The 72,089-nt window shown below is 38.0% G+C and overlaps 1 protein-coding gene, 2 long non-coding RNA genes and 2 other non-coding genes across 5 annotated transcripts; 3 read left to right on the top strand and 2 right to left on the bottom strand.

Annotated features, from left to right (window-relative positions):
- Positions 1-15,990: 15,990 nt before the first annotated feature.
- On the bottom strand, positions 15,991-16,098 carry LOC148547251 (small nucleolar RNA R71). The gene has a single exon (XR_015897605.1). It is a non-coding gene; the product is annotated as a small nucleolar RNA R71 (small nucleolar RNA).
- Positions 16,099-26,941: 10,843 nt separating this feature from the next.
- LOC107613635 (uncharacterized) lies at positions 26,942-29,789 on the top strand. Its single transcript, XR_001614101.3, has 3 exons — positions 26,942-27,234; positions 27,338-27,481; positions 29,417-29,789. It is a non-coding gene; the product is annotated as an uncharacterized LOC107613635 (long non-coding RNA).
- Positions 29,790-35,400: 5,611 nt separating this feature from the next.
- Positions 35,401-41,068, bottom strand: LOC107613634 (protein LATERAL BRANCHING OXIDOREDUCTASE 1). The gene is made up of 4 exons (XM_016315730.3): positions 40,838-41,068; positions 38,466-38,713; positions 37,703-38,030; positions 35,401-35,838 (listed from the first exon to the last, which is right to left on the bottom strand). Exons 1-4 carry the CDS (start codon positions 41,066-41,068, stop codon positions 35,584-35,586), a joined length of 1,062 nt encoding a protein of 353 aa, XP_016171216.1. The 3' UTR covers positions 35,401-35,583.
- On the top strand, positions 38,393-41,207 carry LOC148547250 (uncharacterized). Its single transcript, XR_015896205.1, has 2 exons — positions 38,393-38,530; positions 40,794-41,207. It is a non-coding gene; the product is annotated as an uncharacterized LOC148547250 (long non-coding RNA).
- Positions 41,208-57,665: 16,458 nt separating this feature from the next.
- LOC148547249 (small nucleolar RNA R71) lies at positions 57,666-57,773 on the top strand. Its single transcript, XR_015898186.1, has one exon. It is a non-coding gene; the product is annotated as a small nucleolar RNA R71 (small nucleolar RNA).
- The last annotated feature ends 14,316 nt before the right edge of the window (positions 57,774-72,089 follow it).

Genomic DNA, 72,089 nt, shown 5'->3' with positions numbered 1-72,089 from the left:
CTCGCTGGTCATCTCCTCAACTTCTTGTGTTCCTTCCATTTTTGCAAGCTTCCTCTCCATTCTCTAAGTCATTCCTGCCCTATGAAGCCTGAAACACTTAATATACAGATCACGACATCGAATGGTATAAAGGAGACTAAAAATATACAATTAAAAGATCTTTAGGAAGCAAGTTTTCAATCATATAACATTTTCAGGAAGGAATTGTAAATACATGCAAATTATATGAATAAGTGGGTGAAGACTTGATAAAACCACTCAATTAAACACAATTTAAATCATAAAATAATGGTTTATCAACCTCCCCACACTTAAACATTAGCATGTCCTTATGCTCAGTTGAAGGAGATAAATATGAATGGATAGGGACATGTAAGACTCATGCAATGCAATGCAACCTATATATATGAATGCAACTATATGGTTCTATCTATTCAATTAAAATCAAATAAGTTCTCTAAGACAAACATAGATCAAATCCCACTAATTCAAATCATGTAGTAAAAGCAAGTAAATTTATAAGAAGATAGCTCATGAAAGCAGAGAACATAGAATCAAGCATTGAACCCTCACTGATGGTGTGTGTGCACTCTAATCTCTCTAGTGTATAGGGTAATCACTCTATTCTTCTCTAATCATGCTTTCTAATTTTTGTTCTTCACCTAACCAATCAACAACATTTAATGTACCAATGCAAACATCATGAGGTCTTTTCAAGGTTGTAATGGGGCTAAGGTAAAGGTAAGGATACATGTATAGCCAAGTGAGCTAAAATATGAATCTTTGACTAACCTAAGCTCTTACCTAACATACACATACTCTATGTAATTCTAAAATCACGCCTAACTACCCATAATTCCTACTTTTGTATCACATACTCATGTACCAAAATTTTTTTTATATTTCTTTACTTTTATCACATGTGCATTGATTTTTCTATTAAAGCTTAACATTGGGGTATTTTTGTCCCCTTATTTATTTACTTATTTATTGAATATTTTTGGATTTTTTAATAGAAAAATAATCATAACTTATCAATGCACATGGATTTTCCATTATTTTTCTATTTTAGTTTTTCATGAGTAGGTACCCAAATTCTCAATATTTTATCAAAGTAAAAACATAACACATTCCCTTATTAACCTATGTTCCCACAGTTTTCCCACACTTAGTTGATGCACAATCTCTATCTTAAGCTAACCAAAGATTCAATTGGGATATTTAATTTGTTTTTTCGCTTAAGACTAGTGATGTGGTAAAATATAGAATAAATGGGATTAAAAGGCTCAAAGTGGCTAACAAGGGTGACATAAAAGGGTAGGCTTATTTGGGATAAGTGAGCTAAATAAATGATGGCCTCAATCATATGCAAGCATGTAAATACATTAAGCATTGGACATATAGGATGAAACAAAATAAAGATTACAATCATAGAGAAGTAAACACACAAGAATAAAATATTTATGGTTAAATAATGTAACCATATAAATAAGCTCAAAATCTCACAGGTTGTGTGTTCTTTGGCTCAAAAACCATGTTCCAAATACAACTTCAAACAAATTTAACACAAAAATTTTGATTTTAAATTAGTGAAATTTTTTCAAAAATAGGGTCTTAAAAGAAACTTGTTATATTTCAACCAAATAGAACATGTATGTAACTAATCCTATTTCTAAATAATCTATACTATCCTAAAGAAAAGCTCATTAAATATCCTACTTTATTGATGTTAGGAAAGAGAACTTACCTCCGGAAGTCAGGTACTGACCGACCTCCCCACACTTAAGGCTTTACACCGTCCTCGGTGCCATCTGTCAAGAACAAGGGTGGGCTGGTGGCAGTATCTCTACAGTCGGGACCGTCATGGCTCCCTGTGCTGGTAAATGAAGTGGAGTCCGGGGTATCTGGGGTCCAGTCATGTCTGTGGTCTCCTTTGAGCAGCTCCTTGAGGTATGTGAAGCGGCGCTGGTTACGGTGCTCTCTTAGCTTTGCTTTCTATTCTTGTCGGTCTAATCTCTCAAGTATCTGATGGAGCAGCTGACTTGGTGAAGATGCTTGTGGTGTGGAAGGAGGAATATCTGCAGCTTGTTCTGCAGGCTGGCTGGTAGTGGCTGCTGGAGGTCTGAGATATTTCCCGTTAGGGACATACTGATCATCCCGTGGAAGTATGGCTTTGGTGTCCCCAGCTCTGTAGGAGACTCCGGCTGCTGAGACAAGATCAGAAACTAAGGTGGGAAAAGGTAGGTTGCCCACAATTTGTACATGTCCCATGGCATTCCGGATGTGTCTTGGTAAGTTTAAAGGCTGGTCTGTAAGGATGCACCATAGTAGAATGGCCATGTCTGCAGTGAAGGAGGACTCATGAATACTCGGAAAGACATAATTGGACATAATCTATGACCATACGCGAGCCTCCAAGGTAAGAGTGGAAGCCGATATTCCCTTAGGCCGGGAACGATGGTAACCAAAAATCCATCTGCTGCCAGGTTGTGCGATAACTCTGAGAATAGCGTCCCAGTCAAATTGGTACGTCTGGCGCTTAAGTGCGGCTTCTTGAAATGTGTTCAGTCCTTCTGGAGCAGGGGGGAGATCTAAGGCTCGTTGAATTACCTCCTCAGTGATGGGGACTTGCTTCTGACGGACATAGACAAACTGCAGGATTGGTAAGTGGAAATTGGAGTAGAACTCAACTACCCATGAAAGATTAACCTGCTGCAGCTGTCTCTGTAGGAATCCCCAGTGTCTTCGTGCAATGCGGGGCTCAACAAATTTAGCAATTTTGGTTGGGAGGATGAGAAGGTGTTTATTATTGTAATTTTGCTCCGCCAGGATGGGGAATATCTGCTCACAGTAGCGGTTGGGAAATCGCGCAGTGTCCTTTGCTGGGAAGGCTCTCTCTTTTTCATCGACCTTTATGATCCTCTTAATTCTTTTTGTTGAGGGCTTAACTGCAGTTGAAGATGGCTCTGCCACTAATGCTCTTTTTGTTCCTCTCCTTGCTGTTGATTTGGGGGTAGCTTTCTCCTTTCCTTTCTTGGTGGCCATCCTAAAAAGGGAAAGAGAAAGTAACTTATTAAATTTAAGGGTTAGAGCAAAAGAGACAAGAAAGGAGATAATTAATGCACGGTAAGGGAGGATGTTGTTAACACATGGTCTAGACTACATGTGAAAAGTCCATCAATAAAAATATAGCAAGTGCATGTGATGACAATTGAATGCAAGGCGTTTAGTGGCATGCCGACAAGGGCATGAGTAGCATAGGTCTAACAGTCAATGTCCAAGTTGAATTATCAATCCTTTCAAACTAACAATCTGTTTGTAATGACAATTATATTTAATCAATAAAATTCAAAAGGAGTTTTGTGAAAAACTGGCATTAGAAAAGTAGGAAAAAATATGATACAATGCACAATGCCATATGGGCTTTTTCACAAACACTTAGCTTGCATGGTAAATAAGTTGAGGAAAGTATGACTTTGATCATGCAAGCAACCCTTTTAAGAGGTAATATGAATTGTCAAACAGTTCCACAATAATTCACAAGCGAAAATTGTAGAGAATAATGACCCAAATAGATTTCCAACATTAATTAAAGAAAGTATGGATAAAGAAAATGAGATGAAGAGAAGAAAAGCATAAATAAAAATAAGAAAAGAGTGAAAAAAAGTGAAGAGGGAAGAAGAAAAAACCTTGGTGATTGTGGTGAAAAAGAAGGTGTAGAAAGTGAGAAGTGAGAAAGAAGAAAGAAGGAAGAAGAGGGGAGAAAGAAAGAAGAAGGGGAAGAAAAGATTAAGATTTGGGGAAGAAAAGATAAGATAATGTGGCTGAGTTGGATAAGTTGTGCGGCGCAGGCGACGCGAGCGCGTGGTGTGCGCGGTCGCGTGGATAGCGCTTCGATGAAGTGATGCGAACGCGCAGGTTACGCGTTCGCGTGAATGATTCGTGCCTTCAGCGCGAGTGCAGCCTCGAAGCCGCGCAACTCTCTGGTGAAAATCTCATATTGCCAAAATGTTGGGTCACGCGTTCGCGTGAAGGACGCGAACGCGTGGGTGGCTTTGTTGGGGAGAATGAAGCGGACGCGTAGGGCACGCGGTCGCGTGGTAGGGCTAGTGCTGCTAGCATGAGTCCAGCCCAATTCCCGCTCAACTATCGGCCATACACCCTTATTATGTCAATTTACAGAGCCGCGCGTTCGCGTGGTTGACTCGAACACGTGGGAGGCACTTTTTCCATCCGACGCGGATGCGTCAGTGACACAGTCGCGTGGGGTAATTTGTGCCAAAGGCATGCCTCCAGCCACACTCTTGCGTAACTCTCTGTATCTTTTCTTCAATATTGCGAAGGCACTATGACGCGAGTGCGTCAGCGACGCTGGCGCGTCTTATGCCTTAATCGCCCTTTTTTTTATATGCAATATGCAAATGAGATGCAAAGTATAGGTATTAGTACTGAGAAGAGTTATGGAAGAAGGAAGTTAAGGAGAGGGAAGGGAACGATTATACCATGGTAGGTTGTCTCCCACCCAGCACTTTGCTTTAACGTCCTTAAGTTGGACGCTCCACTAGCTCAGTCTTCTGATGTGGGTGGATCTTCCAAGAGGAAGATCTCTAGCTCCTGGTTTTTTGCCATCTTTTCGCCATGAAATAACTTCAAGCGATGTCCATTGACCTTTATAAGTTCAGAGCTTGAAGGATGGCTCAAGTGGAAGACTCCGTATGGCTCCGCCCTCTCTACTCGATAGGGACCGTCCCATCTGGACCTCAGCTTGCCTGGCATGAGCCGCATTCTGGAGTTGTAAAGGAGGACTAAGTCCCCAGGTTGGAACTCCCTTTTCTTGATGTTCTTATCATGCACAGCTTTCACCTTCTCTTTATACAGCCTGGAGTTTTCATAAGCTTCTAGGCGAAGGTTCTCTAATTCTTGCAGTTGCAACTTTTGTTCAGCTCCGGCTTTCTCATAGTCCATGTTGCATTCCTTTACCGCCTAGAAGGCTTTGTGTTCTAACTCAACTGGGAGATGACAGGCCTTTCCATAAACTAAGTGGAAAGGACTCATCCCGATTGGTGTCTTGTATGCTGTCCGATATGCCCAAAGCGCATCTTGGAGCCTGGTGCTCCAGTCCTTTCGATGAGGCTTGACTATCTTTTACAGTATGCGCTTTATCTCTCTGTTAGACACCTCTGCTTGCCCATTAGTCTGGGGGTGATAGGCTGTTGATACTTTATGAATTATCCCATGCCTCTTCAGTAGTCCTGTTAGTCTCCTGTTACAAAAGTGAGTGCCTTGATCGCTCACGATTGCTCGTGGTGATCCAAAGCGACAAATAATATGGTTTCTAACAAAAGAAACAACAGTGTTAGCATCATCAGTACGGGTAGGAATTGCTTTCACCCATTTAGAAACATAATCTACAGCTAACAGTATATAAAGGTGACCATTAGAATTTGGAAATGGACCCATGAAGTCAATGCCCCAAACATAAAAAATTTCACAGAAAAGCATAATTTGTTGAGGTGTTTCATCCCTCTGGGATATATTACCAAATCTTTGGCAGGGAGAACAAGATTTACAAAGGTCAGCAGCATCTTTAAAAAGAGTAGGCCACCAGAATCCACAGTCTAAAACTTTTCTAGCTGTTCGTTGAGGGCCAAAATGTCCTCCACTCTCAGATGAGTGGCAGGCCTCTAAAATGGACTGGAATTCTGATTGAGGTACACACCGTCTAATTACCTGGTCAGCACCACACCTCCATAGATATAGGTCATCCCATATATAGTATTTAGACTCGCTTTTCAGCTTGTCTCTCTGATGTTTAGTAAGATCTGGAGGAAAAGTGTGGCTAACTAGATAATTAGCTACCGGTGCATACCAAGGAACTACATCAGATACTGCCTGTAAGCTATCGAATGGGAAATTATCATTGATAGGAATGGAGTCATCTTTAATGTGCTCAAGGCAACTCAAGTGGTTTGCCACTAAATTTTGGTTACCATTCCTATCTTTAATTTCCAAATCAAATTCTTGCAGCAGTAGCATCCAACGTATTAGCCTTGGTTTAAACTCTTTTTTAGCTAATAAATATTTTAGAGCTGCATGGTCTGAGTACACTACTACCTTAGTACCAAGTAAATAGGCTCGGAATTTATCCAGAGCAAAAAAATAGCTAGAAGCTCTTTTTCAGTAGTAGTGTAATTAGATTGAGCAGCATCTAAAGTCTTAGATGCATAAGCAATTACAAAAGGGTCGTTACCTTTAAGCTGAGCTAGTGCTGCTCCTACTGCATGGTTGGAGGCATCACACATGATTTCAAATGGACTCCAGTCTGGTCCCCTCACAATCGGAGCTTGAGTCAGTGCGGTCTTCAGCTTATCAAACGCTTGTTTGCAATCCTCACTGAATTCGAACTCAATGTCTTTCTGCAGTAGTCTGGAAAAGGGTAGTGCTACCTTACTGAAGTCCTTAATGAATCTTCTGTAAAAACCTACATGGCCAAGGAACGAACGGACTTCCCTCACAGAGGAGGGGTAAGGTAAACTAGAAATAACATCCACCTTTGCTGGGTCTACAGAGATACCAGTATCAGAAACAACATGTCCTAGAACAATTCCTTGTTTCACCATAAAATGACACTTTTCAAAATTTAAAACAAGGTTCGAACTAACACACCTGTCCAATACTCTAGATAAACTATCCAAGCAAAGGCTAAATAAATCACCATATACGCTAAAGTCATCCATAAAAACTTCCATACAGGTCTCAATGAGATCAGAGAAAAGACTCATCATACACCTTTAGAAAGTAGCTGGTACATTGCATAAGCCAAAGGGCATTCTTTTATAAGCATTAGTCCCAAAAGGACATGTAAAAATAGTATTTTCCTGATCTTCAGGAGCTATATGGATTTGAAAGTAACCTGTATAACCATCTAGAAAGCAGTAGTGAGATTTACCTAACAAGCGATCAAGCATCTAATCAATGAATGGCAAGGGGTAATGATCATTGCGAGTGGCTTGGTTGAGACGCCTGTAGTCAATGCAAACTCTCCATGCGTTCTGCACTTTGGTTGTCAGAAGTTCTCCCTGCTCATTTCTTATTGTTGTGACTCCAGACTTCTTGGGCACCACTTGTACTGGACTTACCCATTCGCTATCTGAGATGGGATAAATGATATCTGCTTCAAGTAGTCTGGTCACTTCCTTCTTGACAACTTCTAAGATGGTTGGATTCAATCTTCTCTGAGGTTGATGGATAGGCTTTGTTCCTTCTTCTAAGAATATTCTGTGTTCACAAACTTGAGGGCTGATGCCTACTATATCTGCCAAGCTCCATCCAATTGCTTTCTTATGCGTCCTCAATACATTAAGCAGTTGTTCTTCTTGTTGGAAAGTGAGCTCCCTCGCAATGATAACTGGAAACTTCTGCTTGTCCTCAAGGTATGCATACTTGAGGTGTGGAGGAAGGGGATTTAATTCTATTTTCTGCTCATGGTTTGGCTCTGGATCATCTGGGGCTGGTGAAAATGGTAATGAATCTTCAGTATGTTCAGAGGGTGTCCCCACACTTGGATCTTGCTCCATGTGACTCTCTTCCATTTCTTCCTGGTGAGTTGCAGCTATAATTTCATCAATGATGTCACATTGGAATGAGTTAAACCTCAGAGTGGTCCCTGAACTTGCACTCGACACTCAAAGTGGTCCTTAACCTTGCACTGGCCTCAATATTATCCCCGAATTTAACACAAGTGTTTCACGGTCGTCCCTGAAACATTTTCTGGGGAATATTCCCTAACGGCGCGCTGACGTGTGTGGAGAGGCGCCACATGGATATCTGAGGTGGCTGTTATTATTTTTTAACTCAATTTAGTCCCTGAATTATTTTATAACCCTAATCCCCAATTTATTATCAGAAACCACTCTGTTTCTTCTTCTCTGCCATTATTGAGCTACCATTGTTGAACGTGATTTGAGTGGGTCATGATGGGTGGAGTAATAGTTGAAGTACCTGGTGGTGTGATAATTGGTTTGGCCCTTACTTTCTTGATTATGGAATTGAATACTTTGCAAGCATTGTTACATATGTTGTCACATTTTGGTTGGGAGGGGAAGAAGGTCCGACTCCATGCATCTCTTCGTCATTTGGAAAGGTACTCTCATGCTTCCTTTTTAGCTCTCTGGATTTTCATCATCCCCTCAATGAATCCCTCTTGAGCAGTAGATCTTACACACTCCCACAGTAATCCTCTAAGTTCATTGTCTTTCCACTGCTTATTGAAGTTTCTCCGCAAGTGCTATACACAAAATCTGTGGTGGACATCAGGGAAGACCTCCTGCACAGCTGTGATTAGCCCCTGCACAAAACCACTGAAATTAATAACTTACAATATCGGGACCCAAAATGGTCCCTCACCTTACATAAGTGACATCAAAATAGTCCCTACACATACATAAGTGACATCAAATTAATCCCTACACACGATTTATTAAGTTCTACTCCTACCCCATTCTATCAATACAGGCAATAACAATGTGTGAAACAAACCAGTAAATATAGAAACAGAATCATGAAAGCAAAACATGGCTACAAAAAATACATCAACCTAAGGAGTTCAACCCTTACTAAAATACAATAACCAGTAAATAGCAAAGACATCGTTACCTTTTACATGTCTAAAATGAAACACTACCCATTTTGGGTGTAGCTCCCTAGATCCTCTTGCAGCAGCTCAAGAAACTACCTCCAATTATTCGTGTTCTCCACTGGTACAATAGCATATGCAATGACGTAAATGGCTGCCAAGATTTGTCCACCAAATCTGGTTTTCTGGAATGCTCCATCAAGCCCTATTAGAGGTCTGCATCCCGCACTAAATCTATTCTTGCACCCATCCAGACAAATATACATCTTGTCAAAAGTAGGCTCTTCTGCGGGGTTTGAAGTATGTTAAAGCTTCAGAGTGCTTCAGATTTGGAAATTTCATAAGCTTCTTCACCAACTTGTTTGCTAACCACCCTCTGTTAGCTAATTTATTTTTTGTCTCCCTTGGGCAGGTATGATCATCATTGAAGGTTTTAACTTGCCAGCAAACAATCTCACTATCCTTAGAGATATAGATAACCCATGGACATTCCTCACCCCTACATAAAGCCCTGCATCGTACATTATCATTTTTCTTGAATCTAACTCTTCTACCTTCCTGGATGCAATACTCCCTCACAGCCTCCTTAAAATCCATCTTCGTGTTGAATTTCATCCCTACCTCTAATTGGAGTTTTCCAAACCTTGTTTCTTCTCTGAAAACAGGAAATGAGTCATCATCCTCTGAGTTAGGGGTGTCTTCATTTCTTCGGAATGCCAAGAATTTGTCCCATCTAACTCATCATGATATACATCATGAGCATCATAACCTCCAAAATTTGGGCCTTCATCATAACCTCAATTTGCTGCCTCCACCCATCATGACCCACTCAAATCACGTTCAACAATGGCAGAGAAGACGAAGGAGAGAAGAGAAGAAGAAACAGAGTGGTTTCTGATAATAAATTGGGGATTAGGATTATAAAATAATTCAGGGACTAAATTAAGTTAAAAAATGATAACAGCCACATCAGATATCCATGTGGCGCCTCTCCATACACGTCAGCGCGCCGTTAGGGAATATTCCCCGGAAAATGTTTCAGGGACGACCGTGAAACACTTGTGTTAAAATCGGGGATAATATTGAGGCCAGTGCAAGGTTAAGGACCACTTTGAGTGTCGAGTGCAAGTTCAGGGACCACTCTGAGGTTTAACTCCATTGGAATATGGAGTGATCTTCTGGGGGGTGCTTCATAGCTTCATCCAGATTAAAGCTCACTGTTCTGCCATCTACCTCAAAGGAATAGGTTCCCGAAAAGGCATCCAACTTGAATTTCAAAGTCTTCAAAATCGGTCTTCCAAGCAGGATTGACGAAGGCTTTCCTGAGTCATTTTGGGGCATCTCCAAGATATAGAAGTCAATAGGAAACGTGAGCCCCTTAATGCTCACTAACACATCTTCAGCAATCCCAACCACTGTAACAATGCTTTTATCTGCTAACACAAAATGAGTTGCCGACCTTTTTAAGGGAGGGAGCCTTAAAGCATTATATATAGACAAGGGCATAATACTTACGCACGCTCCTAAATCACACATACATTTAGAAAATATCACACCTCCAATGGTACAGTTAACCATACATGGGCCTGGATCACTACATTTTTCAGGTATATTTTCCATTAAAGCAGATATAGAAGTACCTAAAGGAATAGTTTCTAATTCATTAATTCTATCTTTATGTATACACAATTCTTTTAGAAACTTTGCGTATTTAGGTACTTGTTGAATAACATCAAAAAGGGGGACAGTTACCTCAACTTTTTTGAAGATTTCTACCATTTTGGGATCAAGTTCCATCTGCTTTCTGGATTTCTTAGCCAGGTGTGGAAATGGTATAGGAGTGGCGTCTTTTACAGCTTCAGCTTGTTGGGGTTCTGCATTCCTTGGTTGGGCTGCTCCTACTTCAGCCATGCCATGTGCTTTATCTTCTTCTTCAACATCCTCTACCTCAACCGTGTCCTCAGCTGGGGCGTGTTCTAACGGGCTTGGCTCCTCAGGATTCCTCTCTCGTAGTGTGGTGCCAGACCTCAAGGTAATGGCATTGATTCCATCCTTAGGGTTGGGTAATGGTTGACAGGGGATTCCACTGGAGCTCGAAGGCTGATTGTTGGAATTATTTAGTGATCCAATCTGTGAGGCAAGAGCTTGCAAGGTAGAGTTCAAACCATTTAGAGTAGAAGTAAGGTTATTTCCCATGGCCTGCTGTCTCTGATCAATAGATTGTAATAACTCATCATTAGAAGATGAAGAGGGATAAGTGATCTGAGGGGTCTGCTGAGATGCTTGAGGCTGCCTTAGATGAGGTGCTCTGTAGGCCTGATTCTGATTCTGCTGCCTGAAGTTGTTATTTTATTCCACCTCTGGTTTCCATTATTATCTCTGCCTCCTCTGTTATGATTGTCCCTCCAACCCTGGTTGGAATTATCTCTCCAGCCTTGGTTGGAATTACCCTGCCATCCATGGTTGTAGCTGCCGCCTTGATTGTATCCTTGATTGGGGCGGTCATAGAAGTTATGAGTGGCTGCCACAGTGTTGTCTTCCTGTTGGAGCTGCGGACATTCATCAGTATAATGACTATAATCAGCACAAATCCCGCATACTCTTTGTGGAACCAACTGTTGGCTTTGCTGTGGTGGAGAAGGCTGAGCTTGCTGAGCTTGCTGAGCTTGTTGTTGACTCAACTGCATCTGCTTAAGTAAGTTGGTCATTTCACATATACTCTGAGTTAGAGCAGTAGTCTCTTTTCTAGAGGATACCTTTGCAACAGCTTTTGAGTGGCCTTGCTTCTGCCTGTGATTCCTAGTGGATTCAACTAAGTTGCTGATCAATTGCTATGCTTCATCAGTAGTTTTGTACTTTTTTATAGACCCATTGCTAGCACCTTCCAATGTGGTCTTGTCTTGAGGCTTCATGCCGTGTGTGAAGTAACCGAGCAACACTATCCTGTCAATCATATGGTGGGGACATACTTCCAGAAGATTGTTGAAGTGCTCCCAGTATTCGTAGAGAGTCTCGGATTCGTCTTGAATAATCATGGAAATTTGTTTCCTCAGTCTATCAGTAACTTCAGCTGGAAAGAATTTTTCCAAAAATTCCCTTCTAAGCGTATCAGTACCACTCTCTTGCCTTTCCCTCAAGAGAGAACGGGAAGGCTTTTAACAGAATAGAAGTTTCATTTGCACCATCGCGCCTGACAGTAGAACAGGCTGCCTGGAAATCCCTAAGGTGCTTGATAGGCTCTTGAGCAGATAAGCCATGAAACTTGGGCATCAAGTTGAGTAGTGCAGTCTTTATTTCAAAATCTACAGCCACCGCTGGGTGATGCACCTGATACGGTTGCAGTGTAAAATCAGGAGCTCCAGCCTCCTGGATGGTGACTCTCCTAGGTGCTGCCATGTCACCTGCACCTAAATCAACCAAATCAGTAGAAAGAGAGCTTGTTTCTTCCTTAAGTGACGTTTTAGATTCGTCCTCGGAGAGGACTAACCGACGCCGAGCTTGCCTTATACATGAAATAGTTCTTTCAATCTCAGGATCAAATACTGGCAAGCTTAGATCAGGAAGTGAACGCGTCATTCAATGAAAGAAACATGCAGCTCATAGTAGCAAAATAAAAAGAAAAATGCAAATAAATAAATTCCAATCAATAATTTAGCACACTATTGCAACTCTCCGGCAACGGCGCCAAAAATTGATGTGGTGGAAATTGGCAGATTAAGAATTATTAAGAAAAATAGCGTTGCAAGTACAGCTCTTAACCAGCAAAAATCCACTTGTCAATTTAGAAAAGAGTTGTCACAGATTTTAGAAATAAAATACTGGGAGTATGAATCCCAGGTCGTCTCCCAACGAGTTGCAGAGAGATGTGCTATTTTATCAATCAGAGGTTTTCCAAAATGGTTTTGATGTTTGATAAACAGGAAATTAAATCAGAGAATTTATGTAATTTAAATAAAAATCTTGACCGAGAGAAGATTAATCGGAGGTTCTATCCTTGTTGGAATTTTCTCAAACTCAATTAATAATTGGTAGTTGTTTCTACTTAGTTAACCCTCAACGAATGAAGGAAAGTCAAGTTAAAAGTCAACTTCTATTCACAAGTCCTAATCCTCTCTCTTGGGAAGGATTAGAGTTAGTGACTAACAAGCCAACCAACAACGAACCAATCACAATTGAACTCTTGAGTATTCCAACTCAAGGTTCTCCTTTTAATCAACTCCCAATCAAGTTGGGAAACTACTCCATTATCATATGTGTAGACTTCACAAAATTAAGAGAGAAAATAGAAAGAGACATGATAAATAATAATCAAATAAATCAATTAAAATTAAAAATAGTCTTGTATTAATGAACTCTAAAAATAATCCAATGTCAACTCTGGACAAATTAAAAATATGGAAGAGTAAATGAAAAGTAGGTAAACAAACTAGAATGACCAATTCCCGAGGTAGGCTCTTCTCAATAACCAAAGCCAAAATCTTCAAATCCTAAATTATGAGTGTGAAAAGAAAAACCTAGAGGGAGAGTAGAATCAGATCTAAAAACTCAAAATTATGCGGAATGAATGTTCTCCTTTTTTGTCTCTGCATGTTCCCTGGCTCTAATCTGCGTTTCTGGGCCAAAAGCTGGGTAAAAATGCGGCCCAGAATTCACGCCAGCGACTTCTGTAAATTCTGCAGATCGCGCACGTCACACGACCGCGTCGTCCACGCATTCGCGTCATCTAGCATTTTTCCGTGCCGTGCGTGCGCATCGTCCACGCATTCGCATCACTTGTGTAGCTTCCAATCCACGCGGTCGCGTCAGGCACACGAGCACGTCACTGAGATTTCCTCCATTTCACGCGGTCGCGTGAACCATGCGCCCGTGTCACTTCTCGCTGGTCATCTCCTCAACTTCTTGTATTCCTTCTATTTTTGCAAGCTTCCTCTCCATTCTCTAATCCATTCCTACCCTATGAAGCCTGAAACACTTAATATACAGATCACGACATCGAATGGAATAAAGGAGACTAAAAATATACAATTAAAAGATCTTTAGGAAGCAAGTTTTCAATCATAGAACATTTTCACGAAGGAATTGTAAATACATGCAAATTATATGAATAAGTGGGTGAAGACTTGATAAAACCACTCAATTAAACACAATATAAATCATAAAATAATGGTTTATCAGAGCCTTTGAATCCTTATAATCCTATGCTAAAGCTTGGCTGGCTATTAAGCCATGTCTAATCTTTTGGACCGAAACTTTAGACTAACATTACAGGAACCTTGGAATTCTTATTAAAAACTTTTGAATTTCTTATTTATCTTCTTCCAAAATTAATTTTCAAAAAATATACAAAAAAAATTAATTAATAAAATCATAAAACCGTATTTCTTGTTTGAGTCTTGTGTCAAATTTTAAGTTTGGTGTCAATTGTATTTTTTTTATTTATTCATTTTCTTAAAATTTTTCGAAAATTCATGCATCATAGTCTTCATGATCTTCAAGTTGTTCTTGATGAATTTCTCTGTTTGATCTTTACATCTTCTTGTTTTATGTCTTTTCTTATTTTTCATATGCATTTTCAAATTGTTAGTGTCCCTAGTATAAAAATTTTTAAGTTTGGTGTCTTGTGTGTCTTTCTTTTCTTAAAAATTTTCAAAAATGTGTTATTGATGTTCATCTTGATCTTCAAAGTGTCTTGGTGTTCATCTTGACATTCAAAGTGCTCTTGCATGTTTTCTTTGTTTTGATCCAAAAATTTCTATGTCTTGAGTCACTTTATTGTTTTTCTCTCACCTCATTAAAATTCAAAAATAAAAAATATATATATTTAGAACATAAAGCAGAGGAATCACAGAGAAAAACAGCTCACTAGTGTCAAAACGCCAGTAAAGAGGCACTTTGGGCGTTAAACGCCAGAATGGGCAGCATTCTGGGCGTTTAACGCCAGAAATGGCAGCATTCTGGGCGTTCAGAAAAACGCCCATTAAAGAAGGATTCCTGGCGTTTAACGCCAGCCAGGGTATCTAGCTGGGCGTTAAATGCCCAAAGAGGCAGCCAAGTGGGCGTTAAACGCCAGAATGGATAGCATTCTGGCCATTTAATGCCAGGATGACACAAGGGAGGTAATTTTGTTTCCAATTCAATTTTTTTTCAAATTTTCATGTTTTAATTCATAATTTTTAAAATCTTATCTTTTTCATATCCTCTTTTATCAATCATATCTTTCAAATCAAATCTTTTTCATCTCACATTTTCGAAAATCCGTGCTAACAATTAATGTTTTGATTCAGAAAAAATTTCAAGTTTGTTACTTTCTTGTTAAGAAAGGTGCAATCTTTAAATTCTAGAATGATATCTTTTAGCTTCTTGTTAGTCAAGTCAATCAACTTTAATTTTAAAAAATCAAATCTTTTTAATTCCTCTTTCAAATCGTTTTCAAAATAAATTTCAATCATATCTTTTTAAAATTTTAATTTCAAAATCTTTTTCTAACTTCTTATCTTTTCAAAATCATTTTCAAATCTTTTTCAAAACCACCTAACTACTTTTTCACTCCTCATTTTCGAAAACAACTCACCACTTTTTTCAAAATTTCTTTTTCAAATTTTTGAATATTCTCTCTCTCTCATCTCTTTCTATTTATTTTATTTAATCACTAACACTTCTCTTCTACTAACAATTCGAACCCTTTCTCTTCTCTCTGTGTTCGAATTCTTCTTATTCCCTCTCTACCTCACTCTTCTACTCTACATTTCTTCTGACACCTTAAGGAATCTCTATACTGTGACATAGAGGATTTTACTACTCCCTTTTATTCTCTTCTTTTTCATATGAGCAGGAGTAAGGATAAGGATATTCTTGTTGAAGCTGATCCTGAACCTGAAAGGACTCTGAAGAAGAAGCTAAGAGAAGCTAAAGCACAACAATCTAGAGAAAACCTTACAGAAAATCTCGAAAAAGAAGCAGACATGGCCGAACCTAACAACAATGCTAGGAAGATGCTTGGTGATTATACTACACCAACTTCCAACTTCTATGGAAGAAGCATCTCAATTCCTGCCATTGGAGCAAACAACTTTGAGCTTAAGCCTCAATTAGTTTCTCTAATGCAGCAGAACTACAAGTTTCATGGACTTCTATCGGAAGATCCTTATGAGTTCTTAGCTGAATTCTTGCAGATCTGTGACACTGTTAAGACCAATGGGGTTGATCCCGAGTTCTACAGACTTATGGTTTTCCCTTTTGCTGTAAGAGACAGAGCTAGGACATGGTTGGACTCACAACCTAGAGAAAGTCTGAACTCTTGGGACAAGCTGGTCACATCTTTCTTAGCCAAATTCTTTCCACCTCAAAAGCTGAGCAAGCTTAGAGTGGATGTCCAAACTTTCAGACAGAAAGAAGGTGAATCCCTCTATGAAGCTTGGGAAAGATACAAGCAATTGACCAGAAAATATCCTTCTGACATGCTTTCAGAATGGAGCATCTTGGATAAATTCTATGATGGTCTGCAAAAGCTCAGGAACTCATTGAGGTGGTTGCAAATAACCAGTTCATGTACACTTCTGAAAGAAATCTTGTGAATAATGGGATGACTCAGAGGAAAGGAGTTCTTGAGATTGACACCCTGAATGCCATATTGGCGCAGAACAAATTATTGACACAGCAAGTCAATGTGATTTCTCAGAATCTGACTGGATTGCACGCTGCATCCGCCAGTACTAAAGAAGCTTCCTCTGAAGAAGAAGCTTATGACCCTGAGAATCCTACAATGGAAGAGGTGAACTACATAGGAGAAGCCTATGGAAACACCTATAATCCTTCATGGAGAAATCATCTAAATTTTTCATGGAAGGATCAACAGAAGCCTCAACAAGGCTTCAATAACAATAATGGTGGGAGAAATAGGTTTGGCAATAGCAAGCCTTTTCCATCATCTTCTCAGTAACAGACAGAGAATTCTGAGCAGAGCCTCTCTAGCTTAGCAATCATAGTCTCTGATCTAACTAAGACTACTCACAGTTTCATGAACGAAACAAAGTCCTCGATTAGAAATTTGGAGGCACAAGTGGATCAGCTGAGTAAAAGAGTTTCTGAAACTCCTCCTAGTGCTCTCCCAAGCAATACAGAAGAGAATCCAAAGAGAGAGTGCAAGGCCATAACTACATCCAAAGTGGCCGAACCTGGAGAGAGTGAAAAGGCAGTGATTTCCAGTGAGGAAGACCTCAATGGACGTTTACTGACCAATAAAGAGTTCCCTAATGAAGAACCAAACGAATCTGAGGCTCATACAGAGGCCATAGAGATTCCACTGAACTTACTGTTACCATTCATGAGCTCGGACGAGTATTCTTCCTCTGAAGAGAATGAAGATATTATTGAAGAGCAGGTTGCTAGGTATCTAGGAGCAATCATGAAGCTGAATGCTAAGTTATTTGGTAATGAGACTTGGGAGGATGAACCTCCATTGCTCATCAATGAACTGAATACCTTGGTTCAGCAGACATTGCCTAAGAAGAAACCAGATCTCGGAAGGTTCTTAATACCTTGCACCGTAGGCACCATAACCTTTGAGAAGGCTCTGTGTGACCTGGGGTCAGGTATAAACCTCATGCCACTCTCTGTAATAGAGAAACTAGGGATCTTTGAGGTACAAGCTGCAAGAATCTCACTAGAGATGGCAGACAAATCAATGAAACAGACTTATGAACTTGTAGAGGATGTCTTAGTGAAGGTTGAAGGCCTCTACATCCCTGCTGACTTCATAATCCTAGACACTGGGAAGGATGAGGATGAATCCATCATCCTTGGAAGACCCTTCCTAGCCACAGCAAAGGCTGTGATTGATGTGGACAGAGGAGAGTTAGTTCTTCAATTGAATGAGGACTACCTTGTATTTAAGGCTCAAGGATCTTCTTCTGTAACCATGGAAAGAAAGCGTGAAAAGCTTCTCTCAATACAGAGTCAAGCAGTGCCCCCACATTCAAACTATAAGTTTGGTGTTGGGAGGCCACCATTAAGCTCTGAGTCTCTGTGAAGCTCTGAAAGAGCTTACTGTCAAGCTATTGACATTAAAGAAGCACTTATTGGGAGGCAACCCAATTTTATTTATCTATGTTAGTTTATGTTTTTCATAGGTTGATGATCATGAGAAGTCACAAAAACAACTACAAAAATTAAAGCAGAATCAAAAATAGCATCAAAAATAGCACACCCTGGAGGACGAGCTTTCTGGCGTTTAAACACCAGTAAGGACAGCAAAATGGGCATTTAACGCCCAGCCTGGCAGCATTCTGGGCGTTAAATGCCAGAATTGGCAGGCAGACTAGCGTTTAATGCCAGGAAATGGTGTCTAGTGTTTGGCTGGCGTTAAATGCCAGCAAGGGTAGCAGAATGGGCGTTTAACGCCCAGTCTGGCAACATATTGGGCGTTAAACGCCAGAATTGGCAGCCAGACTGGCGTTCAACGCCAGAAATGGGTAGCAGCCTGGCGTTTAATGCCAGAAATGGCACACAGAGAGCGTTTAAACGCCAGAATGGTGCAGGGATGCAAAATCCTTGACACCTCAGGATCTGTGGACCCCACAGGATCCCCACCTACCTCAACTCACTCTCTCTCCTATTCACACCTTTCCATATCACTCTTCTCCAAACACCATTCACCTATCAAATCCTATCCTCTTCCCCATAATCTCTTCACCACTCACATCCATCCACTCTTCCCCCAAAAAAACCCACCCATTCTCACACGGATCCCCCATCTCTTCTACCCTATAAAAACCCCACCTTACACCTTCCATTTCACACATCACAAACACTTCTTCACCCCTTTGGCCGAACCATTCACACACCTAGATCTCCTCATTTTCTTCTTCTTCTCATCTTTTCTTTCTTCTTTTGCTCGAGGACGAGCAAACCTTTTAAGTTTGGTGTGGGAAAAAGCTTTGCTTTTTATTTTTCCATAACCATTAATGGAACCTAAGGCCGGAGAAACCTCTAGGAAGAGGAAAGGGAAGGCAGTTGCTTCCAAATCCGAGTCATGGGAGATGGAGAGATTCATCTCAAAATCCCATCACTAGAAAGAGGATGGAGCAAACAAGAGAGCTCACTCATGGACCTCAACAAGAGCACTCCATCATCCTCCATGAAATCAGAGAAGATAAAAAATCAGAGAGGATCAAAGAGCCATGAGGGAAGAACAACAAAGGCAAGAAAGAGACATAGAGGAGCTCAAGAACTCCATAGGATCTTCAAGAGGAAGAAGAAGCTGCCATCACTAAGGTGGACTCGTTCCTTAATTTCTTTGTTCTTATTTTTCTGTTTTCGATTTTTATGCTTTATGTTTTGACTATGTTTGTGTCTTCATTACATGATCATTAGTGTTTAGAGTCTATATCTTAAAGCTATGAATGTTCCATGAATCTTTCACCTTTCTTGAATGAAAAATGTTTCTATTTGCAAAAGAACAAGAAGTACATGAATTTTGAATTCTATCTTGAAAATAGTTTAATTATTTTTGATGTGGTGGCAATACTTTTTGTTTTCTAAATGAATGCTTGAACAGTGCATATTTTTTATAGTGAAGTTTATGAATGTTAAAATTGTTGGCTCTTGAAAGAATAATGAAAAAAGAGAAATATTATTGATAATCTGAAAAATTATAAAATTAATTCTTCAAGCAAGAAAAAGTAGTGAAAAACACAAAGCTTGCGAAAAAAAAGAAGGCGAAAAAGAAAGAAAAAGAAAAAGCAAGCAGAAAAAGCCAATAACCCTTTAAACTAAAAGGCAAGGGTAAAAAGGATCCAAGGCTTTGAGCATTAATGGATAGGAGGGCCCAAATGAATAAAATCTTGGCCTAAGCAGCAAAATCAAGCTGTCCCTAACCATGTGTTTGTGGCATGAAGGTCCAAGTGAAAATTTTGAGACTGAGTGGTTAAAATCGTGATCCAAAGCAAAAAGAGTGTGCTTAAGAACTCTGGGCACCTCTAACTGGGGACTCTAGCAAAGCTGAGTCACAATCTGGAAAGGTTCATCCAGTTATGTGTCTGTGGCATTTATGTATCTGGTGGTAATACTGGAAAACAAAATGCTTAGGGCCACGGCCAAGACTCATAAAGTAGTTGTGTTCAAGAATCAACATACTAAACTAGGAGAATCAATAACACTATCTGAATTCTGAGTTCCTATAGATGCCAATCATTCTGAACTTCAAAGGATAAAGTGAGATGCCAAAATTGTTCAGAAGCAAAAAGCTACTAGTCCCGCTCATCTAATTGAAACTAAGCTTCATTGATGTTTTGGAATTTATTGTATATTCTCTTATTTTTATCCTATTCTGTTTTTAGTTTCTTGGGAACAAGCAACAATTTAAGTTTGGTGTTATGATGAGCGGATAATTTATACGCTTATTGGCATTGTTTTCATATAGTTTTTAGCATGTTTTAATTACTTTTTAGTATATTTTTATTAGTTTTTATGTGAAAATCACATTTATAGACTTTACTATGATTTTGTATGTTTTTTTGTGATTTCAGGTATTTTTTGGCTGAAATTGAGGGACCTAAGCAAAAATCTGATTCAGAGGCTGAGAAATGACTGCAGATGCTGTTGGATTCTGACCTCCCTGCACTCGAAGTGGATTTTATGGAGTTACAGAAGCCCAATTGGCGCTCTCTCAATTGCGTTGCAAAGTAGACATCCTGGGCTTTCCAGAAATATATAATAGTCCATACTTTGCCTGAGCTTTGATGGCCCAAACTGGCGTTCAAACGCCCACCAGAGACCCTTTTCTGGCGTAAAACGCCAGAACTTGCACCAAAGCTGGAGTTAAACGGCCAAACTGGCACCCAAGCTGGCGTTTAACTCCAAGAATGGCCTATACGTGTGAAAGCTTCAAGGCTCAGCCCAAACACTCACCAAGTGGGCCCCGGAAGTGGATTTCTGCATTATCTGCACTTAGTTACTCAATTTCTGTAAACCTAGGTTACTAGTTTAGTATAAATAGCACTTTTTACTATTGTATAAGGAGCTTTTTTATCACTTTTCATCTTTTCATCTTTTGGATCAATTATGCCATTTGGGAGGCTGGCCATTCGGCCATGCCTAGACCCTTTTCTTATGTATCTTTCAACGGTGGAGTTTCTATACCTCATAGATTAAGGTGAGGAGCTCTGCTATTCCTCATGAATTAATGCAATTACTATTGTTTCTCTTTCAATTCACGCCTACTTCTTTTCCAAGATATACTCTCGTACTTAATTCAGTTAAGTCAGAATGAAGGGGTGACCCGTGACAATCACCCACTATCTTCGTTACTCGCTTAGCCAAGATCCGCGTGCCTAACAACCATAAGCGGTCTACATGATGTTCAACGTAGTCATTGGACGACAGTTGGAGTATAGTCTCTTTGGTCTCTGATCCACGGATCTGAGTTGTCTCTCCTGACAACAGAGCATTCGAATCCGTGCGATTAGAACCTTCGTAGTATAAACTAGAACCAATTGGCAGCATTCCTGAGATCCGGAAAGTTTAAACATTGTCTGTGGTATTCTGAGTAGGATCTGGGAAGGGATGACTGTGACGAGCTTCAAACTCACGAATGTTGGGCGCAGTGACAGTGTGCAAAATGATAAATGTATCTTATTCCGACACAAGTGAGAACCGACAGATGATTAGCCCTACGAAAACGTAGTTGGACCATTTTCACTGAGAGGACTGATGGTAGCCATTGACAACGGTGATCCACCAACATACAGCTTGCCATGAAAGGGAGTACGCATGATTGGATGAAGATAATAGGAAAGCAGAGGTTCAGAGGCAACAAAGCATCTCCAAACGCTTATCTGAAATCCCCACCAAGGAATTACATAAGTATCTTTATCTTAATTTATGTTTTATTTATCTTTTAATTATCAAAACCTCATAATCATTTGAATCCGCCTGACTAAGATTTACAAGATGACCATAGCTTGCTTTAATCCGACAATCCCCGTGGGATCGACCCTTATAGGGATGGCAATACCACCCGAACCCGCGGGTACCCACCCCGCCCCTACCCGCTCGGGGCGGGTAATTACCTGCCCCGCACCGGGGCAGGTTTTTAGCGGGGCGGGTTCTTGAGATGGGCGGGGTCGGGTTTAGGTAATACCCGCCCCTACCTGCCCCCGCTATATATATAATATATGTAAAATAATTAGTAAATGATTAATAATATTGTATCATATTTAAATTTTTACATTAATTTATGTTATGTATGTGATGATGGTTATATAAATTTTGAAATTTAAATTTATTTATTGGATTTTAATAATTATAGGGGCGGGGAGGGTACCCACAGGGGCGGGTTAGGGTTTAACGTTTTACTACCCGCGAGTAGAAGTGGGGCGGGTTCTATGCGGGTTGTTGTACGGCGGGGCGGGGTCGGGTAGAGCAAAAACCTGCCCCTACCCGCCCCGTTGCCACCCCTAGACCCTTACTCACGTAAGGTATTACTTGGACGACCCAGTGCACTTGCTGGTTAGTTGTATCGGAGTTGTGAAAAGTGTGAATCACAATTTCGTGCACCACCGACCTAGGTGGTCGGCAGGATAAAACGACGAGGTACAAGTCGATCTAAAGAGGTTACAAAAGATGATCATAATAACTCGGGAACAAGTGACTCACTAGTCGGAAAATCCGAGATGAACCGAAATGTATCACAAAAATAACCTAAGTTACGAAAACAATTAAATAAGAAAAAATTGAATATGTCAGGAATACAAAAGAGATAAGAAAACCCCCCAAAGGTAGAAGCGACGGCTGTCTCAAGTCTTTGGAAAAAGTTTTTATAGTAACTTAGACAAAACAGCCCACTCAACAAAAAGAATTTTTTTTTTTCATAAAGGGTTTTTCACAAAAACCTTATAAAGCACCAAAATGAATACAAGCATATACGAGCGAAATATTTTAAAAAGTCCTTATCCAAAAAAGGGCAACCAAACAAGCAACCTTTTTTGTTAATGACCGTAAAATAGGTCAAAGTGTCAAGAAACCACCACAACAACAAAGCAATAAAAAATGATAAATTTTTCAAAGAGGGCCCACAAGCTGGGCCCTAAATAGATTAAATTAATTGGAAGGAAGATTGGAATCATCAAGGGGAATGGAGCTCGGGTCTACCGCAGGAGTCGGAAGGGTTTCTTCAGCAACTGAAGTCGGAGCCTCTGAAGAACTCTGCAGGAATCCCTCCTGTTGCCCCTCGCGAGAAGGAGACTCAACAATCATTTGCCCACGAGTCTTCAGCTTGGAGTCCGTTTCAGGACGAGGAGGGGAGACAATATCTCCATCAACAACGATCTTGTCAAGATGGAAAAGGGAAAGGTCCACGTCAGAAGCGATAACTCCGACCTGTTCCTTAAACACCCTCTAAGCCTCCTCCGAGCTCTCTGCTATAGAATCCTCCAAGTCCTGATAGACCTCCCGATTCGACTCCAGCTGCTTCTGAAGATCAATATTTTTAGAAAAGACCCTGATATAATTTTTCTCCACCTTCTCCTTCAAGCCCTCCGCCATGGCACATTGACCCATTAGTTTCTTCTCCCTCTCCTGAAGCTGGGTCAACTCCTCCTTCAGCCAAGCATTCTCCCCCTGAAGCCTCTTTTCCTCTTCTTGATAAAGGACAATCCTCTCCTGAAACTCCTCCACGGTTTTTTGAGAAGATCCCAAAGAACTCAAGGGAGTTTTGTCCAAGATATCAAGAAGAGCAGTGCAGACCCCAGCAGTCCGAACCCCTCTCCGAACCAAAATTTGAAGATGATTTCGAAGGGAAGCATCATCCATAGCGATTTGGCTATGAGAAAAGATGTGCTTCCAAACGAACTTCGAACCATCAAAGCCAGACTCTCTAGCAATAGAGCCGGACTCTGAGGTCTTCGTTTCTTTTTCTCGGTTTCAAAAAAAGGTCAGACTGGGGAGATAGGAGGAGGAAGAGGAGAAGCAGAGGCAGAGGTTGCCAAAATGGGGCAAGAGGAGGTTCCCGAGTCATGAGGAGGAGGAGGAGGAACACCAGTAGCTCCGAATTTAGCTGCATCAGCCCGGGCACGAGCCTTCCTCTCGGCCTCCTGGACTTTCTGATAGGCAGCACTGGATCCACTCTTCAAAATTTCTGGAAGGGAGAAATAAAATCAGTTTACAAATTGAAAAACATCACAAGTTAGAAATCTTGAATAACAACTTCAAAAGAAATCAAAACTACCTAGCTCGGAATGAACGAAGCTTGGAGGACCGAGAAGAAATTTCTTAGTATCCAGATTGGGGGCTCTCCCCGAAGCCTCTCGAAAATACCCCACAATGGCCTCCTCAACCTCCCAAATCATCCAGGCCATACTTTTCAACAGGGGAGGCCTCCGACCAGTATAAAGGAAATCAAGGATAATTGTTCTCATCTAGGAAAAAGGGATGGTGGCCCTCTATAGCTTGGACTTTGAAGAAGAATTTTTTAAAATCGTGGAAGGATTCATCAAAGATTGAAAAAATCCTTCGTCCCTGAATAGCTCGGACGGACAACCACTGTTGCTTATTATTCAAAGCACTAAATGGCTTTGTCATGTGGAAAAGATAAAAAAAAAAAGATCTTTAAAAAAGTCGGGAAGTCCAACTCTTGGCTGACGAATTGGTAGATTTTCATGAAACCCCAAGAGTTGGGGTGGAGTTGGGTAGGAATAACTCGGCAGTGATATAATACCTCCATTTCAAAAACAAAGAAAGGGGAGGGAAAGTATTTGTAACATGTAAGGGGCACAATGGTAAAATGACGCGATCATTAAAGAAATGCGCCATTACCAATGTAACTGCTCCCACGTGTAAATACGAAATCCCAAACGGACGCGATGTTTGATTAGACACGACGGTTTCTAAAATCACGTCGGTTTCCGACTTGAACGAATCCCGATCCGATTAATACTCGAATCCAACTCATAGCAAAGGGATCGGACTCAAGTAGGGACACTGTTCATACCCTGGCCCAATACTATGGTCCAGGTCCAAGTAAAGAAAAAAGACCCAACCCAAAAGTTGACCTCACTACTCACCCGACCTCATCAAAAGAGGTCAGGCTCGACATAAGCCCCTTCCCAAGGAGGTCGGGTTGGACGTGAGCTGGCAGATAACACTTATTCAAATAAGTAACTGCTCCTAAAATCTCTCATCTGCTTCTAGAAGCAATGTCTCAACAACCCTAAGATAAAGGCACGGTTATCCACCTTCAGAAGTGGAACTACTCCAACGGTGGTTATTAGATCACCACTATAAATACACTGACACACTCAGGTAAAACTAAGTTCCAATACTCCAAACTTGCTTACCCTTTTGCTAACTTAAGCATTGGAGTGTCTTTGCAGGTACCACCCCCTATTCTCTCAAACGCTCAACTCGGACGGCGGCTCCCAGACATAGACCAAGTCGAAAACCTCCATCCATTAACGTTTGGGCCAACGCCTAAAACTCAATCCAACTATTTTAAGTTACCCACGTAACAAAATTAAATTCTATTATTAACATGTTAACTTAATAAAATTCTTTTCAGTTAAAATAACTATAACTTCATATATAACTAATCGTATTCTAATATTAATAATACTCTTCCAATAATTTGAACAATATCAACCATTTAAATTTAAAGTATCATTCCTAGTACATATTCTAATTATTAAATTAAAATATCCTAACATATATAAGAGTGAATACCCAATTCGATCTTTGACAATTATCTCCAAAGGACAATGAGGTCCTTGACAAAAAAAATACCCAACTCGACCCCTGATCTTTGTTTTTTGGGATTGATTAGTCTCTATGCCAAAAAAAAACATTGACTTTTTTTGACACAAGAGCTAATCAGTCCTATAAAAATAAAGCTCAGGAGCCGGTTGGATATTTTTTTTTTTTTATCAAAAATTTCGTTATCTTTTGAGGTAATTATCAAGAGCTGTTTAAAATTTTTTCTCTATATACAAACATAAAATTTTTAATTAATTAAATCAAAAAATAATAATAGCTCAACTTTAAAATTAAAATAAATCAAAATATCTTAACACTTCAATAAGTTAACTATTTAAAATAAAAGACAGACAAACTAACTGATCTTAAAATTTAGAACCCTCGCAACATGTTGTCACATTTAATTTGTTAATATTTTCGGAGCGCACGTATTCTCAATGTTGAGTCATATAGAACTTCAAAACTTTTCAAAACCTCAAAAAAAAAAAAAAACTCAAATGACACAACAGATCTCGAATGCTATTTTTTTTATAGGCAACGAAATATATCTCAGATACTAAGTACCTTAATTCTCTATGAACATATTTCGGTTACTAAGTATTTAGGATGCACATTTATATTATATCTCGAGTAACTTTAGTGTTATACATCTTGGTGACTCAATATCTAAAATACACTTTTAATGATTTTTTATATACAATATTCGAAATATGTCGCATTATTTATATTTTTGTAAATATTTTTTATTTTATATATTTTGATAAATAATAACTTTATTTAATTTCAATAAAAATGTCATGTTTTAAGTATGTGAGTATGTGATATTAAAGTGAGTGACAGATAAAAAAACATTTTTTAAAGAGTAAAATGATAAATAAATTTTGAAAATTTATATTTCAAATAAATTAATTTTTAAAAAGATATTAATAAAATTCTTTACGATAATAATGTGGACAAGTTAATTTAAAAATAAAATTTTTTATCTTAATTAAAAGGATTAATTTAGAGGTAATGTGTCTATATTTATTATCATTAAGAATTTTATTGATATTCTTTTTTCAAATCTTTAGAAACTTATTTATCATCTTACTTTTTTTTAAATAAAATAAGTTTAATTTGTTTGAGAAAATAATCAATTAATTTGTTTTATTTAAAAAATTTTGCACATTAGACCGGCATTTTAATTTTATTAAAGTCTAATAATATTTTTATTTTTTTTAACAAATACTTTGTGATCAAATATTTTTATTAGTCAAATCTAATTAAATTATGCATATATACTCTACTTCACTTATGGATGTCAACGGGACAGGGTGGGGGCGGGAATGCCTCCCTGTAACCACCCTATCCCATGAGGCCTATGATTTCTGATTCTTTACAGCGTTCGTTGGCGCGCATAGAATTAGATATATGAAAATATAAAGCATAGATAATGAATTAGTTGAGAAATTAGCCTAAAAGCGTTACCAACCATTAACTCGGTTTTTCCTTCTTCGATTTTCTTTTTCTTTTTTCGGTTCAACCGAACCAAACTTTCCCTACACACATCTAACCCTGATCACTTCTCCTTTCAGCGCCGTTTGAAACCATGGTCACACCTCTTCAAGCATGCATAGATGCGGTGTTGAGGTGAGGAGAAGCCACGAAGCCTTATGCACCGCCTCACCCATTTTCTTTTCTTCTATCTCTTGTTAATAGCACTTCTCATTTTCTTTGAACCAAAACACGCATAAACGAAGGAGAAGAACAGAGAAGGGGAGCAAAACGAAACTAAGGAGGAAGAAAGAAGCCATCCGCAGCAAGAAGGAAGGCACCCCACCTCTCATCACTCTGAATCTTCGAAGCTTCTTTGGTGGGTGAGAACCAGCAACTCTCCTTCTTCCTCTTCTTCAGATTCAAATTCTGTTCTTCCCTTTTATTCCACCTCTGCCATTCTAATTCCAATTCTTGCTAGAACAGTAGTGACCGTAGGCAAGAACTCTTCCCTTGCTTGAGGTGAGGTCGGCCATTCGTTCTTGAAAGAGAGGCTAAAGCTCCAATTCCATACGGTTAGGGTTCTGATTCCGGAAAGAAGTAAATATAGACTTTCCAACTTCAAAAGAGGTAAGGGTTAGGACAATTAGATTACTATTCTTGTGGCTGTACCTGTGATGAGAATAGATAAACTATTATATGCTTCATTGATGATAAATGAGGCTCTAGTATGTGTTTGAATGATGGTTAGGTTATATGAATTGTTATGTTTGATAAAAATGCAGAAAAATGAATTTGAGTTATGAATGTGTGTTTGTAAAAAGGGGTAAATTAATGAGTATAACCTCTTAGAGCTATGCTGACCATGCTAAAAATTTTAGTTAGTCAAGAGAAAGGTAAAACTATGATTTTAGATGATTTCTAGGCTTGAACATAAGATTTGGCATGTGAGGTTGTTGGAAGTGCATTATGCAGAATTTCTGCAATTTCTGCATAATTGGCAGCAGAATGAACGAATTTCTGGGAGCATTCCAGATCATAATTTTAGATGAAATTATTTTTCTATGAAACTTTCATGTGTTTTTAATATCTCATAAAAATTTCAGAATTAATTGATAAGTAGATTGGGAGAAATGAATTTTTGAAGATTGATGGTTTCAGCAGAAAATTCTGTTTCTTTACTGCAGAAGCACCAACTTCCAATTCACTTAATTTATAATTCTAATGAGTATTTGGGCTGAAACCAACGGCAGGCTCAAGCTTTATGTGTCTAAAATATTCAGTTAAAATTTCATGTCAAAACTCATTTTAACCAATTAGATATGTTGCAAAAAGTGTGAGTTGTTTGCTGGATTTTGAAAACAGATTTGTATAAGGCAGGGCTGTGTTCCTAACCTCATAACTTTTACATGTGACATGGTAATAGTCTGAAATTTAGTTTTCTGGAAAGCTGGAAGAGTCTTGTTTAATTACATGAATTTTAAAAGGCAATGGGTGAAAGTTGGATTTTTAGTGAATTTAACAAGTTTTCTGCTCGCTGCTGTTTTTTTTTTTCTGCAATGATAGCAGAATTTTTGAAAGATTTGTACAAGTTTCAATTATGGTAGGAATGCCCCAGAACCAAATTTTATTTTCTAAACCCGTGGTTTTATAATAACTAAGGAGACTAAAGAGAGTATAATGACCAGTTAAGAATGTCTACCTGGTAAATTGTTAAGGGAAGTTTGAACGATATTAAAACTGAGGGAACCGTAAGGGTGGTTTTAGTACTATTTTAGGGGAGGTTATGTCTGAATTTTCATAAAAGTTCAGGGACTTAGTTAAATAAAAATGCGTAAATTGTCCCCAAGAAGGTTTAAGGTTAATGGGTGATGCGGAGTTATGTATAGTTAGGCGGTGATACGGAGGTATGTATAGTTAGGCGGTGATGCGGATGTATGGTTTATAGTGTTGGTGATGTGGAGGCACGATAAAGAGAAAGGAAATGAGAAAACCATGCATGGGAGAGATAATTGAAACGAGTAATAAATTATGAAAAGTGTATGTTGAATGAGCCTTGTGCCAAACTGCTAATGCGAAATTGCCCGCCTAATGGATAGCTTGAGATTTGCTAATGCGGGAATGTTCGCCTAATTGATAGCGCTGTTCCTTACTGTGATACACATTGAAATGTTATTATAATGAGGCCTAATTGACACGGGTAACCGTGATGCCAAGGTATCTAATTGATACAGAAAAGGGACCATATTCGGGGTTCACTCCGAGTAATGTCGGGTTGCGGGTAGACAACCGACGCATGAGCTCATGGCCTGCGCTAGGAACAGGCATGCATCATCTTGTTTGCGCATATGAACTTCTTGTGAATTATTTACTACCTTTTCTTTCTTGTTCATGCTATTTACTTGTTATATATATGTTTGTGCCTTGAGTCTTTGTGTTTGTTCTTTTTCTGTTTTGCGACAACTTAGAGATAAAGATCCTAGGTTCCCCTTTTATCTTACTGAGAACTCTAGGTTCTCATCCTTCTTTTCTTTCTTTCTCCCCATCCCCAAACTGGTCCGGCAGAGGAGCTCTTTGAGTTTCGTTCTAACTTCTGAGCTATGAGGATCCAGTGCACGGCGGAGTCTTCATATGGAGCACGCTTTGGACCGCTTTCTAGAACCATGTTCGGAGATCACTCCAAAGTTAGTCGCAGTGAATCTTTCGCTCCTTTTTGATGATCTTAGTATTACTTTCCCCTCGCTTTTGTAGTACTTTTAGAGGGGTAGGATGTCTTAGTAGTTCGGTTCCAGTTTAGGAAACCCGTGTGAAGGTTGGGACTATTTTTCTTTACTTTTGACTCTGTAATATAACTTGGTGTAGTACTCGTTATTTTGATAATTGGCATGTATCCTCAAACTTATGTTTATATGATTAATATATGTCTTCTGAGTTTGATTATAAACGTTTATTGAGTTTGATTATAAATAGTTTATTCACGATTAAACCGATAAAGGCTTATAATAACATTTTCTTATGAAATCTGAGTCTAGAGCTAAGTAGGTCCTTACGACGAGTAGCACCTGAACATTTGGCATTAGTCATGACGTGTCAAAGGTTGGGGTGTTACACTCCCTGCTCCCATCCCCTCCTCATATTTGCTCTCTGTTCATGTCCTTATTCTCCGCCGTGGGGAATATTGCTCCCCATACCCATTTTCTATAGGGTCCTATTCCTCGCAGGGACCCCATTCCCCATTTATCTGATAGTTCTAACTAATTATTAATTTCTATATGAATAGAACTGCAAGTATCCATCCTATACAAAAATAGTAAAATTTTATACAAAAAATCTAAACGACAAGATGGTGACTTCTTTCAAAATGACGTAATGGGGGGACGCAACGACGAGCCAGAGAACAGAGCAATAGACGAGGTGGAAGACGCGACAACAGAGAGGAAAATGGACACAACGACATATTTACTGAAAGGGACGCCGCAAATAGAGAGCACGATGCAGTGAGGGTGATGGCACCGTTAGGTGTGACGATGCGGTAAGAAGGGAGAGTGGCGAGGGAGTGACTGCAGAGAGGTTGGATGGAATATGGACAGTGTTAGGGATCTCTAAATTGAAGAAGGATTATGCAAATGAGGATTAAGAGGTGTGTGTGTGAAATGACTAAAACACATATATGAAAAATAACCTATTAAGGACAATTCAGTAAATTTATGAATTTTAGGGATTAGCGGGGATGGGGTGGGGATCCTCGCTCAGGTCCCCGCGCTTGACTCGGGAAAATTTTGCCCCCTATCTCTATCCCCACGAAAAAAATTCCCACAGTCGGATCCCTATTCGAGGCAGTTCCCGCAGGGATCCCCCGTCTCAGGGAGTTTTGCCATCTCTAACTTCACTCATTTTTTTTTCATTCTTTACTTCTTATTCCTTCTTCTTAGGTTTCTTTTTTATTTATTTGTATGTTTATTTTTTAAAAAATTTTATGAAGAAGAAAAAGAATAAAAAAGAGAAATACATAAAAAAAACATAAATTCTATACACAAAATACAAAAATTTTAAAGACAACTTTGTTTAAGAAAAATTTTGGAAGTAAGTATATATTTTGTATTTAAATTATTTAAATATAATATTACAAAAATATGAAATCTATAGAGTATTTATGCATTTATATAAACCTTACTCATTTTGGGTACAGAATAATCAAAATCAATAAAAGCATAACTCGAGTATTCTGTATTTGAGATACAAATATTTCAAAAATTCGTGCATAAGTCGGAGACACTGTATTCGAAATACAGCCATAATAAGTATAGTGGCACTGTACCCGAGATATGTGCTTAAAAAAATAGGGGTCTCTATATTTTAGATATATAATAAAAAAAACCGATATAAGTAACTTCTTGATTCTAGCATTCACCATACCACATCCATCTTAATTCTATCTATTCTTTCTTTATTTTTTTTCAAAAAATGGTTGGTAATTTTTTTTTGTAGTAATTAATTCCAATGGGATCATTAGAAACGATGATGAGGGAGTAATATTTGAGTGCAATTCACCTGTGATGCTGTATATTTTCAATATTGATTTTCTAGATGCACTTAAGAATGTCATCTTGAGCAACATAGGGACAATCAGTTCGAAGGAGGTTGACCAAGTAGCGTATAGATTCTTATCAGCGCTGCTTAGTGGAGGTTTTACTAACAGAACGTTTTAAGTTGAAGCTGATAAGCATGTCAATATAATTTTTGATGTACATGTAGACTAATGCCGCAACATGCGATGGCCGCAACATGTGATGGAGTTGTATGCGGAGGTTCATAACATGTTTTGTGGCTTTGGGCCATCTTCTTCAATGTTCCATACAGTCTCAATCCCAGCGAGGCCAATTCACTTCGTCAATCTGGGGGATAGTGCTGACGTAGATTTGAGCGAGTCTTTCAGATTTCATTGTCGACTTCGGGTCTTCCAACAACAATGAGTTGTCTGGGGAGTATATGCCGGATACACCAACTGGTGGAGGTGTTCGATTTCTTCTTCCTTCCCTGTTTTCTATTTCACAGTTATCAGAAGTTTCAAGCTATTATCACACTCTTAACTTGGATGTGATGCAACTAGAGCTCTATGACAACCATCTGCAACTATCAAAGTTCGCCAAAAGTGGCAACCATCTGAGGGAGACAAGGTTGGCTGACTTGTCTGTAAACAAGTATCTCTCGATCAATATAAGTAAATAACATATGGTATACTTGCGGAGAGTAGCTACATCAGCCCCTGGTGGAATGTGGGCCACTATGTTCCTGAGCCAAGTCATCTTCAGTTCGAAATTCTGGTTCTTGTTCTCAGGTTGGGGTGAAGGCCTATCACCCAGCGAATTCGCAACTCACTGCCTTGTGGGATGTCCATGAAACTGCTGAAAATCTCTGGTGCAGCTACATCTTGGAGTGTGATGGTGACCTCGCCTCACAAAAAGTGAAAATTATAGGTCTTTGGTCTCCACCACTCCATAAATACAGAGAGTAAGGTGTTGTCGAAGATGAAATCTCTTAACTCTACTGCATGTCCGAACCCAACCTCCCAAGGTAGTAGCACCTCAGGCGGCGGAAGACCCAAAGTCACACGATGTGCCAAGAGCAACCAAGATGATTGTACAACTGCTATTCATTAGTTTTCTAAAATTTATTGCCTATTGCGTTTAATATTGCTTTACAATAAAATAATTATAAATATAACTTAATTAAATTTAAGAATGACTCATTAAATAATTTAATGCATATAAATATTACATAAAAGAATACATTATTTACTCAATAATATAATTTAATTAAATTTAAGGATGTTTCATTAACTAATTTATTGCATAAAAGAATATATTATTTAATTAAAAATAACAAATAAAAAATGTAATTATTTTAATATATATCAAATTCTAATGTTCTATTCTTTCAACCAATTTCATCCAAATAAATATGAAACATCTAATTAACATATAAGATAGTATATAATTAAGACTACTCTAGCTACATGTAAAGTTGCATTTAGCCTGTTAATATTTTTTTATTGCACGTAATCCCTTCGTCTAGCCATGTATGCTTTTAAAATTATCCAAAACTATAAAAAATGAAAAATTGAAGCAAAAAAATCTTGGCTACACAAGTTTTATATAGTATTTCAATATATCTCGGGTATTGTGCCGACTTTTTTACTAAGTATGTATCTCGAATACACAGTATTCGATCATTTATTATTGAGCGTATTCTGTAAGCATCTGAATTGTGTTTTGTTAAATTGTTTCATATTCAGGATATAGTATATCCGAAATGTGAGTTTAACATGATTTAGAGCATTGTACTCAAGATATGAACTATTTTAAATAAACCTAAATAATCTACAGATTATACATTTTTATTATATTTAAATAATTTAAATAAAAAATTTGAAATTTTATTACAGTAAACACAATTTTGTAAAGGAAAATAAAGGAATAAAACATAAAAATTTATTGACGATAAACATAAATATTTTACAATAATAAACCCAAAAAAAAAATCATACTTACATTAATTGATGAGTATAAAATACTCAAAACAATAGTGAATTGAATATTAAAAAACAATGATAAATTTTACAATAATAAACTCAGAAAAAAATCATAATTAAATTAATTGATAAGTATAAAATACTCAAAACAATGGTGAATTGAATATTAGAAAATTAAGAATATTATTTATACACTAAAATCAGTTACTAATATATTTGTGTATAAATATATATGTGGTTTAATTTATTTTTAATATGTATTCATATTTCAATATATATTTTATACTAATGGCTGACTTTAATATATACATAGCATAATTATTAAAAAATAATAATAAATTTTCCAGAAGCTACTTATTAAATGTGCAAATAGACGTGTACTAATATTTTTCAAGGGCTTACAAGTGGACCACAACACTTATAAAAAATTGTATTTTATAAACCATTTTAAAATATAAATTACAATTAAATAAGAGATAAAGTTAAAGAAATTACAAACCTGAATTTTATTTAAATTTAGTCACACTTCTATACTTAGGTTTACTCCTCCCCACAATTGTGTAAGATATTTATCTAATAGTAATGAAATTTGAAATGAATGCTTGACAAACCACAACAATAACAAGTACTTTAGGCTGCGTTTGTTTTTAGAGTCAGGATAGAACATGATACTGAAACGGAGACAATAGGACGGAGACACTAAAAATTATCTTTTGTGTATTGTGTTTGGATACGATGGACAAGACACTAATGTAATGTCCAGTATTATGTTTGGATATACATGGACAAAACTAAAATATTATATGAAATGACTAAAATATCAATATAAATTAATTTAATAAAAAATAAGAGTACGTAGGAGTACAGACGGAACTTGAAAAAAAATATTTAAAAAAGCAAAAAATTTTAATAAAAAAATATATTAGTATTTATATTAAAATGAAATTTATAAATATAATTATTTTATTTTAAAATTTATTATTAATATGTAGGAATACATATGGTTAAGATTAATAAAAAAAATAAATTTGAGTTTGATTAATAAAAATTTTTATTTAAGTTAATAAGCCAAATTAATTTTAAATAAAAAATTAATTTTAAAAAAAAATCCATTTTTACATGAAAAAAACAATTAGTTTTTGCATATAAAAATATATTTTTATTTAAAAAAACTATTTTTTTTTATCTAAAAACTGATTTTTCTTTATAAAAAACTGATTTTTCTTTAAATTATATAAAATCAATTACAATTTATAAATTATTTTTTAACATTTTAAAATATCAATTTTACTTTTGCTAATATTTATCTTTCAAAAGTTTTAAGATTAATTATTTTTGTTATTATTTTTATTACAAATCAAATAATATAATATAAGGTTAAAATGGTATTGAAGTAAAACGATAAAAAGAAAAGAATTATCTACCCCAATAAAAAATTCTACAGAAAGGAGAGAGTACCTGAAAAAGAAAGAGATAGAGGAAGAACATGAAGAAAAAAGTATCTCTGAACAACCCAATAGAAAAAATAAGGGGTAATAGTGGAAAAAAAGAAAGAAAATAAAATTTATAAAATTGTCCGTGTCCACTCTTCCAAATCTCGTGTCCATCATTGTCCTTCGTGAAAGAGTGGACACAAAAATATAAAAAACTGTCTCGGAGACAATATATCCACTGTCCATGTTTCTGCTTTCAAACACTTTTTAAACAAGTGTTGTCCATGTCTACGTATCCTACACCCGAAAACAAACGCTACCTTATAGTTTATACACCTACAAACTCCTCACCAATATTGTTAGAGACGCTTGTTCTAACCAAAATTTAAAGCAATTCCATCTTTACTTTTGAAGAATAATTGCTTCGTAGCTGATGGACCCTGCGTAATTTTACTCCCTAAAATTCAGTTTTCTGGTACAAGCCACGTCAAAATATCCTCTAGAAATCACATTTGATTTTAGAATTATCCACTAAAAAATATTAATTTTCAATGAATTAAATAAAGTAATTATTTAGCATGATATTTTCTTTTAATATAGAGATTTATTAAAGAAGTATCCAGCCATTATTCAAATCATTCATCCTCAAAACTCTTTCCAAACAAACCCCAGAATATCAAACTTTACATACCTTGAATTCGCAGATCCATAAAGGTACAAAATTTGTGTGTCATTGTTCTTTATATGTAAGACTTAATTTAGGAAAACTATTCAGCTTCACATAGTTGAATCTTGGAAGCTTCAATTGCTCTTTTTCCTTTCTGGTAATACTGGAAGAAGATATCGGTATAATTTTTCACTGGTGTGTATGATTTTGGCCTTGATTCGTTCACTAGCTGCTCAATTGGTCCAATCTCTTTTTCTGGATCCGGAGTGAAGAACATAGCTATAGTAAGCCTGTCCTTTTCTTCATTTACAACTACTCTGTGGATTGGGCTACGAAATATTCCATTACTCATGATCTGTTCATTATGTTGAGCAGATTATGTTAAACTTTTTCTTTATAAATATCAAGAAGGCTTAAATCTGAACAGGCAAGCAAGTACATCATCATAAATTATACCAATACAAAACCCCATCAGCAAGTAGGTGTAAAGACTCGGTACCTTCAAGACAGAACCCCAAGCAAGAAAAAATTACTATACAACTAAGAATCAAAGCTGCATTTTTTATTGTCTCAAAACAGCAGACTCGATACTTTTGATGCTGGATGCCAACTGCCAAGGACTGTTTTCATTTTCAGCTATTTCTGTCTTTAAAATTTTGTAAACAAAAAAACGAGGTCAGAGGTTGATATTTTATTTTTTTATTTATTATTTTTTTATTCATAAAATTTTAAAAACAGAAAATACTAAAAATTAAAAACACAACTCAAATGTACCTTCAAGTTTGGGTACCGTACTACTGTACAACAGAAGGGACAAAAAATTTGTGTCCCTCCAGAGTCTGACGGACCGGAATTGAGAAAGAAGAAAGACTAGTTTGAATAAACAACTTGATTAAGCTCTTATAAAAAGAGTTTAAAACATAAGAACTTATATTAAAAGTAGCTTTATATATAAATCATTTATATTTGGTTTTTTTAATCACAAAAATGCTTATTTTAAAAGAAGAATGATAAAAAAAACCTTTGTATTACAGAAGAAGTCACTTTTTTTTTTAAATTTTCTATAAAAGCACTTTAAATAATTTTTTAGAAAATCGCATATTAGTTTTGAAAATTGTATCACACATTAATATCGTAACTTTTCATAAATTAAAAGTTAAGAAAAGTCACTTAAGCTGCGTGTTTATAACTAAAGGATAGGATGCTAAGACATAGACACAAAGACACAAAACCGTATTTGACAAGTGAGACATAAAGAGAGACATTATGCGTGAGATACTAAATTAGTATATATTGTGTCATTTCTAATAGGAACGACATAGAAATACTAAACAGAAACCCAACTTATTTTTTTATTTTTTCTTTTATTATCACTATCAAATTTTTATAATTATATTCTTTATTATTTTATTTTTTATTCTAAATTTTGTATGAATAAAAAAATAAAAATAAATTAGATTTTTTATTATTTGTTCTATCTTATATTCAGTTCAGTATCAAACAAAATACAAAAATACTAATTTTTGTGTCTCTATTCTGTGTCATATTCTCAGTATCTTGTCTTAGCCTATTCTTAAAACCAGATGTGGCCGTATGAACATATCCAAACTAACCCTTAGCCGATTGATGAAATTGTTCTGGCATGTCTTCATTCTTTTGTTATAATATTCCTACTTTACCCCTTTAAAAGTTTCTCGTTTTAAGTGATTAAGTCCTATCTATTATAACCAAACATGATACCAAGAGACTATCCTGGTGAAAGAACCAAACTAATTAGCCTAAGAGCATCTCCAATCTAATAGAGTGCTTTTGGAATTTTAAATTTGACATGTACAGGAAGTGGATTATTTACAAATTTTACTTTGCATTAGAGAGAGATCATTGATGAAATGAAATAAGAGTAGAGCTGAGACAGTTTCACTTTAGTAGAGAATTACTTAAATTTTGTCACCTTGTATAAAGTTTAAATTGAATTGAAACTAAATATTAGAATAATAAATTTCACATTTAATCTCAAATTAATATTTATGACATTTGGTCCTATAAATATGAATGTATCATTTTGTGAGATCCAAAATAAAGATAGATGCTCTAAGGACGCACACTCTAGCTACCACCCATGTTCAGCCGTCTATGTTAACTCAATCACTTACTAGTAAACATGAACAAGCTTTGCCTAATTCATAGTAACAAAGAATATAGGATGTGTGAGTTGTTACCTCTACTTGATCACCAACATTAATTAGGAGAGCATCAGAGATGATGGGAACTTTGAACCAACGATTATCTTTGAGGACTTGGAGACCATCAACTTCTTTATCCTGCAAAAGATAAGTAACAGTTGATCCGTCGGCGTGCGGCTTTAGGCCGAGGACGTGATCCGCCATAGGACAAGGAGGGTAATAATTGAATCTCAAGAGCATTGTATCTTTGTCTCCGCATTCCTTCAAGAGAGAGTACTCTTCCAAGTTCAGTGACTTTGCCATGCCCTTTAAAATCACTTCATTTAGCAATTTTAGCCTTTCAGTATACTCTATTACAGTTGTCCTACATCATGACACCCATTCAAATTAGGGACAATTATGTCTACCTAAAATATTTTGTATCCCATCCCTCATTACAACCAAACAAAGTATATAAGAACAATTTTAGTAGAGTAAACTACCATTTCTATTCATAGATTTAACAAATCTACTCATGAATAAACAAAACTAATTTTGTACCTGTGAAAAAAATTAACATTTGGACAATTTTATCACATAAAAATCATCTTTCGTAGATACAAAACTAATTTTGTTCATTCATAGTTAAATTTGTCAGCATTTTAAAGTTTTATGGCTAGAAATGATGGTTTGCTTTTTCTGTCTCAGAGTCACTATCTATGGTTCGTATAGGTGTCTTTGGGAGAGGCAAGAATGGGAGTAAAATTTTGATAATCTACCTAAATTTTTTATCTTAATTTCAACTCTACATACAATATACCTGAAATCATTGGGTTTTTCTGGCCAGACTTTGAAGTTTCTCTGTTCTTCAGGCTGCACTTTGAGGTATATTCTGTCTGTCCAATCAAGCTTTTGATCTCTGAAATATATAATATCACTTCCATATCCTTCCATGTCATTTGGTTCCCTTGCATATATCATTTTTTCTTCTTTTGGAAGTTCAAAAAATTGCTTCGAAACTTCTCTAACTTTGTCAAGAAAAGAGCTTGACATTCCATGGTTTATTGCCTGAATCCCACAAAACAATTACAATGCCTATTAAACACGTAAATAAAACGCGAATATCATCTAGACCCAAAAGAAAAAATAAAAAAGAACAAATCAAAGTGAATATCATACTTGCCATTTTCAGAATGAAAACGGATGGGTTTAGTTTTTTATTTTTAGAATCTTTTATTTTTAAAATTTTATATGGTGGAAACTCAGGTGCAGTGAACTTCACGTGAAGTTGATAGTTAAGAGCCGTTAGATGAAAATTTAGTCAAAGAGTCAAATTATCTAATGACTCTCAATTATCCACTTCACGTGAAGGACTGCAACTGAGTTTTTCACCATTTTATATTATTCTAAAACAACAAATACTGGAAACAAGATAAAATTTGCAAAAAAAAAAAAGTGATTAGAAATTCTAATTCATTCTCCTAATTATGCTCCTAATTTTCAAATAAAGAAAGTTAAAAAATTTTATCTTTTGATTTTTTTTTAAAATAACATATACATTTAAATTTTTACTCATTTAAGAATTAAGAAAATAATTAAGGAGCGGAATTAAAACTTCAAATCCTTACCCCAAATTAAATTTATTTCTAAAAAAACCATTGTTACAGCATTCTCAAATTGTTTTGATTGGAGCGTAAAAAGACTTATAATTGTATATACTCCTATTTTTGAATAACATTTTTTACATTAATTGTGATATTGTTCCCCCGTTCTATAACAAGGCTACAAGAAATATGACCTGTAGGTACCTTTTTTTCAAATCACGTTCAAAAAGTAGTGATGGTGGCGTTTGTTCATAATTTTGGCCACACTTTTCATGTTATATTTGGAAAACGTGGCTATTAATAGTAATGGGCACCATTTCGAAACATGGCCAAGTTTTTAAGAAATGAAATAATTGCCTGTGAACAATCATTTTGTTGTAATCACAGTGAGTTTAGTTTGTATTGTATTTTTTATTTTAGAATTTTTTGTCTTTAAAATTTTGTGAACAAAAAAATAAAATAATAAAATTCTATTTTTTATTTTCATCACTTAATTTTTACTTTTTTTTTTATGAAATCCTAAAAACTGAATATAAAAAAAAAACGAAAATTTAAACTAAATGCACTCTAATTTTAAAAAAAAAATAGAATATGTTTCATATTTTGAAAAAAATAACAGTACCTATTCTTTCGTAAAAGTAATAATCTATATATAATTTCAAATATCATAGATATAATTATATATATTATCTTTATTTTTTTTTATTTTCATAGCAAACAAATTAAAGTAATAGCTTTGGATAATAATTTTTTAACTTTTAAATTTGAATTTTAATATTCATTGTCCTTTAAATACGTATATTGATATCAAAATATCTCCATTAAAAATCTTAAAGCATATCCTTAAAGTATTTTCTAATTTCTAACAAAACTCTTAAAAAATGTGTTGCATGTCTATATTTTTTTTTCTTCTTTTTGCTTTATTTATCTCCATATAATCGGATATGAACTCATATCTCCATGTGATTCAATATGAACTCACAACGAGTGAGTTAACTCTATGAATTCAAGTTAGTTATTACAAATCTATATTCTTTCTCTAAATAAACCATCTTTTTTCCTCTCTCTCTAAATTCACTCTCTAGAACCAAGTTTTGAACCTTGACAGATTAATGCCTACTACAAATCACATTCTTTTGTCTAAATAAACCATCTATTTTTTCTCTCTCTAAATTCACCCTCTAGAATCAATTTTCAAACCATGGCAGACAATTGCTTCAGTACATCAGTTAAGTAACATACTAACATCTCATCAATTATTTAAGTAAAAGTGATTGTAATGAAAAAACAAAATATTAAAAACACTTCAGATCAAAGGAAAATGAAATTAAAACACTAATAGGCTTCAATTAAAAAAATAACTAAATCAATACAGCTTATTTATAACCACTTTCATCTTAATCCCTTGTAGAAAAATAAAACTAAAAACACGGAATATTCAAGCTCATCTAAATTTTATTAAGAATTGATCGTCAATCAATGAGTTGATGCATATTACACAAGACTCGAGAAAAATAATAGTTTTCTTACTTGATCCATATTAGATATTTTATTAGAAGAGGAAATCCTGTAGAAAGAGAAGACATACCTGAAAGCAACCCCAAGAGGAGAGTGCATGGTGGAGTTTTGTGAGCTCGAAAGGAGAAGTGAGGAGGCTAAGGTCAATGACTGGAATACCCCCGGAATCAAGAGCATCGCGAAAGCCAACACCACCTTCGGTGTACACATAGTTTGTTTGAACCTCTTGGGAAGTCAAAATGAGATCTTGAACGAAATTGCCAAGTACTACTTTCTCCACCTCTGAGTTTGACTCTGCCATCTGATGCGAAACAAGAAGGTGCGTAGGTAGGTCAAAGAAATAAAAGCATTGAGGAAAGAAAACAAACCATTGTTAGCCTTACGGTGGCCGCCTTCTTGTAGATCATTAAATAAAAGTGCGGAACATCCTTTATTAAATACTTTTTATTGGTGTTTGCTTCGTATGACTATGAATTACCACCGTGAATTTATACGTATCAGATAAAAATACGACAAATAAATTATATTATTCACACCAGTATTTAATTTTTTTTAAAAAAATATATATTATATTATTATGTTTACTAAAACAATTTTATAATTTAATAAAAAATAAAAAATATCCTTTTATTTAATTTTATAAAAAATCTAAATTTTTTATATTAGACAAAAATTATTTTTTAAATTAATCAAATTTCAAAATTTAACTTATTTTAATTTTATCTTTTTAAATTTTAAATAATTTAAAAAATAAAACAAAAACATCTAAAAAATTTTTTTCTATTTTTTTTAAGTCTTTTAGTGTTTTTTTTTTTATTTATCGGATTCTTACATCCTCTTTGTCTCTTTCATGTTACATCTATTCCAACGTCCCACTTCGTTCTGCTATTACACCATTCATTCTATAAGGTCCCATTTCTCTAAAATAAGTAGTATTAAACTATTAATAGCAGAAATGGGAGAGACATAGAGTAAAAAAGAAGAGGAGGATAAGGAAAGCATCATGAAATTAAAAATTTAGAGAGATGAAGAATATTTTTTTTAATTTTTTTAGATGTATTTTTGTTTTGTTTTTAAATTATTTAAAATTAAAAAAATATTTTTGTCCAATATAAAAAAGATATATTTAGGTATTCTTGTAAAATTAAATAAAAACATGTTTTCTGATTTTTATTAAATTATAAGAATGTTGTAAAAGTAATAATATAATATATATTTTTTTAAAAGAAAATTAAATGTTGATATGGATAATATAGTTTAATATCATATTTTTATTTATCCATATTTTTATCGTATTAGTATATATATATATATATATATATATATATATATATATATATATATATAAAATAATATATAATTTATCTTTTGTGACAAGTTAACTTCTCATTAGTTGATATTTTAATCTGATTACTAATTAAATTAATAATTTGAATTGTTTAAATTTAATCAAAATTAATATTTTAAGAGAAAAGGATAAAGAAGTCCTTGATATTTTCATCCGCAGACATTTAAGCTTTTGAAGATTTGAAAATACATTTAAGTTTTCAACCTTTTCAAAATTTAGACACATTGATTCCTATTATTCATTTGAGTTTGTTAGACCCAACGGAAAAATCAAACGCGACTCATTATATTGACCTTGCCGATACGGATGTCCACGTAAAAAAGTTTTTAAAATGGGACAAATTAGACCCAGAGATCGATGTATTCAAATTTTAAAAAGGCCAATGACTTAAATGTATTTTTCAAATTCCCAGGGACTTAAATATCCACAAACTAAAAAGTCAGAGATCAATTTGTACTTTTCTCATTTGATTATAATAATATCAACTTGTAAGTAACTTATTGTCAATTGAAGAGTACTAGGGCCAGTAATTTTTGTGTTTTGTAACCATCAATTGGCTATTAATAGTATTTTTAATGGTGTGAGATTAAATCCAATGGTACGAGATTATTCAATTTTCTTTTGATAGTTAAATATTGACCAACTTTTTAAAAAATTACTGTACTCCAAAACTTTCCCTTGTTAAAATAGATTATTGTATAATTTATAAAATATTAATAAACAAAATCCTCTATCCTAAATTTTCTTCACCATTGAACAAAACAATTTTTCTTCTTCTCCAAATTTGATCTCTCTTTCATGGCTTTTGCTCTATTTTAAGACCATTGTCAATCTTAAACTATAATGAAAATTTCATAGTTATGAAATTATCCATTATTGTTATCTAATTATTTTTTTAATTAGCAAGCTGAGATAAATTGAGCAAATTTTAAATTTATATATGAATGCTTCGTTTTTGTCCATTTTTTTAAATAAATAAAATAAATATTTTAATTACGAATATATATTAATTTGATGATATTTACAAATTTTTATTAAGTGACTTATTTTATTTATAATGTAAACGAGATAAGTTTAATCATATCTTTGTTTACACTGTAAAAGAGATAAGGCACGAACACGTAGTAATGTATCACGTTTACAAATGTGATATGACACGAACCTTATCTCATTTACACTGTAAATGAGATAAGTTTAGAAAGTGACTATAAATGAAAGTCGTTCACAGTGCCCTTGACCCCATATTTCTCCCACATTTTTCTCATTTCTCACTTTCTTGCATCGTTTTATTGATATTTATTAGTTTTCCGAACATTATGATATGCAGGGACGCACGCACGGACAAACGGTCCCTGTCATCAATCGTCTCAACGCTAGTTGACACATTGCGAGAGCTATCGACTTTGAGGTTAGTGTTATCTTTATTATTTAAATTAGTAAGTGTATGCGATTTTATTTCGAGAACTTTTATAGAGTTAGTGTTTTAACACATGAGTAGACTTGATGATATTGAGGTAACACAGTTTAGGTTAGTTAGCAAGTTAGTAACATGAGTTAGGTGTATAATTTACTCATAGTGAAAGTTAGATAAGTAATTACTTTTATTTGATTAATTAATTAAATGTTTTTGTTAGTTAATATTTTCTTAAATTCGGAGAGGATTTTTAAGTATTGTTTTTGTATCTTGTTTATTATGTTGTGATGTTTATTTGAGTTACATTTTAGATTTGTTAGAATAGATTTGGACATGAACTTAGTTTGGAATTGAATCTTTATAAAAGTTTTTCTCTTAAACAGAGGCCTTGCCTGCTACTACTTAGGCAGGTTAGTCACACACTTGCACCCCTGGACGCCATCGTCTCTTACCTGAGGTAGGCTGGGTTCGACGACATGGTGCAGCTCAAGGACTTTGTTTTTGACAACTCCCTGATCACTGCATTCGTGGGGCACTGGCGTCTGAAGACCCACACTTTCCACTTGCCATGGGGTAGTGCACCATCACCTTGCAGGACATTGCGTACCACCTCGAGTTATGCACACACGGGGAGCCAGTGGGTGGGTGCCTGCGTGACTTCCAAACTTGCATCTAATGTATGGTAGTGACTGGGTACAGATGATAACTTTGGAATTGGACGCAGAGCAGGCAGCAGGTATCGAACTGATCCACTAACAGGAGTTTCAGGTATGAACTGATCGTCGTCGTCATCGTCAGAAGAACAACTTTCGTGACTATCGATAATGTACTCTTCGTCAGATTCCTCATCCTCAACGTTCATGTCCTGCACTGGACTAGCACAGTATAACGGTCATGGTACGAGTGGAGGGTTATCCGGTACAAAATTCGAGCCGCTAACACCACCACCACCAACATCACGAACCTCCTCAAAAAGCTCAATCCCTTGTTCAACAATAATTCTGCCGTGCACATCAAATATTAGGCGCACATGTTCATCGCCATCGAACTAGAATAGGCGAAATCGAAATACACCATTCTCCATTTGCTAGCATCCTATATACCCAACTCTACCAACCTCATTTCTCTCACCACCACCGACGTGCGTCAATATCATACTCTTTAACTTGGACTATGAATTTGCTCTTCGAGTTCGGAACAGCGCAGGATTCTCATACTCAAATATAATCCTGCTATCACTGTTTCTTATCTAACAGTTGGGATACACCATCACAACAAAAAAGAAACCACTACCATTAGATATTTTTTCTAAGTTTTTCGAAGAAAAATAAAAGAGAAAAAAGAATTGAGAGATTTCTGAGGAATACCAATGATTTTTTAATCCTTTTATAAGGGGTTGATTTTTGTCCTATTCTATCTCGCTATGATGCACGGACATTGACACAGACACAGGACATGACACGACACGGGACACGTCGACACTCAAATTTTAAAATCTTATAAGACATGGGGACATGCATACATATAAAATATAAAGTATTTTTTAGATAAATCGTAATAATATTTTAATATTTTATTGATATTAAAATATAAATTAATTTTTTTAATTACTTTTCATGTCTTATTTTAATTATATCAAGTATTTAAAATATTTTTTATTTTAATAAATAATAATATTACTATATCTAAATTTATTTCAAGAATATATGTTAAGAATAAGACTAGACACACTGACACGTGATGATATTTAGGTGTGTTCAAACGTGTCCGGAAATTTTTTTTTTATTTTTTATTAAGACACGGTTGGACACAGCAGAAACATGTGTCGGTGAGTGTCGTGTCCGAAATGTGGCCGACACATGGACATTGGCTATTTGATCAATGATAAAATAGTTTGATATGTGTATGTGTTTGTTAAGTATTCATGTGAATAATTTTACTGTGCATGTACTTCTACTCATTTTATTATTATTATTATCATTTGTCTTTAAAGAAAAATGGCAAGGACATATTCTGAAGATATTTGCCTTACAGATAGTGCAAGTTCGCACACTATTCTTAAAAGTGATATATATTTTGCCCATCTTGTGCCAAAAGAATAATATGTTAATACTATTATTGACTCAGGTAATGTGATAGAAGGCTCCGGAAGAGCTATAATTTTGTTTCTTGGAGGAACAAAATTTATAATAAATAATGCACTATTATCTACCAAGTCTTTGAGAAACTTGTTGAGTTTCAAAGATATTCGCCGAAATGGATATCATATTGAGACAATGAATGAGGAAAGTCATGAGTACTTATGTATCACAACTCATTATTCGAATAAAAAGGTTATATTAGAAAAGTTACCCTCACTTTCATCTGGGTTATATTATACCAAGATTAGTGCAATTGAATCACATGCTATTGTAAACCAGAAGTTTACTAGCCCAAATGAATTCATAACTTGGCATGATAGATTGGGTCATCCGAGAACAACCACGATGAGGAAAATTATTGAAAACTCTCATGGACATTCACTAAAGAACCAGAAGATTCTTAAAACTAGTGAATTTTGTTGTGCTGCATATTCTCAAGGAAAGTTAATTTTAAGGCCATCATCAGTAAAGATTGGATTTGAGTCCCCTGAATTTCTAGAAATGATTCAAGGTGATATATGTGGACCTATTCATCCACCATGTGGATCTTTCAGATATTTTATGGTCCTAATAGATGCATCTTCGAGATGGTCATATGTGTGCTTATTGTCTTCTCGCAACCTGGCGTTTGCGAGATTATTGGCTCAAATTATTCGATTAAAAGCACAATTACCAGAAAATCCAATCAAAGCAATTCGTCTTGATAATGCTGGTGAATTTACTTCCTAAGCTTTTGATGCTTATTGTATGGCTAATGGAATAAGTGTTGAACATTCAGTAGCTTATGTTCACACATAAAATGGGTTAGAAAAATCACTTATTAAACGCCTCCAATTGATTGCTAGACCCTTACTTATGAGAACAAATCTCCCAACCTCGGTTTGGGGCATGCTATTTTACATGCCGCAACACTTATTCGTTTGAGGCCAACGAAATACCATCAATTCTCTCCTATAAAATTAGCTTTTGGCCAGCAGCCAAATGTCTCCCATTTAAGAACATTTGGGTGTGCGATATATGTTCCCATTGCACCACCTAATCGCACCAAAATGGGACCCCAAAGAAAATTGGGGATATATGTTGGATATGATTCTCCCTCTATAGTGAGGTATCTTGAGATACAAATGGGAGATGTATTTAAAGCCCGGTTTACGGATTGTCATTTTGATGAATCAAAATTTCCAACATTAGGGGGAGAGAATAAGCTTCCTGAAAAGGAACTTAATTGGAATGCATCATCGTTGATGCATTTAGATCCTCGATCAGGGCAATGTGAACTAGAAGTTCAAAAGATTATACATTTGCAAAGAATAGCAAATGAATTGCTTGATGCATTTTTTGATACAAAGAGGATAACCAAATCTTATATACCAGCGAAAAATACCCCAATTCGAATTGATGTCCCAGTAGGACAAGTAGCCACTAAAGCAAATTCACACCAGAAGCGTGGCAGGGCGAAAAATGCCCCAATTCGAATTGATGTCCCAGTAAGACAAATAGCCACTGAAGCAAATACACGCCAGAAGCGTGGCAGGCCTGTCGGTTCCAAAGATAAAAATCATCGAAAGAGAAAAGAGGTAAATACTATTCCTGTTGAAAAAGACACAGTAGAGACACCTGCAGTTGTCCAAAATTCTGATATAGTTTTAATGCCAGAAGACTTTTAGGTACCTGAAAATAGTAAAAATGACGAGATCTCGATAAATTATGTCTTTACAGGAGAGAAATGGAACCGAAATAAGACAATTGTCAATGAAATATTTACGCATAATGTAGCATTGAATATCATGCATGAAAGTAAGGATCTTGAGCCAAGATCAGTCGAAGAATGTCGACAAAAGAATGATTGGCCAAAATGGAAAGAAGCCATGAAGGCTAAATTAGACTCACTTGCAAAACATGAAGTCTTCGGACCTGTAGTCCGTACACCAGAAGATGTAAAACCTGTTGGATACAGATGAGTATTTGTGAGAAAATAAAATGAGAAAAATGAAGTTGTGCGCTATAAAGCCCGACTTGTGGCACAAGGTTTTTCACAAAGGTTCGGTATAGATTATGAAGAAACGTATTCCCCTGTAGTAGATGCGATAACATTGCGTTATTTGGTTAGTTTATCTGCATATCATAAACTGCATATGCATTTAATGGATGTGGTAACAGCCTATTTATACGGCTCGTTAGATCGGGATATCTATATGAAAGTCTCTGAAGGACTAAAGATATCTAAACCATCCAGTGAATATTCGCAAGGGTTATACTCAGTTAAATTGCAAAGATTTTTATATGGTCTAAAGCAATCTGGACGAATGTGGTATAATCATCTTACTGAGTATCTGGCCAAAAACGGATTTAAGAATGATGATATCTGTCCATGTGTTTTCATAAAGAAATCTGCATCTGGATTTATTATAATTGCTGTGTACGTTGATGATTTAAATATTATTGGAACTCCTGAAGAGATTCCAACAATTATAAAAACTCTAAAAGAAGAGTTTGAGATGAAAGATCTTGGAATGACTAAATCTTGTCTCGGCCTGCAGATCGAGCATATAAAAAATGGGATCTTTATTCATCAAACAACATACATAGAGAAGATCTTGAAAAGAATTTATATGAATAAGTCACATCCATTAAGTACTCCAATGATCGTAAGATCTTTGGATGTGAAAAAGGACCAATTTCGTCCTAAAGAAGAGAATGAAGATATCCTTGGTCCTGAAGTACCATATCTTAGTGCCATTGGAGCACTAATGTATCTTGCTAATAATACGCGACCTGACATATCATTCGCGGTGAATTTACTAGCAAGGTATAGTTCCTCTCCAACCAGAAGACATTGGAGTTGAATCAAGCAAATCTTTTGATATCTTCATGGAACGGTTGATATGGGATTGCTTTATCCATATGGATCCAAGTCACAACTAGTTGGCTATGCAGATGCTGGATACTTGTCTGATCCACATAAAGGGAGATCTCAAACAGAATACATGTTCACATATGGTGGAACAGCTATATCTTGGAAGTCTACGAAACAGATGATTGCTGCAACATCTTTTAATCATGCCGAAATACTAGCGATTCATGAAGCAAGTCGCGAGTGTTTTGGCTCAAGAGTTTGATCAAATATATTATGTCATCATGTGGCCTGATTGACCATAAGATAGCTCCAACTGTCCTGTTTGAAGATAATACAATAGCATGCATTGCTCAACTTAAAGGCGGATACATTAAAGGTGATAGAACAAAGCATATTTCTCCCAAATTCTTCTTCACTCATGATCTTCAAAATTAAGGGACAATTGATGTCCAACAGATCCGTTCAAGTGACAATCTAGCAGATTTATTCACAAAGTCACTCCCAAAATTCTCCTTTGAAAGATTGGTACATGAGATTGGGATGCGCCGATTTCGAAATATTAAATGATGTCGACAAAAGGGGGAGACTGTACTCTTTTTTCCTTGGTCAGGTTTTTTTCATTGGGTTTTTCTTGACAAAGTTTTTAATGAGGCAGTCTCCATCACAAAGGATATTGTACTCTTTTTCCTTCGCTAAAGTTTTTCCCACAGGATTTTCCTTTAGTAAGGTTTTAATGAGGCAATAATCCTAAATGGGCATCCAAGGGGGAGTGTTGTGATAAGAGTGGGACGTGGATGCTCATTCCTATGAGGAACTTATTTTTTCAAGGAAGAATAACATTAAATGTAGTTTGAAATTAAGCTCTCAATATATGTATAAATATGCCTCTGAGAGAAATACGAGCACACAATAATAATTCTCTCTTTTTCTTTGAACAATATCTCTCTTATAATATATATATGTATATATCTCACTTTTATATAATTATATACACATTACTTCATATAATATTAGTAAATACCTATATGAATTATTATTGAGCTAATTATATTAATATTAGAGTCTTCTATTTATACATCTTTATTTTATATTTAGTATATCTTTTTATTTATTTTACAACAATTTGCTCCGTTCTTACAGAAACGAGAATTTTTTTAAATAAATAAAATAAATATTTTAATTACGAATATACGTTAATTTAAGGGTATTTAAGAATTTTCATTAAGTGACTTATCTCGTTTATAATGTAAACGATATAACTTTGGTCATATTTCGTTTACACTATAAACGAGATAAGACACGAATATGTGATAACATATTACGTTTACAAACGTGATACGTGAGAAATAGTTGTTTAATCATATCTCGTTTACACTGTAAACAAGATACATGGGAGTAAAAAAGGTTTATAGAGTAAGCGAGATACTGCTATGAAACACGGACACTTTGTTGAGTTGTCATGTCCATGTGAACCAAAGATTCAATTTGGGATATGCAATTGTTTTTCAGCTTAAGGTTAGTAATGTGGTAAAATATAGAACAAATGGGAATTAAAGGCTCAAAGTGGTTAACAAAGGTAATTGAGAAGGGTAGGCTTGATTTGGATAAGTGAGTTTAAATAAATAATGGCCTCAATCATGTGCAAGCATGTAAATATAATAAATATTGGACATATAAGATAAAACAAAATATAGATTACAATCATAGAGAAGTAAACACACAAGAATAAAATGATTATGGTTAAATAGTGTAACCATACATAAAGGCTCAAATCTTTCACAGGTTGTGTGTTCTTTAGCTCAAACATCATGTTCCAAATACAACTCAAGCAGATTTATCATAAAAATTTTGAAAAATTAGTGAAATTTTGTTCCAAAGATAGATTTTTAAAAGAAACTTATTGTCTTTTCAATCAAGTAGAACATGCATGCAACTATTCTAACCTATGCAATTTATTCTATTCTATAAAAGAAGGAAAATCTAACTAAAATATCCTAATTATTGGTGCCAGAGAAGGGAATTTACCTCCGGAAGTCAGGTACTGACCGACCTCCCCACACTTAAGGCGTTACACCGTCCTCGGTGCCATCTGTCAGGAATAGGGGTGGGCTGGTAGCAGTATCTCCACAGTCGGGACCATCATGGCTCCCGGTGCTGGTAAAAGAAGTGAAGTCCGGAGTGTCTGAGTCCTTGAATTTGCCCATGATCAGCTCCTTGAGGTATGTAAATCGGCGCTTGTTACGACGCTCTCTCATCTTAGCTTTCTGTTCATGCCGATCCAACCTTTCAAGTAGCTGTTGGAGCAATTTCTCAGTGGTAGATGCTTGTGGTGTTGAAGAAGGAATATCTTCAACTGGCTCAGTAGGCTGGCTTGTAGTGGCTGTGAAAAGTCTGAGGTATTTCCCGTTAGGGACATATTGATCATCCCGTGGAAGCATGGCTTTGGTGTCCCCAGCTCTGTAGGAGAGTCCGGCTGCTGAGACAAGATCTGAGACCAAGGCGGGGAAAGGTAGGTTGCCCGCAATTTGTACGTGTTCCATAGCATTCCGGATATGTCTTGAGAGATTCAGAGGTTGGTTTGTAAGGATGCACCATAGTAGAACAGCCATGTCTGCAGTGAAGGAGGACTCATGAGTGCTCGGAAAGACGTAATGGGACATGATCTGTGCCCATACGCGAGCCTCCAAGGTAAGTGCGGAAGCCAAGATTTCCTTAGGGCGGGAACGGTGGTATCCGTAGATCCAACGGCTGCCAGGTAAAGCGATGACTCAGAGAACGGAGTCCCTGTCAAATTGGTATCTCTGGCGCTGAAGGGCGGCTTCTTGAAAAGCGTCCATTCCTGCAGGAATAGGAGGAAAACTCAGAACTTGCTGAATGGCTTCTTCTGTGATGGGGACTTGCTTTTGCCGGACATAAACAGACTGCAGGATCGGCATGTAGAAGTTGGAGTAGAACTCAACTACCCAAGAAAGATTGACCTGCCTTAGCTGTTTCCGTAGGAAACCCCATTGTCTTTGCTCAATTTGCGGCTCAACAAAGGTGGCAATATTGGACAGGAGGATAAGAAGGTATTCATTGTTATAGTTCCTTTCTACCAGGATAGGGAACATCTGCTTACAGTAGCGATTGGAAAATCGCGCAGCGTCCTTTGCTGGAAAGGCTTTCTCCTTTTCATCAACCTTTATTATCCTCTTGACTCGTTTTGTTGAGGACTTGACTGCGGTTGAAGAAGGCTCTGCCACTAATGCTCTTTTAGTTCCTCTTCTTGCTGGTGGTCTGGAAGTTGCTTTCTTCTTTCCTTTCTTGGTGGCCATCCTGAAAGAAGGGAAGAGAAAGAAAATTAAATGCAAAGAGAGATACAACAAGGAAGGAAACGGAAAAGAGGGTGAATGATGCACAGTAAAATGTAGATGACATTAACACATGCTCTCGAGTACATATGAAAAGCCATCAATGGGAAATAGCTAGTGCATAAAAAGATAAGTGAATGCAAGGTGTTTATTGGCATGCTGGCAAAGGGCATGAGTAGCATAGACCAAGCATTACTTTGTAACAAACCATCACGTTTGTATTGACAATTGAATTCAATTAATAAAATAATAGGGGGAAGTTGTGAAAAGCAAGCATTGAATAGTGTAGGAATATAGAGAAGTGCATAATGCCACATGGACTTTTTCACAAACACATAGCATGCATGTTAAACAAGATGTAAAAAGTATGAAATTGAACATGCAAGCAATCCCCTAAAAAATGATAATAATAATTGTCAAATAAATTGTAACAAGTCACAAGCATATAGTGAGGGATAATGACTCAAAAAATTTCTAACACTGTGAAAAAAGGGAAAAGAAGAATAAAGAAAATAAAAGTTTGAAAAGAAAAAGGAAATAAGAATATATACATAATATAATAAGAATGATAGAAAAGAGAAGAAGGAAGAAGAAGGTAAAACCTTGTTAATGGAGTAGAGAGAGAGAGAGTGAGATAAAAAGGAGAAGGGGGAAAGAAGAAAGAAGGAGGGAAAAGAAAAATTAGGATTTGGAGGAAAGAAAGATAAGATAATTTGGCAATTGGGGTTTAGCTGTGCGGCGCATGCGACGCAGTCGCCTGGGGCATGCGTTCGCATGGGGGCACGTCAGGGAAGGGGACGCGATCGCGTCGGGCCCGCGGTCGCGTGACCTATGTTGCGCTGCTGGCGCGAGTGCAGCCTCGCTCCAGCACAACTCTCTGTTTGATTCATTTCAATTGCCAAAATTGGGTGACGCGATCGCGTGGGTCATGCGATCGCGTGAGTGTGCGTCAGAAAATAATTGACACGGCCGCGTCGGCGATGCGGTCACATGACAAGGATTGTGCTTCCAGCACCAATCCAGCACCACTCTCGCACAATATAGCATTGTGCACCCTTTTACGTCGAAAATGCAGGGCACGCGGCCGCATGAGGCACGCGGTCGCGTGGGAGGCCATGATTTCAATGCGACGCGGTCGCGTCAGCGACGCGATCACGTGGAGTAATTTGTGCCATTGGCACGACTCGAGCGCTCCTCCTGCGTAACTTTCTGTTCATTTTTATTTTTCTTTACTCCTCCTGCCATGCGGACGCGTCGCTGGTGCGATCGCGTCGCGCGGCAAAAATTTTTTTTTTAAGGAAAGATAAAGACATGTAATTGAAAGAGCACGGAAGCACTAATAAAGAGAAGAGTTATTAAAGAAGAAAAACTAAAAGTGAAGAAAGGAACGATCATATCGCGGTGGGTTGTCTCCCACCAAGCACTTTGCTTTTACGTCCGTAAGTTGGACGCTCCACTAGCTCAATCTGCTGCTATGTGGGGATCTTCCAAGTGGAAGATCTCAAGCTCCTTATTTCTCTGCACCTTCTCACCATGGTACAGCTTTAGGCGGTGTCCATTAACCTTAATAAGTTCAGAACTTGAAGGATGGCTTAGGTGATAGACTCCGTACGGTTCAGCCTTCTCTATTATGTATGGACCTTCCCATTTTGATCTCAACTTACCGGGCATGAGCCTCAGTCGAGATTTGTAAAGGAGAACAAAATCTCCAGGTTGGAACTCTCTCTTCTTGATGTTTTGATCATGCACGACTTTCATCTTTTCCTTGTATATTCTGGAGTTCTCATAAGCTTCTAGGCGAAGGTTCTCCAGTTCCTGTAGTTGCAACTTTCTTTCAATTCCGGCTTTCTCAATTTCCATGTTGCACTCTTTAACTGCCCAGAAGGCTCTGTGTTCGATTTCAACTGGAAGATGGCAAGCTTTTCCATAAACTAAGCGAAAGGGACTCATCCCAATGGGTGTCTTGTATGCTGTTCTATATGCCCACAATGCATCTTGTAGTCTGGTGCTCCAGTCTTTTCTATGAGGCTTTACTATCTTCTGCAAGATACGCTTAATTTTTCTGTTTGACACCTTGGCTTGCCCATTAGTTTGGGGATGGTAAGCTGTTGCAACTTTATGGATTATCCCATGCTTCTTCATCAATCCTGTTAGTCTCCTGTTACAAAAATGGGTGCCTTGATCGCTCACGATCGCTCGTGGTGATCCAAAGCGGCATATAATATGGTTTCTCACAAAGGAAATAACAGTGTTAGCATCGTCAGTGCAGGTAGGAATTGCTTCCACCCATTTGGAAACATAATCCACAGCTAACAATATATAAAAATATCCACTAGAATTTGGAAATGGACCCATGAAGTCAATGCCTCAGACATAAAAAATTTCACAGAAAAGCATATATTGTTGAGGCATCTCATCCCTCCTGGATATGTTACCAAATTTCTGGCATGGGTGACAAGATTTACAAAACTCAGCGGCATCTCTAAAAAGAGTAGGCCACCAGAATCCGCAGTCTAAGATCTTTCTAGCTGTTCTTTGAGGGCTAAAGTGTCCTCCACTCTCAGATGAGTGACATGCCTCTAAAATGGACTGGAATTCTGATTGAGGTACACAACGTCTAATTATCTGGTCAGCGCCACATCTCCATAAATATGGGTCATCCCATATATAATATTTAGACTCACTTTTCAGCTTGTCTCTTTGATGTTTAGAGAAATGTGGAGGAAATATGCGGCTAACTAAATAATTAGCAATAGGTGCGTACCAAGGGACTACCTCAGATACTGCTTGCAGGTTGTCAAAAGGGAAATTATCATCTATAGGAGTAGAATCATCCTTAATATGTTCAAGGCGACTCAAGTGGTCCGCTACTAAATTTTGATTACCACTCCTATCCTTTATTTCTAAATCAAATTCTTGTAACAGCAGTATCCAACGTATAAGTCTTGGTTTGGATTCCTTTTTAGCTAATAAATACTTTAGAGCTGCATGGTTCGAATACACTACTACTCTAGTACCAAGTAAATAAGCTCATAATTTATCCAGAGCGAAAACAATAGCAAGTAGCTCTTTCTCAGTAGTAGTATAATTGGACTGGGCAGTGTCTAAAGTCTTAGACGCATAGGCAATAACAAAAGGATCCTTACCTTCACGCTGAGCCAGTGCTGCTCCTACCACATGGTTGGAAGCGTCGCACATGATTTCAAACGGCTGGCTCCAGTCGGGTCCTCTCACAATTGGGGCTTGAGTTAGAGCAGTCTTCAGCTTATCAAATGCTTGTTTGCAATCTTCATTGAACTCGAACTCAATGTCCTTCTGCAGTAATCTGGATAAGGGAAGTGCCACCTTACTAAAGTCCTTAATAAATCTCCTGTAGAAACCTGCATGGCCAAGGAACGAACGGACTTCCCTCACAGAAGAGGGGTAAGGTAAACTAGAAATAACATTCACCTTTGCTGGGTCTACAGAAATGCCATTATTAGATACCACATGTCCCAATACAATCCCTTGCTTTACCATAAAGTGGCATTTTTCGAAATTCAATACAAGTTTTGTATTAATACATATATCTAATACTCTAGATAATCCATCTAAGCAAAGGTTAAAAGAATCACCATAAACGCTGAAATCGTCCATAAAAACTTCCATACAGTCTTCAATAAGATCAGAGAAAAGGCTCATCATGCACCTTTGGAAAGTAGCTGGTGCATTGCACAAGCCAAAGGGCATTCTCTTATAAGCATAAGTCCCAAAAGAACATGTAAAAGTAGTATTTTCCTGATCCTCAGGAGCTATATGAATCTGGAAATAACCTGTGTAACCATCTAGAAAGCAATAATGTGATTTACCTGACAGGCAATCCAGCATTTGATCAATGGGTAGGCTCTGGATTATCTGGGGCTTGCGAAAATGGCAAAGTGTCCTCATTGTCAGTTAAGAGGGTCCCCACACTTGGATCTTGTCCAGTGTGCCTCTCTTCAAACTCTTCTTTTTGAACTTCAGCCACACTCTCGTCTATGACATCACACTGGAAGATAGAACGATCTTCTGGGGGGTTGTCAATGACTCCATTCAGATTGAAGATCACTATGCGGCCATCTATTTCAAAGGAGTATGTTCCTGAAAAAGCATCCAATTTGAATTTTGATGTCTTCAGGAATGGTCTTCCAAGTAGGATTGATGATGGCTTATCTGAATCATTATGGGGCATCTCCAAGATATAAAAATCAGTGGGAAATGTGAGCCCTTTAATGTTCACCAAAACATCTTCAGCAACTCCAGCCACTGTAATAATGCTTTTATCTGCTAACACAAAACGAGCTGCCGACCTTTTTAAGGGAGGGAGCCTTAAAACATCACATATAGACAAAGGCATTATACTGACACATGCTCCTAAATCACACATGCAATCATAAATTACTACACCACCAATAGTACAACTAACTATGCAAGGACCTGGATCACTACATTTTTCAGGTAATCCTCCCATTAAAGCAGATATAGAACTACCTAAAGGAATAGTTTCTAATTCATTAATTTTGTATTTATGAATACATAAGTCTTTTAGAAACTTTGCATATTTAGGTACCTGCTGAATAACATAAAAAAGGGGAACAGTTACCTCAACCTTTTTGAATATTTCTACCATTTTAGGATCAGGTTCCAGCTGCTTCCCGGGCTTCCTTGCAAGTTGTGGAAATGGAATGGGAGTAGTGTTTTCTGTGGTGCCTGTGCCCTTTGGTGCTTCTTCCTGTGGTTGAGCTATCTCTTCTTCAGCCATGTCCTGTATATCCTCTTCCTCTTCAACATCTTCGATTTCCACCACCTCTTCAGCTGAGGCATATTCTGGTGAGCTTGGTTCCTCCTGATTCCTCTCCTGCAGTGTGGTTCCGGACCTCATGGTGATGGCATTAATGCCTCCCTTCGGATTGGGTAATGGTTGAGAGGGGATTCCAGTGGTGCTTAAAGGTTGGTTACTGGAATTTTATGCTGAACCAAGTTGTGTCAATAAAGCTTGTAGAGTAGAGGTGAAACCATTCAGACTGGCGTTAATATTATTTACGATGCTATTTTCCATGGCCAGTTGTCTTTTCTCAAAAGCTTGTAATAAATCTTCATTAGAAGATACAGAAGAATGAGTAAACTGAGAGGTTTGCTGCTGATTGTTCGGTGGTCGTTGGTTTTGCCTCAGGTGAGGTGCTCGGTAAGGTTGATTTTGCTGCCTGTTGTTGTTATTATTCCACCTCTGATTTCCCTGATTATCTCTGCCTCCCCTATTATTGTTGTCTCTCCAATTCTGGTTTGAATTGTCCTGCCATCCATGGTTATTATTTCCACTTTGATTGTACCCTTGGTTGGAGCTGTCATAGAAGTTGTGAGTGGATGCCACCATGTTGTCTTCTTGTTGGAGTTGCGGGCATTCATCAGTGTAGTGGCTGTAATCAGCACAAATTCCACAAATTCTTTGTGGGATTAGTTGTTGGTTTTGCTGCGGTTGAGTTTGCTGAGCTTGTTGATTCAGCAGCATTTGCTTCAGCAGGTTAGTCATCTCACAGATGCTTCGATTTAGAGCAGCAGTCTCTATGCTAGAAGATACTTCTGCAACGGCTTTTGAACGACCTTGCTTCTGTCTGTGGTTCCGAGTAGATTCAGCTAAATCACTGATCAATTGCCAAGCTTCATCAGTGGTCTTGTACTTCTTCATAGACCCATTGCTGGCACTTTCCAACTTGGTCTTGTCTTCGGGTCTCATACCTTGTGTGATATAGCTGAGTAGCACGATCTTGTCAATCATGTGGTGGGGGCATGCTTCCAGAAGATTATTGAAGCGCTCCCAGTATTCAAAGAGAGTCTCATTGTCGTCCTGAACAATTGTAGAGATATCCTTCCTCAGTTTAACAATAACTTCAGATGGAAAGAATTTCTCCAGAAACTCCTTTCAGAGTGTATCCTAGTTAGATACATTTGCTAGAGGTTGAGTGTAGTACCACTCTCTTGCTTTTTCCTCAAGAGAAAACGGAAAAGCTTTCAGCAGAATTGAAGTTTTATCAGTGCCATCACGCCTGACAGTAGAACAGGCTGCTTGGAAATCTCTCAAGTGCTTGATAGGCTCTTGAGCAGGTAGGCCATGAAACTTGGGTATCAAATTTAGCAGTGCGGTCTTTATTTCAAAGTCTGTAGCTACCGCTGGATGATGCGCTTGAAACGGTTGCATTGTAAAATCAGGAGCTCCTTCCTCTTGAATAGTAACTCTTCTAGCTGCCATGTTTTCTGCGCGTAAAACAACCGAATCAGTAGAACGGGGGCTGGTTTCTTCCTCAAATTCACTTTCAGATCCGCCCTCCGAGCGGATTAACCTACGCTGTTCTCGCCTTGTTCGTGAAATTGTTCTTTCAATTTCAGGATCGAATATTAGCAAGCGCGGATCAGGAAGTGAACGCCTCATTTGACAGAAGAAACATGCAGCTCATAGTAGCAAAATTAAATAAAATGCAAATAAATAAATTCTAATTAATAAAATTAGCACTCTATTGCAACTCCCGGGCAACGGCGCCAAAAATTGATGGGAAGCAGAAGCTGGTGAATTAAAAATTTATTAAAATGGTTACGTTGCAAGTATAGTTCTTAACTCACCGAAAATCTGCCTATCAATTTAGAAATATGTCACAGAGAGTTTAAATTAAAATTACTGGGAGTTTTAAGTCCCAGGTCGTCTCCCAACGAGTTGCAGAAAAGTGTGCTGTTTTATTAATCAGATGTTCCAAGAAGTTGAGCTAAGTAAATTGGAATTTAAATTGAGGAATTTTAAATAATATAAATAAAGGCCTTGACTGGGAATTGATTAGTTAGAATCTCTATCATTGATGGAGTGATTTTTAAGATTGATTTATAATTAACGGTTACTATGTTTGGTTATCCTTTACTAGGTAAGGGAAAGTCAAACAAGTTGGACTGCCAGATCTATTCACGAGTTACAATCCACTTAGTTCAAAGGGATTGTCGTTGGTGACAGGATAGCAATCCAACATTTAACCCAACTATAAATTTCTCCTTCAATCCTTCCAACTCAAGAATTCCTTTTAATCAACTCCCTATCAAGTAATGAAACTACTCACGCATTGTAAATAAAGAATCCATGGCACATGAAAGGGAATTAAAAGAAGACATGATTATTGGAATTGAAATTAAATTAAAGAGAAATAATCTTTGCATTAATTAATCATAAAAGTATCTGAATGACAAAATTGAACATAACAAAAAACATGGAAGAATAAAACCAAGTTAAGAGAACAAACTAGAGTGATGAAGTCTTGATGAGGAAATAACTCTTCTCAATGTTCCAATGCTAAGATCAATTGAAAATTAAAATCCTAAAAACTAGAGAGAAAAACCTAAGAGAGTGAAAAAACTAGATCTAAAACTATTGAATGAATGTCTCTGTTGTTTCTGCATATTCTCTGACTCTAGTCTGCTGTTCCGGGCCGAAAACTGGGCCGAAATAAGGTCCAAAATCGCCCCCAGCGGATTCTGCAGATTATGCAGATCGCACATGTCACGCGATTGCGTCGCCCATGCGGACGCGTCGCTTGCGCTTTTTCCTCTCCACGCGTTCGCGTCGTCCACGCTACCGCGTCGCTTGCGCTTTTCAATCTACGCGGCCGCGCAAGCCATGCGGCCGCGTCACTGCGATTTGTGCTCCTTCGCGCGGTCGCGTGAACCATGCGACCGCGTCACTTCTCGCTGGTTATCTCCTCAAATTCTTGTGTTCCTTCCATTTTTGCTAGCTTCCTCTCCAATCTCCATCTCATTCATGCCCTATAAAGCCTGAAACACTTGACACACAGATCACGACATCGAATGGAATAAAGGAGAATTAAAAATAAATAATTAAAGTCTCTAGGAAGCAATTTTCAAACATGTACTGAATTTAGGAAGGAAATCTAATTGCATGCTAAATTGCTGAATAAGTGGGCAAGGATCATGACAAAACCACACAATTAGACACAATTAGACACAATAAGCGGCCGCGCGGATTGAAAAGCGCAAGCGACACGGTAGCGTGGACGACGCGAACGCGTGGAGAGGAAAAAGCGCAAGCGACGCGTCCGCATGGGCGATGCGATTGCGTGACATGTGCGATCTGCATAATCTGTAGAATCTGCTGGGGGCGTTTTGGACCTTATTTCGGCCCAGTTTTCGGCCCGAAACAGCAGACTAGAGTCAGAGAATATGCAGAAACAACAGAGACATTTATTCAATAGTTTTAGATCTAGTTTTTTCACTCTCTTAGGTTTTTCTCTCTAGTTTTTAGGATTTTAATTTTCAATTGATCTTAGCATTGGAACATTGAGAAGAGTTATTTCCTCATCAAGACTTCATCACTCTAGTTTGTTCTCTTAACTTGGTTTTATTCTTCCATGTTCTTTGTTATGTTCAATTTTGTCATTCAGATACTTTTATGATTAATTAATGCAAAGATTATTTCTCTTTAATTTAATTTCAATTCCAATAATCATGTCTTCTTTTAATTCCCTTTCATGTGCCATGGATTCTTTATTTACAATGCGTGAGTAGTTTCATTACTTGATAGGGAGTTGATTAAAAGGAATTCTTGAGTTGGAAGGATTGAAGGAGAAATTTATAGTTGGGTTAAATGTTGGATTGCTATCCTGTCACCAACGCCAATCCCTTTGAACTAAGTGGATTGTAACTCGTGAATAGATCTGGCAGTCCAACTTGTTTGACTTTCCCTTACCTAGTAAAGGATAACCAAACATAGTAACCGTTAATTATAAATCAATCTTAAAAATCACTCCATCAATGATAGAGATTCTAACTAATCAATTCCCAGTCAAGGCCTTTATTTATATTATTTAAAATTCCTCAATTTAAATTCCAATTTACTTAGCTCAACTTCTTGGAACATCTGATTAATAAAACAGCACACTTTTCTGTAACTCGTTGGGAGACGACCTGGGACTTAAAACTCCCAGTAATTTTAATTTAAACTCTCTGTGACATATTTCTAAATTGATAGGCAGATTTTCGGTGAGTTAAAAACTATACTTGCAACGTAACCATTTTAATAAATTTTTAATTCACCAGCTTCTGCTTCCCATCACCACCTCCAAAGATGCACCTCAAAACGGGGGAGATAAGCAACCCCCAAACACATAAATTTTGGAAGCTATCCGTGAGTAACAGAATCACCTTAAACAACACGAAAAGAGAGGCCGAGCATCAACGAGAAGCCGAGAAGGACCTCCAAAGGAAAACTAGGCGACGCCGAGAGTTAAAAGATAAGCTCTTAAAACTCGAAGCCGATCTCAAAACCAAGACGGCTCGATCCAGTCACGAAGATAGCCCTCACAAAGATCAAGACCCCATTCACCAAAGAGATCATGAAAGCTAAAGGTCCTAAAGGACTTCAAAGCTCCCAACATGACTCTATACGACGACACCACAGATCCCAGCCATCATCTCAGTAATTCCAGAAGTAGAATGTACCTCACCGACGCCTCAGACGTAGTTCGTTGCAAAGCCTTTCCTGCTACCTTAACAAAGACCGCAATTAGATGGTTCGACAATCTGCCTCCAAGGTCCATCTCGAGCTTCGACGATTTAGCTAAGAAGCTTTTAGCTAGATTCTCCATCCAGAAAGACAAAACCAAGCACGCCCCAAGTCTATTGGGGATCAAGCAAGGAGATCGGGAAAAGTCTCCGCAGCTACGTAGAAAGATTCAACATGATGTGTCTAGACATACAATGTCTACCCACCGAAGCGGCCATCATGGGCCTCATTAATGGCCTCCGAGAAGGGCCCTTCAGCCAATCCATATCGAAAAGGTATCCCACATCTCTAAACAAGATACAAGAACGAGCTGAGAAATACATCAACATGGAGGAAAACTCTCGACTAGGAGAGAGCTCAAAAATCAGATTCTCCTGAACCACCACAGGACAAGGATGAAGAAACCAGGAAGAACGAAGACCAACCCACTGAGAAACCTATCTCTTGTGGATGTTTAACGAGAAATATGCAACACTGAGAAGATCTCACCACCTCGCCCAATCAAAAGCATTAAGGACAAAGAGGTCGGACGGGTTGAAGGTCCACCTCATGCCAAAGAGGTCGGACGAGTTGAAGGTCCACCTCACACCAGAGAGGTTGGACGAGTTGAAGGTCCACCTCACACCAAAGAGGTCGGACGAGTTGATGGTCCACCTCACACCAAAGAGGTCGAACGAGTTGAGGGTTCACCTCACACCAAAGAGGTCGGACAAGTTGAACGTCCACCTCACACCAAAGAGGTCGAACAAGTTGAACGTCCACCTCACACAAAAGAGGTCGGACAAGTTGAACGTCCACTCACCAAAGAGGTCGGACAAGTTGAACGTCCACTCACCAAAGAAGTCGGACGAGTTGAATGTCCACCTCACACCCCTGAGAGACATGTTCATGGAGGATTCGCAGGAGGAGGGATCTCTAAATCATCTCGCAAAAGACACCTCAAAGAGGTATATTAAGGAAGGGAGAGAGGTTTGAATAGGACAACGGAGTGCGAACAAGCCTTTTGAGATTTCAAAAATTCTTGGGGCAACCACCCATTCTTACCCGACTATGGGAAAGTGAAGAACTCATATTCTACCTCGCAATGGGAAGTCGGGCAATAGCCTCACTAATAGTAAAAAAAGACGAAAGGGGGTAACAACCCATCTACCTCATCAGCAATGCTCTACAAGGGGCCAAACTAAACTATCAATAGATAGAAAGTTTTGCCTATGCCCTCATACTCACTTCTCGACGACTCCGCCTGTATTATCAAGTTTCGGACCAACTAGCCCATAAAAGGCATCTTTAGAATCCTACAGTGGGCAGCCGAGTTGTCTGAATTCGACCTTCAACATGAAGAATGGACGGCCATCAAATCATAGTATCTGGCCGACTTCATTGTAGAATACACTGACACCCCGGAAATCCCTACAAATTGGAATCTCTACGTGGACGACTCTTCAAACAAAATTGGGAGCGGCACAGGTGTAATTATAGAAAGTGATCAGGGAACCCAAATCGAGCTAAATAACCAAGTACGAGGCACTACTGGCTGGTTTAAGGCTGACTAAGAAGGTAGGAGTTCAAAAGCTTATCGTGTTTAGTAATTCACAAGTATTTACCCCACAAATAGAAGGAAGCTACCAAGCTAAGGATCCCACCATGAAAAAATTCTTCGGACAATTCGGGGGACCCTGGACAAAACCAGAGAACAGCTCGGGTAATTTGGGGGACCCTGGACCAAACCAGAGAACAGCTCGGACATTTCGGGAGACCCTGGACAAAACCAGAAAGCAACTCGGACAATTCGGGGGATATGAGGTCCGACATATGAAACAGAATGTCCGAGCTGATGCACTTTCAAAACTAAGTCAGCACCAACAGCTCGGACAATTCGGGGGATATGAGGTCAAATATTCCTACAGTAAGAAAAAGTAAAATGGGGTTACTACCAAACAACTCGGGCAAATAAGGAAACAACTCGGACAATAACAGCAAAACATCAAGTGTCATATACAGCAGTAAAAGGGAAACCCCAGGACTCACACGAAAGTCCAGGGGCACCCTTTGGAGGCAACAACAGGGCAAGAACACAGAGAAGAGAAGCCGACAATCTATACCCAAACAGTCCGAACACCTCTCAAAATAAAAGAAAGAACCAAAGTTCTTCAGATTAAAAGGGAGCCTGGGCTGAGGAGCTCCCACAAGTCCTATGGGCATATCGAACAACGCCACATTCCACCACAAAGGAATCACCCTTCCGATTAGCGTACGGAATGGAGGCAATAATTCCAGTAGAGATTGAAGAAGGGTCGCTTAGAGTGATCCACTATAGTGAAGAAGCCAACTCCCAACTTCAAAGGGAAGAACTCGACCTACTTTCGGAAGTCCAAAAAAGAGTTCGGATTAGGGAAGAAGCATTAAAACATCGAATGGCTTCGAGATACAATCAAAAGGTAGTACAGCGAGTTTTTGCTGAGAACGACCTCATCCGAAACGATACCAGAACAACCCGACCTGGAGAAGGAAAGCTGGCAGCAAACTGGAAAGGACCCTACCGAGTCATAGAAGTACTGGGGAAAGGCTACGACAGAGTATCCGACCTCGAGGGGCAAGAGCTACCAAGGCCATGGCATGCCTATAATCTAAAAAGGGCGCCAGGCCGAGATCCAAAAAGATTGCCCGACCTAGAAGGGTAAGTACTAACACGTATACACTCTTATCTTCATTTTATTGTTTAAAAGATTGCAGATTTCCTAAAAAGTTTTCTACCAAGACGACCGACTACGGCAGATCGGCAAGGTGAAAACCAAACTCACCGCCCGATCACGACAAAGTCGGCAAGATGAAAACCAAATTCATCGTCCATTTTCAAAGAGACAAGTCGGCAAGGTGAAAACCAACTTCACCGCCCGACCATGATGAAAACTGAATTCACCGTTTGATTTTGACAAAGGTCGACAAAGTGAAAACCAAATTCACTGCTCTACCAAGATGTATTAATATGAAACATTCATCATCCGATTATAAAGCTACAGATCGGCAAAAAGTGAAAATCGAATTCACTGCACGATCACGACAAAGACCAACAGAGATGAAAACCCAATTTCTACAAAATCGGCAAAGATAAAAATAGAATAATGCAAGAAGTTATCGAAAGTGATCCATAGAAAGGACCTGACGAGGTCTTAACAAAATGGATTGCTAAATAATAACTTAAGACTGACCGACATACCAGAAGTTGGACCAGTCGCAATAACCCAAGTTATAAGTAAAGCCCTAGAAAGTGGTCTGGCCAGCCCTATAAAAGAGGATTACTATAACTTAGAAGGGCCCGACATGATGAAGTCGGCCCAAAAGCTACAAAAGTTATAATAGTAATCCCTGAAAGAGACTTGAACAAGGTCCAAGAAAGAGGATTACAGAAATAACTTAGGAGGACCCGACATGAAGAAGTCATCCCAAAAGCTACAAAAGTTATAAAAGTAATCCCTGAAAGAGACCTGAACAAGGTCCAAGAAAGAGGATTACAGAAATAACTTAGAAGAGCCCGACATGACAGAGTCGGCCCAAGCGACAAAAGTTATAAAAGTAATCCCTGAAAGAGACCTGAACAAGGTCCAAGAAAGAGGATTACAGAAATAACTTAGAAGAGCCCGACATGACAGAGTCGGCCCAAGTGACAAAAGTTATAAAAGTAATCCCTGAAAGAGACCTGAACAAGGTCCAAGAAAGAGGATTACAAAAATAACTTAAAAGAGCCCGACATGACAGAGTCAGCCCAAGCGACAAAAGTTATAAAAGTAATCCCTGAAAGAGACCTGAACAAGGTCCAAGAAAGAGGATTACAGAAATAACTTAGAAGGGTCCGACATGATGAAGTCGGCCCAAAAGCTACAAAAGTTATAAAAGTAATCCTTGAAAGAGACCTGAACAAGGTCCAAGAAAGAGGACTACAAAAATAACTTAGGAGGACCCGATATGACAAAGTCGGCCCACAACACAAAAGTTATAAAAGTAATCCCTGAAAGAGACCTGGACAAGGTCCAAGAAAGAGGATTACAGAAATAACTTAGAGGGACCAGACAAGAAGAATTCGGACCAACGAAAACTACAGCTTGGACCAACAAGAAGAAGTCGGACCAACGAAAGCTACAGCTTAGACCGACAAGAAGAAGTCGGACCAACGAAAGCTACAGCTTGGACCGACAAAAAGAAGTCGGACCAACGAAAAATGTGCACTAAAACGGACATAGCTCCGCCCAAAAAGCCACGGCTCCACGACAAAGCTATCAAAATTGTTCAGACTGACTAAAAGGTGTTCTACAAGAACACTAAAAAGTTATTAGACAAGTTAGCCCCAAGGACCACCTCGACCAAACAGAAAGAGGACAAAACCAGAAGTGATCAAAAGAGGTCGGACAACAAAGTACCGACACTCTACAAAGATCCACAAAGGGGACAAAGACATCTCGCAACGGCCAGAGGAAGGCCAGAAATGCTTTGCTAAAAAGTACAAAGTCTTGAAAAAAGACACTACTTACAAGGCAAAAGCAGAAATCAAAACGGCACTAAAAAGTCATCCAAACAGACTATAAAAAGGTTCCCCGTCGGAACACTACCTAAAAAGTTGTTGGATTATGACTAAAAAGCCCGAGCAGTAAAGACAAACAAGTCGGAAGAAGGCTGAAAAGACCTCTCAACAAAATAAAAAGGGCAATACCAGACTCGCACAAGAAGAAACTACTCAAGATCGACCAAAGTCAGGATGCTTGAGCACGACTTCCCCAAAGAGATCGAAGCTCTGAAAGCACGATCTCACGGAAAGGTACGAACTCAAGCAGGGGCAAAGTCGTACAGGTCGACGTCAGCTAAGAAGAGGCGCAAGAACGATCTCAAAAAAGAACAAGCCAAAAGGTGGGGAAACAACTTAAAGCTCAAATGTGCTTAGCTGAAAGGGATACAACTCTACTCAAAGAAGGCACAATCTCAAACAAGGCTACGAACATCATCTGAGACTAAAAAATGTTCTACATAAAGAAAACTAAAAAGTCATTGGACAAGTCACTAAAAGCCCGGATATCAAGCCGCAAGGATAACTTCGCCAAAGCAGAAGGTTGTCAACACAAACTTAAAGCAAGGCGTGATCTAGAAGGCAAGGGTAGAAAACCCACACTGCCGCTCAAAAGTGGTTGGACTGTGAAGTACCAAACCTCTAGAAAATCTACAAAGATTGCAAAGCAATAAAGAAACAAGCAAGACAGATGCTTGAGCACGACTTCCAAAAAGATCGAAGCTCTGAAAAGCACGATCTCACGGAAAGATCCAACTCAAGCAGGGGCACTGTTCATACCCTGGGTCAAGCTATCTGACTCGGGATGTTTAGCGACAAGCCGACCGACCTCTTCAGGTCAGACTATCCGACCTCTTCTCAAAGAGCTCGGCCAAATATCTGACCTCTTCACAAAGAGCTCAGACAAAACACCACAGAGGCCCAAGAAGGCCCAAACGAAGGAACACAGCCCAATCTAAAGATAGAGGCGGTTCCCCAGAAAAGATAAAGGTGGTTCCCCAGAAGATAAAGATGACCTCACTCAAAGATAAGATAAGATAAGATAAGATAAGATAAGATAACTAACTTATCTTATCTAAAACGGTCACTCCACACCATTATAAATACACTGGAGCACCCAGGTATAACTCATACTCTGATTCTACAAAAAACATGCTTAATACCCTTGCTAACTTAAGCATCGGAGTCCCTTGCAGGTACCCCCACCCTCCGAGGACGAAGGATCAGCAGCATTCCCAGTCCAACAAGTCGGACGCAACAGCTCCGGCCACCACCTAGAAGTTGGACACGTCAGCACCGACCAGCATAGAAGATCTTGTCCGAGATCGACCTACAGTTTCAGGTAACCCTCGGAACAGGTGCCCCTGGACTTTCGTGTGAGTGCTGGGGTTTCCCTTTTATTGCTGTATCTTTTTGCTGTTATTATCCGAGTTGTTTTCTTATTTGCCCGAGTTGTTTGGTAGTAACCCCATTTTTCTTTTTCTTATTGTAGGAATAGTTGACCTATGTCTTCTTGCAAAAAACATTGCTGAGATGTCTACTAAGATCCCGGACGGCATTTCTGACTGGCTGGATTTTATAGTTTTAATGTGTGTTCCTGAGTACTGTGTACGACCTAGGAGGTTCCATAGAATTTGTAGGGATAGGGATGAGGAGAAGAATCATGAGTTGGTGTCGCTGGACCCTGAGGAGAGGGTTTGGTTTCCTTCCTTGACTCCGGGGGAACGACCCTGACCTGATATGGTTAGGACCTTTTCTTCCACCGAGATTGATGGATTTTGTAGTGTTTTCTGGATGAGGCTTCTATTATTGCTCCCTGGTTTGGTACTGAATGGTTTTGAAAGTGCATCAGCTCGGGCATTTTGTTCCCGAGGTATATGTCGGACCTCATATCCCCCGAATTGTCCGAGCTGTTCCGTGGTGGTGGCTGGTTTTGAAAGTGCATCAGCTCGGACATTCTGTTCCCGAGGTATATGGTGGACTTCATATTCCCCGAGTTGTCCGAGTTATTCTCTGGTCTTGTCCAGGTACTTTTTCATGGTGGGATCCTGTTCATACCCTGGGTAGGACCTGTACGACCCGGGCTAACTGAAGATAAGTTGACTGACCTGTCCAGACCAGGATTACCCAACCTCTTTATAAAAGAGGTCGGCCAAAACGCTACAGAGGCCCAAGAAGGCCCAAACAGAGGAACGCGACCCAAATCTAAAGGCAGCCCAAGCCTAGAAAGATAAGGGCGGTTCCCTTAAAGATAAGATGACTTTACTCAAAAGATAAGATAAGATAACTATCTTATCCCAAAGAGAAGATCACTTCACACCATTATAAATACACTGGAGCACCCATGTATAACTCATACTCTGATTCTACTAAAAACCTGCTAATACCCTTGCTAACTTAAGCATCGGAGTCCCTTGCAGGTACCACCACCCTCCGGTGATGAAGGACCAGTAGCACCTCCAGTCCAACAAGTCAGACGCAACAGCTCTGGCCACCATCCACAAGTCAGACACGTCAGCACCGACCAACACAGAAGATCTCGTCCGAGATCGACCTACAGTTTCAGGTAACCCTTGGAACATTGGCGCCGTTGCCGGAGAACCTGAAAGTCATCCCATCTTCATGGCAGACAATCTTGACGACGACCACGACTCTGATCTAGAGAATAGGACGCCACATAACAATGCGAACACCACACCAAAAGAAACACCTCAACCCAACAAAGATAAGAATCTACCAAATACATAAATCATGGAGGCACTACAAGCTCAACAAGATCGACTCAATCAGCTCGAAAAAGAGGCCGAGCACCAGCGTGAAGACGAAAGAAATGTCTAGAGAGAAACTAGGCGACGCCGAGAGTTAGAGGATAAACTCCTAAAACTGGAAGCCAACTTAAAAACCAAAATTATCCAAACCGATCCTGATGACACACCCCACAAGGATCAGGATCCCTTCACCAAGGAAATCATGAAAGCCAAGGTTCCAAGGGATTTTAAAGCTCCCGACATGACCCCATACGACGGTACCTCCGATCCAAGCCATCATCTCAGCAACTTCAGAAGCAGGATGTATCTCACTGATGCCTCAGATGTAATTTGGTGCAAAGCCTTCCCGACTACTTTAACAAAGACAGCAATTAAGTGGTTCGACAGTCTGCCCCCTAGATCCTTCACAAGCTTTGACGACTTAACCAAGAAATTTCTTGCCAGATTTTTCATCCAGAAAGACAAGGCCAAACACGCTCCAAGCCTATTAGGAATCAAGCAAGGAGATCGGGAGAGTCTTCGCAACTACATGGAAAGATTCAACAAAGCATGTCTGGACATACAAAGTTTGCCAACAGAAGCAGCCATTATGAGTCTCGTTAATGGCCTACGAGAGGGACCTTTTAGTCACTCTATATCAAAGAAATATCCCACATCACTGAATAAAGTGCAAGAATGAGTAGAGAAGTACATTAACATGGAGGAAAACTCTCGACTAAGAGAGACCTCAAAACCAGGATTCTCCTACTCCTCCCGAGATAAGGATAAAGAATTCAAGAAAAAAGAAGATCAACATGGAGAGAAGATTAAGAAATACCACAATTACACCCCCTCTCTAGGTGTCCCTTGTGGAAGTTTACCGAGAAGTATGCCACACTGAGAAGATTCCACCACCTCGACCAATTAAAAGCAAAAAAGGAGGCAGAAATCAGACAGAATATTGTGAATACCATTGAATCTATGGACATCCCACCAACGAGTGCTTCGACTTGAAGAATGTCATAGAAAAATTGGTGAGAGAGGGGAGACTAGATTGGTACTTAGCCAACAGGACAGATGAGCCCAGAAAAAGAAGAAGGGACGAAGAAGTCGGACGAACTGAACGACCACCTCTTATCCCAGAGAGACATGTCCACGTGATACATGGAGTATTTGCGGGAGGAGAAATCTCCAAATCATCTCGCAAAAGACACCTTAAAGAAGTATATCACGTCGAGGGAGGAGAAGGAGCACTCGACCTTCCTACTATTACTTTCACTAAAGAGGACGCGACAGGCAACATCTCAGGACATGACGATCCCATGGTCATCACTATCATATTGGCCAACGCTAATCTCCACCGCACACTGGTGGACCAAGGAAGCTCGGCTGATATCTTATTTAAAACCGCCTTCGATAAACTCGGCCTACAGGAAAAAGAGCTCAGAGCATATCCGAACAGCTTGTTTGGACTAGGAGACACTCCAATCCAACCGCTCGGATACATCTCATTACACACTACCTTTGGAAAGGGAGCCCGGTCAATGACACTCAACATAGACTACATTGTAGTCGACGTAAGTTCAGCTTACAATGCCCTACTAGGTCGGACAACCCTAAATCAGCTCGCCACAGTAGTCTCGACTCCACATCTTTGCATGAAGTTCACAACTACAGAAGGGATCGCTACGATAAAAGGAGACCAGAGGACAGCGCGTCGCTGTTATAATGAAAGTCTGAACCTTAGAGGCGAAGGAGAAGAAATTCACACCATCGAACTCGGGGGAGTTCGAGGTCGGGAAGAACTTCGTCCACAACCTGAAGGCAAAATAGAAAAAGTCCAGATCGGAGATGTCCCAGATAAAGCAACGAATATCGGCGCAACCCTAAAAAGAGATGTAAAGGAGTCCCTTATACAGTTCTTAAAGGATAATGTCGACCTCTTCGCATGGAAGGCCGCAGATATGCCGGGCATAAATCCCAAACTAATGTGCCACAAGCTGGCAGTATATCTAGGATCTCGGCCAGTACAGCAGAGGCGCAGGAAGCTCGGACGAGAAAGATCCCAAGCCGTGGAAGAACAGGTACAAGCTCTACTGGAAGCAGGATTCATAAGAGAGGTCAAATACCCATTATGGTTAGCTAATGTTGTCCTAGTGAAAAAATCAAACGGAAAGTGGCGGATGTGCACTGACTACACCGACCTCAACAAAGCTTGCCCAAAAGATCCCTATCCACTCCCAAGTATTAACGCTCTGGTGGATGCTTCCTCCGGATACAAATACCTCTCATTTATGGATGCTTATTCAGGATACAATCAAATCCCGATGTACCCACCTGATCAAGAAAAAACCTCGTTTTTAACCCCAAAAGCAAATTACTGTTACGTCGTCATGCCATTCGAACTCAAAAATGCAGGAGCCACCTACCAAAGATTAATGAACAAGGTCTTTACAGACCATATCCGGAAACTCATGGAGGTATATGTGGACGACATGTTGGTAAAAACACAAGGCGAGGAGTCATTACTATCCGACCTTGCCTAAGTGTTCAATACCATAAGAAAGCACGGCATGCGACTTAACCCTGCAAAGTGCACCTTTGCAGTAGAAGCTGGCAAATTCTTGGGTTTCATGCTCACACAAAGAGGAATCGAAGCAAACCCGGACAAGTGCTGGGCTATACTCGACATGAAAAGTCTGACCTGTGTCAAAGAGCTGCAACAACTCAACGAGAGACTGGCAGCCTTGTCCAGGCTTTTAGCTGGATTAGCCATAAGATCTCTCCCCTTCTACGCCATGCTAAGGAAGGGAAAAAAAAGGTTCGAATGGACGCCAAAGTGCGAGCAAGCTTTCCAGGATTTCAAAAGATTCCTGGGACAACCACCTATTCTTACCTAACCACGGGAAGGAGAAGCACTCATATTATACCTTGCTGTGGGAAGTCGGGCAGTAGCTTCAGCATTGGTCAGAGAAGACGAAAGTGGACAACAACCATATACTTCATCAGTAAAGCGCTACAAAGGTCCGAGCTGAACTATCAAAAGATAAAAAAGTTTGCCTACGCTCTCATATTAACTTCTCGACAACTTCGCCCATACTTTCAAGCTCACACCATCAAGGTTCAGACCAATCAGCCCATAAAAGGCATTTTGCAAAAAATAGATTTAGCGGGAAGAATACTACAGTGGGCAATCGAGTTGTCCGAATTTGACCTTCAATATGAAGCTCGGACAGCCATCAAATCACAGTATCTGGCCGACTTCATTGCAGAATACACTGACACCCCGAAAAACCCTACAAAATGGAATCTCTATGTAGACGGCTCTTCAAACAAAAC

The sequence above is a fragment of the Arachis ipaensis genome, chromosome B8 (genome assembly GCF_059453495.1).
Source record: "Arachis ipaensis isolate K30076 ecotype BB chromosome B8, ASM5945349v1, whole genome shotgun sequence".
Taxonomy (NCBI): Eukaryota; Viridiplantae; Streptophyta; class Magnoliopsida; order Fabales; family Fabaceae; genus Arachis; species Arachis ipaensis.
The sequence above is the reverse complement of the archived record's forward strand: the minus strand, read 5'-3'. Positions and strand labels throughout refer to the sequence as shown.

Excerpts from the sequence above, each read along its gene's own strand:
- LOC107613634 (XM_016315730.3), bottom strand. The coding sequence starts at position 41,068 with ATGGCAGAGTCAAACTCAGAGGTGGAGAAAGTAGTACTTGGCAATTTC. Across the intron at positions 38,031-38,465 it reads GAAAAACCCAATGATTTCAG|GACAACTGTAATAGAGTATA; the intron begins GTATATTGTATG and ends GTCATGATGTAG. Across the intron at positions 35,839-37,702 it reads ATGTTGGTGATCAAGTAGAG|ATCATGAGTAATGGAATATT; the intron begins GTAACAACTCAC and ends CATAATGAACAG.